This window comes from Lutra lutra, chromosome X (genome assembly GCF_902655055.1).
Source record: "Lutra lutra chromosome X, mLutLut1.2, whole genome shotgun sequence".
Classification (NCBI taxonomy): domain Eukaryota; kingdom Metazoa; phylum Chordata; class Mammalia; order Carnivora; family Mustelidae; genus Lutra; species Lutra lutra.
In genome coordinates, this window is record NC_062296.1 from 41,430,445 (window position 1) to 41,502,533 (window position 72,089).

A 72,089-nucleotide genomic window follows, 5' to 3' on the forward strand; every position below is an offset into this window, starting at 1 on the left:
CAGGCATCCCTAACTGTCAGAATTTTAAAAAGAAGTACTAGGACACTTCCTTTGAGCACATATGTGTAAAACTTGCCAAAGGAGGGGAATTTTTAAACTGCTCTGGCTATGTGTGGAAAGCAACTTACACAGAACAAGTCTAGTAATTAAATATACTAACACTACTTTGTGAAACTCTGGAAACCCATAGTGACTTTTTTTTTGAACATTTTGTTTTTAAATAATTAAAGACTCACATGAAATTGCAAAAGTAGTTCATAGAGACCTAAGTACCTGTCACCAAGCTCCTGTCTGTGATGGTATCTTATGTAATTATAGTACAATATCAAATCCAGGGAATTTATATTGGTACAATATTGTTAACTGGACCATAGACTCTTTCCAGTTTTCATCATTTTTATATGCATTTATTTGTGTGTGTATGTGTATGTGTAGTTCTGTACAGTTTTATTCTATGTATACATTTGTGTAACCATGACAGTCAAGATATAAAACTGTTCTGTTATCTCAGAAGTGTTCTCTTGCTACTCCTTTATATTCACACCCTCTGCTCCATCCTTACACCCTGGCAATGATTAATCTTTTCTCATTCTCTTGGGCATTTCAAGAATGGCATGTAAATGTAACCCAATAGTACATAATCTCTGGGAATTGACTTTTTTCCCTAATTGAAATGCCCTTGAGGTCCATCTGGGCTGCTGTGTGTATCAGTAGCTTGTTCCTTTCTATTGCTGAGTAGTATTCCATTGGATAAATATACCAGAATTTGTTTATCTAGTCATTAACTGAAGGACATTTGGGTTGTTTCCTGGTTTGCAATTATGAAGAAAGCTGCTATGAACATTTGCATATGGGTTTTTGTGTGAATGTATTTGCATTTCTCTTGGATAAATGCCCAAGGATGTACTTATGGGGTTGGTTACATGGTAAGTGCATATTTAGTTTTGCAAGAAACTGCCAGAATGATTTTAAGAGTCTTACCATTTTATGTTTCCAATTTCACTGTATAAAAGATTCCATTTTCCAGGTCTTTGCCAACATTTGATACTACTATTTTATATTTTAGCTGTTCTGTTGGGTGTATAATGGGAGCTTCTTGTGGTTTTAATTTGCATTTTCCTAATGACTAATGATGTTGAACATTTTTTCATGTGCTGGTTTTCATCTGTATACTCTCTTTGGTGCAATTCTCTTAATGTTTTTTGCTCATTTCCAAATTGAATCATTTGGTTTTTTACTATTCAGTTCTGAGAGATCTTTATATATTCTGAATACCAATCCTTTGTCAGGTATGTGGTTTGCAATTATTTTCTCCTAGTATGTAGCTTGTTTTTTCATCCTCTTAACAGCATCTATGACAGCGCAAGAGTTTTTAATTTTGGTGAAGTCCGGTTTATAATGTCTTTTCTTTTATGGATGTCAAGTGTTTTGGTGTCTTGTTTAAGAATGTTTTGGCAAGATCTAGGTCCCAAGATTTTCTCTTAGTTTTTCTGCTAAAAGTTTCATAGTTTTACATTTTACACTTAAGTCCATGATTCATTTTCAGTTAATTTTTCTATCTGGTGTGAGTTTCAAGTTGAAGTTAATTTTTTTGTTGTTCTTGATGGGTGTCTAGTTGTTCATGCACCATTTTTTGAAAAAGCTGTTCTTGAATCTTTTTACAGAATTCTTTTTACAAGAATCCTTCTCAATTCTTAGTGAGTATTTTTTACACCTTTATCAAAAATCAGGTAGAGGGGCTCCTGGCTGGTTCAGTCAGAAGAGCATGTGACTCTTGGTCTTGGGGTCATGAGTTTGAGTCCCATGTTGGGTGTAGAGATTACCAAAAAAATAAGTAAACTTAAAAAAAATCATTTGGTGGTTACCTGGGTGGTTCAGTTGGTTGAGTGTCAACCTTCACCTCAGGTCATGATCCCAGAGTCCTGGGATCAAGTCATGTGTCGGGCTCCTTGCTCAGTGGGAGCCTGCTTCTCCCTCCCCCTCTGCCTGCTGCTCCCCTTGCTTGGGCTGTCTGTCTTTCTCTCTGACAAATAAATCAAGTCTTTAAAAAAATCAGTTGAACATATTTGTATTGGTCTATTTCTGGGCTCTCCATTTTCTGTGATCTATTTCCATCATTCCTGTAATATCACACTGTCTCAATCTACTATAGCTGTAATATCACACTGTCTCAATCTACTGTAGCTATATGTCTTATTGAGTAGAGCGATTCTCCCCAGTTTGTTGTTCTTTCCCAAAATTGTTTTAGCTATCATAGTTACTTTGGTTTTCCTCATAAATTTTAGAATAAGCTTGTCTGCATCTATGAAAAGTCTTCCTGGGATTTTGATAGTAATTGTGTTAAACCTATAGATTTCTTTGGAGAGAATTGACATCTTTACTCTGAGTCTTCCAATCAATGAACATTACATGTCTCTCCTATTCATTTAGATTTTTTGCTTCCTTGCTTGCTTTCATCAGTGTTTTACAGAAAGGAATACACCCATGAGATGAGAGGACTAGTAGATTCTCAGTGGCTTCATTGTGCTTTGCATACTCCAAAGCCTCAGTTGCCTCATTTGTGGTGAGAGTGTCCTCATAACGTAATTGTGAAGTCTTAAAGAGACACTACAGGTCTGAGTCCTGCCACTGACATGTTTACTTCCCTCCTTAATGTTCTCCTGTTTAGCTTTTGGGCCCTCTTCAGTCTCATCTGTAAATCAACATGTGATAATAGTGAGATTGACTTCCAAGGGGTTGTTCTGAGGAAGTGATGTGTGAATTCAAGAAAAGCACCAGGGAGATTGCCTGATGGAGTAAAAGCACCATAAGCACTTGTTGTAATCATGTTATTAAATGAATATAGTAATGTCAAGCTCTAACTGTTGATAGAAATTAAGGAGTTAGTCCAAAGACCTAGCACAAAGCAGGTAGCAGGATCTTGCCTAGGGTTCGGGACAGTGAAGGAAGTTGATCCTAACACAGTAGATAACATGGTTATCATGGTTCACCTCCCCTTCCAATTTCCCCCAACTCCCTATTTTATTTTTAAGATTTTATCTATTTATTTATTTGACAGACAGAGATCATAAACAGGCAGAGAGGCTGGCAGAGAGAAACGGGGGAAAGCAGGCTCCCTGCTGAGCAGAGAGCCCAATGCGGGGCTTGATCCCAGGACCCTGAGATCATGACCTGAGCTGAAGGCAGAGGCTTAACCCACTGAGCCACCCAGGTGCCCCAAAAGCTGTTTCATTTTAATTGAGCATATACTATGCTAAACCATGTTAAAATAAATTATTTTCTTTCATGGTCAACCAATAAAAAAATTAACCCATCAGCAAATTATACAAAAGAATTTCAGGACAGTTTCACTCGGACTTCTCTTCTGTTCAGCCTCCTGCCTGGCCCTTGGGCTTCCTAACTTTCTTGGCATAGCAGCTCCAATCCTCCAGCATTCCTTCAGCAGTTAGTCTTCTGCAGAGAAGTTTAGCTGCCATCTTCCTCTAGTCCCAGGCCATCTGAGCTCCATCCAGACTCACTCACTTTCTGAGCTAAGCAGGCATCCCTGCAACTATCTTCTTAATGCAAAGATAGTTCCTGTTCTAAAAGGAATTATTTGATTAATTTCACTTAGAGGTTTATTTGTTTATTTTAGAGAGAGTGAAGGGTGAGGAGGGGCAGAGGGAGAGGGAGAGAATCTCAAGCAGGCTCAGCTCTGAGTGTAGGCCCAGTACAGGGCCTGACGCAGGACCCAATGTGGGGCCCAATGCAAGGTTTCATCACATGACCCTGAGATCATGACCTGAGCCAAAGCCAAGAATCCAGTGTTCAACCGACTGAGCTACCTAGGCGACCCTCACTTATAAGTTTTTATTCTCTCCTTCATATGGGTTGTAAAGTAGCCTAAGGCCACTGAGTTTAATGAAATTCCCTGTAAAGAGGCTGAAATGGAGGGCCTATGTAATACCGTCTACAAAGCTCTTCAGAGTTTGAAGAGAGCTGTTTGGTATAGTTGTGATGATCATCCGTGGTGCAACATTTACAATGCACCAGGTACTCTTTTGAACACTTTGCAAGTAATGGGGCCCCTAGGTGGCGCAGTCAGTAAGCTTCTGACTCTTGGTTTTGGCTCACATCCTGATCTCAGGGTCTTGAGTTCAAGCCCTGTATGGCTCTACACTCAGCATGGAGTGGTGCTTAATACTCTCTCTGCCCCTCCCTCTCTCTCTCAAATAAATAAATAAATTTTTTAAAAAATAAATACTGAAAGTATTCATTCATTTAATTCTCACTACAACCCTAGGAGGGACTTCCTGTTACTACTCCATTGTACCAATGAGAAATCTGAAGCACAGAGAGGTTAACTACCTTGCCCAAGTTCACACAGCTTGTAAGGGAATGAACCAGAGTTTAGGAATGAATGCCCAAGTCATGTCCTTCCTCTCTTTATCCAACTGCCCAACCTCTACACAGGAAAACTGTCCACTTTTACACGAAGTGCTGTATTCAGATTGGAATCACAATATTACTACTTGAAGAGCTCAGCCAGTGCCCCACTCCCAAAAGCTGGACTGAGGAAGATGGCTTAGTTGGTACAGTGTAGCAACATGTGTCGCTTGAAACAGATTTGTGGTTATCTTATTTTTCATCAATATGTTACTGAAAGTAGTTTTATCCTTATAAAAGGAGGATTTAGAACAGCCCAGCATAGAAGGGAGTGATGTAGTTCTTTCGAGAAAAAGTAAGTGAGGTACTGATGTGGGAAACAAAAGCAAAATAAAAAATTAAATTTCCTTATTGCCTACAGCCCATCAACAAATCCTTGAAACAAGCAGAGTGGCCTTTCTCTAGGAACTCAGCTGCCTCAGTGTTAATGCTTTGCTAGGGGCCAAAGACAATCTTAGCCCATTCCCCCAGGATCTTGTAGGTCTACTTTAACATATAAAAATTCCTTTGGAAACTTCCTTTATCCCTAACCCCCTAGATACATGTTGGCAGTCATTCCCCAAGTATATGATCCACTGATATATATATCTGAAGGGTCTTATAACTAGGGTTTTACTAGACAGTAATAAATGATCTTTTCCTAATAATAGCTAGCCGCCTCAAGGTCCTAGAAACCCTGCTTCTAAAATTCCTTAGAGACTTGTGCTTTCCCTAACCAGCTCCCAACTTGGAAGTACATAATCAGCCACTCCTCATGACCCCAGTACAACTCTTTCTGCCCATAGGTCCTGTCCCCATGCTTTAATAAAACTAGATTTTTGCCTCAAAGATGTCTCAAGAATTCTTTATTGGCTGCTGACTCCAAACCCCAACATTTTCTACATCAAGTACCTCAAGATAGAGTAATCAGCTATGGTGAAGGTAAGTGTTTAGAGCTGTGAATCTGGAAGTTTACAGAAATCATGTCCACCTTGAGACTAAATTCTGCCATGAATCTTCACCAGAAAAGTGCCTGAATTTGCTGGAAATGGATAAACATGTAGAACTGAGTGATAATGAAAAATCTGCTTTTCAGCCAAGCTTATAGAATCTACCTTAAACAGTACTCAAAAGCAAATTTAAAGCCAAAGCACATATATTTAAAGTGAAGAAAGACTGAAAATATATGTGGCAAATATCCACTATAATAATTTAGGTAGGATAGAAGGGAGGATTAATAAAGATAAGAGTAGAAATCAATAAAGTAAAAAACAGAAAAAACAATAGAACAGTCAGCTGAACCAAATGTGAATTTGTCCAAAGGACTAGTAGATATGCCTCTGGAAAAACTGACCCAGAATAAAGAGAAATGCACAAATAAAATGAACTGAATATGTCCTTTCAATATGGTTAAAATGGTGAATTTCATGTTATATGATTTTATCCCAATTAAAAAAAATTTGGAATGAAAAATATAACTATGAGATATAACTATGAATAGAGTACAGAAAATCATACCATTTGATATGATATCTACTAATTGACTTAAAGTACCCCATTAAGGGACACCTGGCAGACTGTTTGTGGAGCATGGAACTCTTCATGTCAGGGCTCTGCGTTCAAGGACCACATTGGGTGTAGAGATAACTTAAAATCTTTAAATGGGGAAGCCTGGGTGGCTTAGTCAGTTAAATGTCTGCGTTTGGCTTGGGTCATGATCCCAGGGTCCTAGCATCAAGTTCCACATTGGGCTCCTTGCTCGGAGGGGAACCTGCTTCTCCCTCTGCCTGCTATACCCCCTGCTTATGCCCCCACTCCTGAAAAATGAATAAATAAAATCTTTTAAAAAATGTTACAACTGAGCAACTTTTTAAAAAAACTTTTAAATAAATAAATAAAGTACCTTATTAAAAATGTGTGGGGGATTATAGATGAAACAAGATGTGCAAAGTGTTGATAATTCTTGACGCTGGGTGATGGGAACATGGGAGTTTACTAAACCATTTTCTATACTTTTGTGTGTGTTTGAAAAGTTCCATTAAAAATGTTAAGGAACATGGGGCGCCTGGGTGGCTCAGTGGGTTAAGCCGCTGCCTTCGGCTCAGGTCATGATCTTGGGGTCCTGGGATCGAGCCCCGCATTGGGCTCTCTGCTCAGCAGGGAGCCTGCTTCCTCCTCTCTCTCTGACTGCCTCTCTGCCTGCTTGTGATCTCTCTCTGTCAAATAAATAAATAAAATCTTTAAAAAAATGTTAAGGAACACATGTTTCCTGTCTTGCTAATTTTGGCCATTCTAACTGGTGTAAGGTGATATCTCAATGTGGTTTTAATTTGAATCTCCCTGATGTGTTGGAGGGGATGTGGAGAAAGGGGAACCCTCTTACACTGTTGGTGGGAATGCAAGTTGGTGCAGCCTCTTTGAAGAACAGTGTGGAGATTCCTCAAGAAATTAAAAATAGAGCTTCCCTATGACCCTGCAATTGCACTACTGGGTATTTACCCCAAAGATACAGAGGTAGTGCAAAGAAGGGCCATCTGTACCCCAATGTTTATAGCAGCAATGGTCACGGTCGCCAAACTGTGGAAAGAACCAAGATGCCCTTCAACGGACGAATGGATAAGGAAGATATGGTCCATATACACTATGGAGTATTATGCCTCCATCAGAAAGGATGAATACCCAACTTTTGTAGCAACATGGATGGGACTGGAAGAGATTATGCGGAGTGAAATAAGTCAAGCAGAGAGAGTCAATTATCATATGGTTTCACTTATTTGTGGAGCATAACAAATAGCATGGAGGACATGGGGAGTTAGGAGAAGGCATTTGGGGGAAATTGGAAGGGGAGGTGAACAATGAGAGACTATGGACTCTGAAAAACAATCTGAAGGGTTTGAAGAGGTGGGGGGTGGGAGGTTGGGGGAACCAGATGGTGGGTATTACAGAGGGTACGGACTTCATGGAGCACTGGGTGTGGTACAAAAACAATGAATACTGCTATGCTGAAAATTTAAAAAAAAGAAATTAAAAAAAATGTTAAGAAAAAATAAACTAAATTATTTGAAAGTTTAAGTAATTTGGTGATTCCTTAGACCTGAATTGATCACTAAATATTACATATTAAATTCTAGGGGTACCTGGAGGGCTCTGTTGGTGGAGCATGCAACTCTTGATCTTGGGGTTGTGAGTTCAAGCCCCATGTTAGTTGTAGAAATTACTTAAAAAGCATAAAATCTAAAAAACAAAAATAAAGTCTAGTAGCTCAGAGTCAAAGAGTATTTTAAGGATATTAAGAAATAAGGGTCCTAAATGTGAGCCAGTGCTACCAAAGTAGGTCATGTCATGGGCCAACTCCCCCTCTGTTTCCTGTGGAACATAGTTCTTCATGGAACTCTACTTCTAGGAATGTATCCTCAGGAAATAATTGGTCACATGTGCCAACCTGTATGTGACTCAGGATATTCTTCTCAATAGGTTTATGATAGTGGAACATCAGAAACATGAATATACAGATGCTGGTTCAACAAACCATGATTATAAGCAAATAATTGGATATGATACAGATATGAAAAATGATCTATTTAAACATCTTGGACCTCATTTTTTTGGTTTGTAAAAAGGAAGAAAGAAAAAAGAGGTTGTACTCCTCAGCTAGTTTTATGAGGTCAGCAAATCTTTGATACCAATATCTCCCATCCAAGTACTAACCAGGCCCGACCCTGCTTAGCTTCTGAGATCAGACGAGATCGGGCGCTTTCAGGGTGGTATGGCCGTAGACCAATATCTAACAAGGACTTTAAAAGAAGGGAAAATTACAGGCTAATATCTCTTATGGAAAAAGATACAAAAATCCTAAACAAAATATTAGCAAATTGAATCCAGTTAGGTATGTAACAATTATCATAAATCAGGATCAAATAAATCAGGACCTGGCCCCTGGGTGGCACAGTAGTGAAGCATCTGCCTTCAGCTCAGGTCCGAATCCCAGGGTCCTGGAATCCAGCCCCACATCTGGCTCCCTGCTCAGCAGGGAGTCTGCTTCTCCCTCTGCCCCTCCCCACTGCTCTTTTGCAGGAGCACTCTCTCTCTCAAATAAATAATCTTTTTTAAAAATTAAAAAAAAATCAGGACCAAGTCCAGGAATGCCTGATTGTTTTATTATTAGAAGACCAAACAATGTAATTTAACATATTAAGAGAGAAAAGGAAAAAAAAATGTGATCATCTTAATAAGTACAGAAAAAGCATTCAATAATGTTCAACATCCATTGAAGATTTTAAAAACTCTTAGTAAATTCGGAATGGAAGGAAATATCTTTACTCTGATAAATTGTATACCAAAACCTGTAGCCAGTGCCATGCTTAATGTTAAATTGTTGAAAGTGATCCTTTTGAGTTCAGGAATAAGACAAGGATGTTCCCCCTCACTACTTTTGTACTCTAGGTCCAAGCCAGTGCAGTAAGACAAGAAAAAGAAATAAAATGAATATGGGTTGGAAAAGAAGTAAAATTATTATTTGCAGATGATATGCTTGGGTATGCAGAAAGTTCTAAAGAAGCTGTAGATAAAAATTTACAATCATTCAGAGGGATTAGTAAATCAGTATACAAAATCAGCATCAAAAGATCAATTAGATTTCTATATACCCTCAATAAACACTGAGAAAATGAAATTCAAACAATATATTTACAAAAGCATAGAAAATCAAGTACCTTGAACTAAACTTAATAACAGATGTGTAGGGGCACCTGGGTGGCTCAGCCATTAAGTGTCTGCCTTCGGCTTGGGTCATGATACCTGGGTCCTGGGATGGAGCCCCACATTAGGTTCCCTGCTCAGCGGGAAGCCTGCTTCTCCCTCTCCTACCCCCCGCCTCCCACTTGTGTTTCCTTTCTTACTCTCTCTGTCAAATAAATAGATAAAACCTTTAAAAAAATAAACGAATGTGTAAAACCTTAAGTGAAATTTATAAAGCTTTATTGACAATATCAAGTATTTGTGAGTATGTGGAGCAAAAGTACCCCCTTTTAAAAATTATGTTCAGTTAGCCATCATATAGTACATCATAAGTTTTTGCTATGGTAATGGGAACTCTTAAACACTGATGGTGGAAGTGGCCATTGGTACAACTTTGGTAGACAGTTTGGTAGTCTCTAGCGAGGTTGAAAGTACACATATGCTACAAACCAGATTTCACTCCTAGGTGTGGGGTGCTCTGATCCAAAGGGGGCTGTCAGGTGTGGGCAGTGAAAGAGTTTACCCAAGGCAGAACAAAAGGGATAGAAGTTTATGAAATAAATCACAAGGGGGGAGAGGAAAGGACAGCAAAAGAGAGATTGTCTGCAACTAGGCTGTGATGAGGTGCTCCAGTTATAGGGTGGAGTAAGGGAGGATGAGGACTTATAGAACTTTCCCTTTTTTGGTAATCTTAGGAACTGTGCCTGGCTGTAGTTGGTAAATTAGGACCCATGGCTATTTCCAGGTGGGTTAGTTAATGAGCCTGTTTGCATTCAGCTCGGCGGGTGGTTGCAGTCTTGGGCCCTTTTGCCTTGCTCCAGTTTCCCTTGCTCAAGCCTATTGCCTTGAAATATATACCCTATGTGCACCAGGAGACAGAAAAAAAGATGTTCATAGAAACATTTTTCATAATTGCCCCCAAACTGAAAACAACCCAAATGTCCATCAACAGCAGAATGGATACTTTCTCATAAATTCCTAGAATGGAATGCAATAACGCAATGCTGAGAATGATGGACTAATGCTACATGCAAAAAAGTTGAATCTCAGAAACTTAATCTTAAGGACAATGAGCCAGATAGAGGATACATGCATTATAGTTCTATTTATATAAAGTTCTAAAACAAAACAATGGCATTTGGAGATTCATATTTGAGTGGTAAAGCTCTAGAGAAAAGCAATAATAATAATAATAATAATAGCCGTAACTGTCATGAGAGTGGTTTGATGGGTAAGGATTTCCTGAGTATGGCAATATTCTATTTCTTGATCTCTGTGGTGATTTGCCTTATAGTAATTTGTTAAGCTGTATATTTACACTTTATGCATTTTCTGTTTTTTCCCCCTTAAGTAAGAATGTCTTAGAACCTGAAGATAATATTAGGATCTATCTCAGGATTTATTCTGAGAATGAAATGATGCCATGTAGAGTTCTTAGAATATGCCTGGCACTTTGTAAGACTTTAATAAATGTTAGCTATCGAAACCCAACAGAACACTGCTGTTATTATGGTTTTTCTTATTTGTTGCCAGGACTTCTCAGCTTGCTGTTTCTCTTTTATTTCTGTTAATGCTGTCTTCTGAGTTATTGGTGTTTCCTTTTTCACTTTCATCACTCTGAACTCAGAAATCCCTCTCCAATCCAGAGATCAAATAAATATTTATTTTCTTGCAGAATTAAAAGGGGTTGCCTTTGAATGTTTGATCCTTTTAATTCTTTCAACAACATATATTATTTCAGAATTTGTACATAATTGCACAAAATCTACATTTATTTTTCAAATTGACCTGAAATTCATATTTAGTGTCATAATGAGGGAAAGCAAACTGTTCCTTTTTTCTAATGTGGTAGTGAAGTCTCCCTAGCACCACTAATTGTACAATTAATCCCTCCCCCACGGATTGCTGCTGTTTTCTCCTCTTGCATATGTTAAATTCACAACTATTTGTACCTAAAGCATAGGCAGGAAACAACACAGTGCTTGAAAAGAATGTAATAATGCAACTGAAGACCGGGGAGGGGGTAGTTGTCAGGCAGCAGGAGGTCTGGCTGCAACCCAGCAGGAAAGAAAAAGGTAGAAAAAGCCTCCTTTCTGTCAAACCAAAGTTCCTTAGAAGATTCCATCCTTGGGACACCTGGCTGACTCAGGTCATGATCCCAGGGCCCTGGGATGGAGTTCCAGGTCAGGCTTCCTGCTTGGTAGAGAGCCTGCTTCTACCACTCCCCATGCTTGTTCTCTACTGCTCTTTTTCTGTCAAGTAAATAAATAAAATCTTATAAATATTTTTTTAAAGATTTTATTTATTTATTTATTTATTTGACAAAGAGGGAGAGAGAGAGAGAGAGAGATCACAAGTAGGCAGAGAGGCAGGCAGAGAGAGAGAGAGGGAAGCAGGCTCCCCGCTGAGCAGAGAACCCGAGATGGGGCTCAACTCCAAGACCCTGAGACCATGACCGGAGCTGAAGGCAGAAGCTTAACCCACTGAGCCACCCAGGTGCCCCAAAATCTTTTTTTTTAAGATTTTATTTAATTATTTGTCAGAGCGAGAGAGGGAGAGAGAGCGAGCACAGGCAGACAGAATGGCAGGCAGAGGCAGAGGGAGAAGCAGGCTCCCTGCCAAGCAAGGAGTCTGATGTGGGACTCGATCCCAGGACGCTGGGATCATGACCTGGGCCGAAGGCAGCTGCTCAACCAACTGAGCCACCCAGGCGTCCCAAATCTTTTTTTTTTTTTTTAAAGAAGTTTCCATCCTTGTGTGTGACGCCCTTGTGTGTTCCATCCTTGTGTGTGACTTGCTCTTACGCTGTTTGGCTAAGCAATTCATATGTGTAAACCTTGGTCTTCTCAGGTGTCATGTGCAGATAGTAATAGCACCTATGTCAGAGGATGCTGTGTATGAGAACTAACTTCAGGAAGGAGCACTGGCTATGGAGTCAGCCAGAAGTCTCATCCCTGGCTCCACCACTAATTATCTGGCATGACCCTAGGTAGTTTCCTAATTTTCCAGCCTGTTTCCTCATCTGAAATAAGTGGCAATTACTAGTAATTGAATTAGGGGTGCCTGGGTGGCTCGGTCAGATAAACCTCTGCCTTTGGCTCAGGTCATGATCCCAGGGTCCCGGGATCAAGCCCTGATTTGGGCTCCTGACTTGGGAGAGTCTGCTTCCCTCTCCCTTTGCGCCCCCCCCAACACCTTGTGCCTTCTCTCTCACTCTCTCTCAAATAAATAAATATAATAAAAAAGCTTTAAAAATACTAATTGAAATAATGTCATCTAGTAAATTAGAGGGGTGCCTGGATGGTTCAGTCGGTTAAGTATCTGTTTTCCACTCTGGTCATGATCCCAGAGTCCTGGGATTGAGCCCCACATGGGGGGCCCCTGCTCAGTGGGCAGTCAGCTTCTCCCTCTCCCAATGTCCCCCTCCCTGGCTTGTGCTCTCTCTTACTCACTCTGTCTCTCTTAAATAAATAAATAAAATCTTTAAAAAATAATTTAAAAATAGTAAATTAGAAATAGTAACAGTAAGAGCTATCTTTTGGGGTTACTGTAATATTAAAGGGCTACTGCATTTAATGTGCTTGGCATGAGAGTATTTGGCACATAATAAGTTTTGAATAAATTGTAGTTGTGGTAGTTTTAATTTCTATTGCTGTTTAGGAAAGATCAGGAACAGAAAGAAGAAGATTCAGCAAGGGAGACTGAGAAGCAGGCACTGAAAAGATCTGGGAGGGGGAAACTATGAGATGGGTATCAAAGACCAAGGGAAAATAGTACCTAGAAGGAGGGGAATAATGCAGAGAAAGGTCATGCTGGTCTCTCCTGAAAAGAGACTCATTCCATCTCTTAGCAATTAATGAGAGTGAAGGGGAAAGGAAAAAAAAATTCTCAAATGAAGGCTATCAGACCCAAAATTCTCTAAAAGCCTTCTCTTGGCTAACTCCCTTAGTTTGATCTGAATGCCCAGATCCCCCAGGGAAAATACATATGTCCTGAATACTGGAAAAGCCAATGTTACACAAAGTGAAATAAAGTATCAGGTTTGCATCATTTGGGTGAAGTAAAAAATTCGGACAGTTTTAAGTGTACAGGATGAAGAGGAGGGTGGGGGAGGGAAGAAATGAAGATGAATTATAGAACAGGTTTGCAAAGCTGTGGTCTATATTGAACCCCCAAGCTAACACCCGTGAAAAGGAAGGCAGTGGTAGGTATCATATTCATTTTTCTTTTTCCCCTACCTGGTCCCAGAAAGAAATTATGACAGCATAAACTGTTTATTGGGATAAATTATTTCAACAAGCATTTATAGAGTAAAGCTGAGAAAAGGCCATACTTGAGTCTAGAATAGATGAATGGGCAGATCCCCTGCAAGGGAAGATTTAGAGAAAGGGAGGAATAAAGGGCTTATAGACCAAGAGTCAAGGAATGTTGGTGGCCTCTGTGGCTTTGGGGGCCTGAGTGTAGCTTCCTGTGGCCTGGGGGTGGGGGTAGAGTCTCTTTTGGCTCTGGAAAGAAGGAGGTAGCTGCCAGGGGCCCAGAAGTACCCACAGAGGGATGCAAGAAGTGGACCTTGTTGTTACAGGATTTATTTTCCTTTGGTGCCCATAGTTCTTGGTCATGCCTCTTCTGAAGAGGGAAAATGTAGGCCAGATGAAGAGTGGTGGGCAGCAGAGCAAAGTTCATTGAGCGATAGTAAAGTTTATTGAGTGATAGTAAAGTTTATTGAACCATAGTACAAAGCTCCCGAAGAGGGAGGGGACCTGAGAGGGCTGCCACTGGAGTTTCTGAGTCTATGGGATTCTTTGGGCTTGTTGGCGAGCTGTTTTAATCTGACTAACCCTCCATGCACCTGCCATACAATCAGGTTTTTGTCATCTACCTGTCACATGGGAAAGGGTGGAAGGCTCCTTCTAGGGTGGTGTAAAATCTTTTTAAGTGTGGTTTCCTCTTAGGGCAGGGGCCTCTTGTCCCTGCCTGCCTTTCTTCCAACTATCCTTCATCACTCATGAGCCTTTGCCCTGTCCAGTTCTCTGCTAAAGGGTCTGAGGCAGAAGGCAGAAGGACCCTCCCAGGTTAAGGAGGTGAAGCTTAAGGCAAACATGGGGTGCTAAGGTTAGGGGAAGGATGCTGGTAGAGCACAGGAGGCTGAACCTCCACCTCCCTCCATTGAGAGAGAGTGTGTGGCTTGTGGGGGAGGCCATGAGGTCAGATTATGGGGTCAGGGATGGAGCAGGAGCAGGAGCAAGGAGCCAGGGAGGAGTCTGGAGATAATTCTGGAAGGAGAAGCACTTCTTGGCAGGTTCTGGGTGTGGCAGCCCAGGGAAGGCTTCAGTGGGCTACTCACATTACCTGGCTTGTACCCCTCCCTGGAGGCCTGAGGCTGCACCCCTCTGTCCCTGTGGAGGGGTCATCAACTGCTGGAATAATTAGAGCCCCAAACACCTCCCTCCCCTCAGGACCACACAGCCCAGGGTTCTGGGTGAAAGCTCCAGAGTCTGCCATTCCTATCAGTCCTGATGTGAGCCCCCTGCCCTGTCAAGGTGCCCTCTCCTCTGCCTGTCTTCTCCTCTCCCTTCCCTCTACAGCTCTATGCTGCCTCTCCTCCACACACTGTCTCCTCCTGTGGCACACTCTGTCTTCTCAGCCCTATCTCCTCCCTGACAAACTCCCTCAGGTCTGCATTCATTCCACTCCCTACCTTAAATAAAATCAGCTGCCATCAACCTTGTCCTGCTCACGGGGATAGGAACCAATATACCTACGAAGAACAGGGAATCCCTAAGGACAGAGGGTCATTTTTTTAAAGATTTTATTTATTTATTTGACAGACAGAGATCACAAGTAGGCAGAGAAGGAGGCAGAGAGAGAGGAAGGGAAGCAGGCTCCCTGCTGAGCAGAGAGCCCGATGCGGGGCTCGATGCGGGGCTCGATCCCAGGACCCTGAGATCATGACCTGAGCCGAAGGCAGCGGCTTAACCCACTGAGCCACCCAGGCGCCCAGAGGGTCATTTTTTATCACCCTCCAATCTGAGGTCATGAGATGGGCAGGAGCAGGTATCCAGGGAAGTTCTTCTGTGATCTCTTTTTCCCTATTAATGTCCTCAGTTCTAAAAGAGCATGTGGGCTTTCTGATTCCCATATTTTTTCATACACCCTGGCACCCAGATGACTTTTCATCATTCCTTGGGTATTCCCATTTGTTGGAGCAGGACAAGGTTAGCTTTGACTCCTTGGGCTTCTTGGTGTCCTCTAGCCTGTAACCAGGGGGAGGCTTGGGAGGTGCTGAGCTTCCTGGTAATAAATTCTCATGAGTAGCTGCTTTCTCAGTACTGAGGGAGAAAGCAGAGGGTAGGTCAGCCCAAAAGACAGTCTTATTGATGCCACCAGCTGTTGTCCAGAAGCAAGAGCCACAGTCTAACGAATCTACTCTACTCCTTCCCAAAATGAATAGGAATGGAACTCCTGAAATACCCATTTCCCTTTTTTGCCCCCACCCCTGTCCATCAACACATTTCTCAGGATACCTTAGAGAAGAAAGCATTGCAATATTAACTAGTGGTTGCAGATTTGACCCTGACCTAAGAGACAGGTCAGTTGTGATAAAGGCCTTTTTGGGAGAAATTCAGCCCATTTCAGCTTCCCTTTTCTTCATCTGTAAATGAGGTTGATTAAAAACTCTATTTCACCATATGACCTTCCCCCACTAAAGCTTCTATATTTGATTCTTATTCATTTTTCCTCTATATTCCTAAAAGTAACATCACACACAGAGACATTGAACTTGATGCTTATATATATTCATTGACACAGAACTCCACAACATATATTGTGGAAGAGCACTTATATTTGATCACTTATCTATACATATATCTATCTGGGTACACATTTACAGAGAAGTATCCAGAAGGGCACTCTTCAAAGGGCTGACAATGTTTATAAAAGGATGGAGAGTTTCCAGTAATTTGTATTTTCCTTCATTTTGTGAAGGTTTAACAGAGTTATATTCCTTTCATTAAAAGAATAGTCATCAAGGAAATGGACACACACACAGAATAGACCCTTAGGCAGACAGAGGAGGGAGCAGGGACAGAGCTGGGACCATCCCCTCCATTTTGGTGGCATCTTTTCTGCCCAAAATAAAACCACTTTGTGTATTAATTAATGCAGACAGAAGTCTACTTCTCCCCACCCTGCTGTTTTTCCCACATGAATACAGTTGATGCTTCACTTAGGGCTCATTCTCATACCTTACTAAAGGCCCAGAGAGGTCCTCGTGTTTGCCAGGAACCTCTTTTGACTTCTCCTTCTCTGTATGTGTCAGCTCCAGCAGGGTGATGACGAGATTCTCAATCACCTGGGCCTTGTTGCTCTCACTGTTACAGGCTTCCTTTGAGTGGCCCTCCTCACCACAATATGAACATAAGATTGTGTATTTTCATTTCCTGGCTCTACACACATCCCCAGGACCATTATTCTTATACCCAGAACCCCCACTGGTGCAAGGAGATTGAGCCCGGGAACTGTTGGTGCAATCAATGACCAGTATCGGATCAAGAAGTCTGGCCCTGCCTCTGAGGGGTGGGGCTTCCGGGGATGTAAGTAGAGGGTCCTGAGACTCCACCAGGATCACATCCTCATCTGAGTCATCAAGGGTATCATCTACCTCTATTACGTTGCAGTCAGTGCCACTGATTGCGATTGGCTGGGGGCCCTGAAATACTACAGGGCTTGCGGCCCTCTCCAAGATTACCTCAGACCTCTTGGGTCGCTTTGGTGTCATAAAAGTGTCATTCCAATCCTCTCCCTCCCTTATCATCTTGATTAACTCCAAGAAACTAGGAAGATGATCCTGATCATTTGCATATATCCTGAGAATATGTTTCAGCCTAAAGTGCAGGTCCCTAATTCGCTCAGCTCCTAAAAGGAGCTGCTGCAGGTGAGTCTGATTGGCATCTTTCTGAGCTATGATCCCTGCCTGAATAGCATTCTGAAGCTGCACTTCCAAACAGATCACATAAAGGAAGGCTTTCTCCCCTTGTGCGTGCAGAGTGTTAAAAAATTTACCATGAGTGGTGACACTGCTTTCAGATTCCCCAAACACCAGTTTCATCGCCCACAAGAAATCAGCCACACTTAGATTGGGGTTGGTGGCCTGGAGCAAACGCATTACCTCCCGGGCCGGATCCCTAACTGTTTTCATTAAGCGTTTGAGCTTTTCCTCCTCAGACATGTTCCAATCAGGCAGGACCCCATTGACTTGGATCAGCCAGTTTTCAAAGGTTTCTTCCCCTTGGGCTGGTACCACTCTCCCGAAGAACAACTTCACATTTCTTTCTGCCATGTGGACCTTTAAAGGACCAAGACTCCTCCCCAGGGACCTCAAAATTGAAGGGGCCCAAGGTGGCAAGGGTGTGTTTTGCCACAGCTGTTACCCACTGGTGCAAAGATGCTAGCCATGACGGATGACGGTCGTCTATCTGAATATAACAAGATGCTCAGACTTTTTAGAAAAGCCTAATCTATAGGAGGAAGCAATGTTCCCGGGCTCTGCCTTCCTTGTCTCTCAATAGGGACTGTAAAGAAAAAGGGGGGAAAAAGGTCAATAAGGCAGTAGATTGCAGGGAAGGGGTCTGCAGTCGCTTACTTTAATGAACACCCTGTAGTACCTTTTATATTTGTCCACTGACCTAAAAATAGCCTGCAGGAGACTGGCAATTACAACTTTTCTCGAGCTACCAGGGGTCCTCCTGCTAGCAGGGTTCCTTTCAGAGTTACATCCATCCCTTCTGGCCAGTCTTCCAGGAGGGAGGGCAACTGTTGCTTTGAATTCTAGGTGAAATAGTGTGTGTGGAGCTGTTGTTGGGCTCTCAGAATAAGAGTGCAATGGTCTAAATCTCATAGATTTGTGATAATAAAAGGTAATAAGATACCCTTGTCATTGTGTGTCAACTATACTCATATATAAAAAAAATTAAAGATATCTGTTAAACTCACGTTTCAGATCTCAACCACACACCCTTTTCAAAAGTTTCTCCCCTTATTTCTCGGATTATAAAACATAAGCTTGGAAACAAGTGCACCCCTTTAATTCACTTCCAGCGTCTGCAGCAGGTGCCTTCCGTGAAAAAGCTCGCCTTCGGAGTAGGTCGACCTCTGTCCACTGGGGTTGCAGATCCCAGCCCTGATCTCCGTTCAGTGGGGTTTGCAGATACCAGTCCTCAGGGCGTCAAGGCTGTGTCGGTCCTGTAGGATAGGGCAGAGAAGGGAAGGGTCAGAAGCAGCCTCATCCCTCGTCCCACTCCCTTTCCCTACCTGCACCCCCAGCTCCGCTGTAGCTAGACAGGAAAATTCCATCTCCCAACTTCAGACAGAAAATTCCCTCTCCCACCTTCTGAATACAAGTCAAAGTGACCCCTTCCATTACATGTCCCCTGGGGAATTGTTGGCCTACCAGTTCTGCAATCAGCTGCACAGAATTCAAGTTCCGATTTGGCTTTGATGGCCTGCCACGGAGAAAGGGAGTAAGAGTTGGACACGCACCCCCACATATTCCTCCCCAGGAAGAGATGGGGAAATGCAAAGGGGATTCAAGGCAGACAGCTTGGGATCATCTCCTCCTTGTCCCTTACGACCCCTCCCTAAAAACGTCCCCCCTTTCAATCCAGGCAAATCCTACCCATTTGGCAGCACCCAGGAAAACCCTACCTCCTCCCTCGGCGCAGCGGGGCCATGGGAGTGCTCCTTCCCCGGCCTCGCAGTTCTCGATTCCCCAATTGGGGAGCCGCCCAGTACCGGTGGAGCTTCCCCCTTCCTTTCTGCGCGCCCAGTAATCGCGCCCCGCAACTCTTTACCCCGGCTTTTAAAAAAAAATTTTTTTTTTTTTAATCTGTGCTGTGCTGGCAGGCAGCGGATGCTCCGGTGTGGACAGCTGCGGATGCTGCCCTTCCAGTCCCCGCAGCCCTGTAGAGGAAAAGGATGACGCCTTCTCCGCAGCTGAGCTAACTGGAGCTGCCGGATGGAGCTGCACCGCACAGCCGCCCAGTCAGGGGGTAGCCTAGTCAAGGCTGCACGGTTCCCACGGCAGCCGCGGCCGCTCCCGCCCACCGTCTGAGCCCTCCCAGCAGCCGCCGCTTCAGTTTGCCACTGCCCATTGTCACAAAAGAGCTTGATGAGCGGGGCGGCGCGGCCAATCAGCGGGGCGCGGGGGCGACCTCCCCCTCAGCCTCGGGCCCCGAGGCCATTGCTAGCAAAAAGGGGGAGCGGGCCGACTGGGGCTGCGGCACTCGGGCGCGGGAGCCAGCGCGGTGTCAAGTGCAGCTCAGACGCACCGACCAGGCCGATTTGCATTTTACCCGTGAGTTTGCTGTTTCCTCTTCTCTTTCTTTCTCCCTCACCCCTTCCATCTCGACTCTCCTCCCTCCGCGCTTTGAGACCGGATGCCTTAAACACGAGGTGGGACAGAAATCAAGTGAACAATAAAAGCCCCTCACGTTTGTATAGGGGAAAGGGGAGAAAGCATTTACTGAGCACTTTCTGCAGGCGAATGCGCTTGCCCGGACGTCTCATATATTCTTCTCTGCAGCCCCGCAAAGGAGGTAGCGGTGTGCGGGTTTAACAGAGAGGGCACTTCACCACTCAGGCAGTGGGGTGAGGAAGGGCAGAGCTAAGAGATCACACCCAAGTCAACACATCCGATTTCAAAGGCCTCCCCTTGTAAACACGCCTTTTTACTCTCAGATTGAGGGTTAGTAGAGAAAAGCCAAAGTGGAGATGGGATGGGGCTATTTGGAACTATATAGAATTAGTGAGCAAGGACTATTAATCTCCATTGTACAGATGAGGAAACAGAGAGGTTCGGTGTCTTGCCCAGCATCACACAGCAAATAAGTTTCAGCATCCGATTTTGCATCCAAGCCTATTATTTTAATGTTAACTATTTGCCCAGCTGAACTGCCTACTGAGTATTTTTACGTTGGTGGTCTCAAACCCACCAGCAGTCTTGGCAGGATGGGAGTGTTGAGTGAGAGTGGTTGGGGGAGGCAGAAGGGAGTAGGGAAAAGAGCCTTAGGCAACTTTTGCAGGAACCATTGTACAGAAGAGGAGACTAATGCACTTTTCTTTCTCATTTTACACCATTTTTATACTACAGTAAGCTGCCAGTTTATTAAAAAAAATTCTACAGCTTATGAGCTCGAAGGAAACAAGGCTCAGAGGTGAAATGACTTGCCTGAAAGTACAAGGCGGAGCCAAAATTTGGATCAAATCTCTCTGACACTAGAACCCATGCTATTAACCAGAGTATGGGTACAAGACTGGCTGCCTCAAAATCATTTTGGAAAGCTTGTTAGAAAGGCAGATTCCTGAGCTCTACCTCTGGGGGGATTCAGATTTATTAGGACTAGGGGTGGGGAGTGTGATTTATATTTGTAACCAGTGCTGTAGTTAATTCTGAGGTGTAGAGAAGTTTATGAATCACTGCTGGAAACACATCACGCTGAGGGTAATAAGCAAATGGCCTGCTGCCAATATATCTGGCCACACAGCACATCGGTAATGACACGTAACTCCACTGAGCAGAGGTTCCTACCTAGGGTCCTTTCTGAAATCGTTTACAAAGAATTTGGACTCTGCGTATTTTTCTGAGTTCTTAGTTTTGGAGATTTTCAAGGAAGTCTGTGGCCCAGGAGTGGTTTAAGAATCATTCCCCTGTCATCTTTCTTGGTAACATCTTCCTCTGTCAACTTGCACTTCAGGAAGAAGTATGAGAAATGAAACAGTTTGACCTAACCCCTGATCCCCAGCTTTCTACTGCTGATACAGCTCTTTCATTTCCTGGCTTGAGGACAGGTTGCTAGGTTGCCCTTCTGTGAGCTCTTGAGGGGACCTCTCCTTTGCTGGATTTGGCATCACTGGCCCCAGAGCAGGAGCAACTCCATGGAAACGGCATGCAGGGCTGTCCTGCAGGGCTGCCAGCTTGAATGGGCTGTGATGCCAGTGGCTGGGAAACCGTCTCTATATTCTATGACTTCTGGTTCTTGGAGAGCAGGTCTTACTTTTCTGATGTAAATTGTGGTTAAAAGGTCCCCTGCAGGGCCTGTTCTGGACTCCTGATGCTTGCAAGCAAATGAACAATCTAACTGCTGTTAGGTTCATTTTCAACCTGCCAAGGTACTTCTCCTGATGCTCTTTTCTGCCTTCTCGTTTGACAAACCTGATACCTGGGGTTCCTTGAAGTAAACACTTCAAATTTGGAGATGAGGACTTTTATCTGAGGACTGTGGCCTTTCTTTTGTGGATGGGACAGTGTGGGGTAGGTGGTGGAGGCTGGAGGGTGTGGAAGGTAGAGAGAAGGCTCTCCTCACATGGTTGGGGTGATGCCGGCAGTAGCTCTTGGGTTTCCTTCAGAATTTTGCTTCTGCTCCCCAATGCCATGACATCTGACCCTGAGTCTCAGCAGATTCTTGTCCTATGTTTAAATTAGCTTCTCTGCCAACTGAGGTGATCTGCAGCTGGTGGGGATGGGATCAAATAGGACAAAGAATAGATCCTAGAGTTCTGACCACCCCCCCTCAAAAAAAAGTGAAAGGAAATGGATTGTGTAAAGGTGTCTGGATTGGGCCCTTCAAACAAAGCGAGGATCTCTTTGGGCAAGGCTGAGAGGAGGATTTGCTAAGCTGGCTCCACTTGGATACAGAGCATCCCTTATCTCTGGCTTCATGTATGGGAGCGTGTTCCAATTCATGGCTCTAATGAGACCACATTTTCCAATTTCAACAAAGAAACCTTAAAAGCCTGAATGTTAGGGAGATAAAGCTTTTCAGCTGAAACAATAATAGTTTTCCTTGGCTGCCTGCCTCCCCTGTGCCGGGAACTTTCCATCTGTTATCTCATTTAAGCTTCTCAGCAGCTCTGTTAGACATTGTTACTCCATTTTGAAGGCAGGGAACCTGAGTTTCCTGGAAGTTAAGTTACCTGTATGAGGCCACACAACTTAGAAGTGGAGACTGGGGACTCTAGCCCTCTTAGGGCTGTCAATCTCCAAAGCCCATTAACAAATTTGCTCTGCTGTCTCCCAAACAAGCAATTTAAAATGAACTCTGCAAAAGACCCAACCCAGTATGTTAGACTGATTTCAACCTTTAGAAAAAAGTGTGGTTGCAATCTAACCTTTCTTTCTGGGATCTCTTTTTTAAATGAAACTACTAATATAATTTAAGGAGCAATTTATATACTGAGTACTGTGCTAAGAATTTTATATGCTTCATCTCGTGCAAGCTTCATGACAGATAAGGATACTGAGGCTTAGAGAAGTGAAGAGACTTGGCCGAGGTTATATAGCTAGCAGGTGGAACAGGGAAATCCATACCCAGGGCTGTCTGACTCCAGAGCCTGTGTCTTTATGCTTTACCACATTGCAGTGGGGGAAGAAAATATGGCCCTTATTCTAAATCCACTTATCTCTGTCAGCCACAGCTCTATTTCCTTTCCAAGGCCTGCACCCAAAGCTGTATACCACTTATGCTTTTAGGTCTCTTGTGCCTTAGACCTCTTCCTCAGCCTAGAATGGCAGCCCTCACTCCTAATGAAAGCCTGCTCACTGATTAAGGATCAAGTCAGATGCCCCTCCTGGGAAGAATTTCTTGGCTGCTCCCTGTCTTTCTGCTCTGACCTTGATTAGTGTGCCCTTTATTTTGCCTTCCAGTATAGTTTAGCTCATTGATGACTGTCTGTTCCACTAGATCCCCAAGCCCTTGAATGCAGGTACCAAGTCCTGTTCATTTCTAGCTTCACAGTAATTTATGCACAAGTGATTTAGTAGCCGATCAGTAAGGGTTTGCGAGTTGACCAAAGACTGGTGGAGGGAGGTCATGAATGAACAGATAAACATGGGGCTGGATCTTGGGGTGGTCACACAGCTGACCATCTGGACTAGATGGGCCAGGGCAGTCTGAACCCCCCTGGGTTCACTTTGCTAGGCTATAGACATAGGAGCCACAACACGGGTTCTAGGGAGTAACTGCTCAACACTGACTCCTGACGCATTCTGTGGTCTATACTTCAGAATTCATGTCAAGGGGCCAGACCGTCCAGAGTTGTTTATAGAACATCTTTGCATTTGCAGAAGAAAAGTCTTCCCTGCCTCCCATGTGAACACAGGATTTGTTCCACCATACCTCTTCATCTGCTTCTGACTGATCTGAGAGTGTCCTGTAGGAACATGTGCTCTATGGAGACAGATGGTGAAGTCAGGAAGCATCTTTTTTTTTAATGCTTTTTATTGAGGCCACTATGGCATGGATGCTTAACCACTTTATCTCACTTTATTAATCTTTGCAACAAGCTTTGGAGGTAGATCTGTTGTGGCTATTTCATAACTAAAGACACAGAGAATGAGTGAAATGTCTTGCCTAAGGTCACACAACTAAGGGATAGAGACAGAATTCAGTATTGGATCTCTGCCCCCCACAAGCCTGGCATCATAACAGGAGAATACAGGGGGAAAAAGTAGATTCTCTTCCTCCCCCACAAAATAGGAAGAATTGCATTTTTAAAATGATGAATAGATATTTAAGCTAAGGCGTTTCTAAATTACTGTTCACCTTTAATTCCTGAAAATGATTGGCAAAAATGGCAGGAGGAATTGGAGATGGAAAAGCAAGATTCTGCTATCAAAAGTTAGTTCAAATTCCCCCAGGTCAGCCCCCAGTGACATGCAATATATGAGGATGCCTAGAGAGCATTACATCCCCTCAGCTCATTTTATACCTGAGATGGATGATCCTCCAAGATGTCAATGAATTTCTAAAGGTCATAAGGAAGTTGATAACAGAACTGGCACTTAGAAGGCTAGTCTGCCAAATTCTAGCCCAGTGTTTCCGCCAAGTCCACATGTCTTATGCAGTCAGTCAACACATGTTTATAGGTGACTCAGGAAAATGTGGAAATGTGGACCATTACTGCACTTTGAGGTAGAAGAGGGGACAAACATTTCCTTCACTACCCATCTTTAGGTGCAGGTCAGATTTGGAGGAAGAAGTTCCTTGGTAGTAGATCTGGGGAATGTTGGGAGTGCCTGTGGCTTTGGGGACCTGAGTAGAGCTACCTGTGGCCTGGGGGATGTGTGTGGGGGGGTCTCTTTTAGCTCTAGAGAGAAGGAGGTGGCCAGCTGGGACTCGGAAGTGCCTCCAGAGGGATGCAAGAGTGGGCCTCATAAGTGTTTGCCCTGTCCAGTTCTCTGCTAAAGGGTCTGAGGCAGAAGGCAGAAGGACCCTCCCAGGTTAAGGAGGTGAAGCTTAAGGCAAACATGGGGTGCTAAGGTTAGGGGAAGGATGCTGGTAGAGCACAGGAGGCTGAACCTCCACCTCCCTCCATTGAGAGAGAGTGTGTGGCTTGTGGGGGAGGCCATGAGGTCAGATTATGGGGTCAGGGATGGAGCAGGAGCAGGAGCAAGGAGCCAGGGAGGAGTCTGGAGATAATTCTGGAAGGAGAAGCACTTCTTGGCAGGTTCTGGGTGTGGCAGCCCAGGGAAGGCTTCAGTGGGCTACTCACATTACCTGGCTTGTACCCCTCCCTGGAGGCCTGAGGCTGCACCCCTCTGTCCCTGTGGAGGGGTCATCAACTGCTGGAATAATTAGAGCCCCAAACACCTCCCTCCCCTCAGGACCACACAGCCCAGGGTTCTGGGTGAAAGCTCCAGAGTCTGCCATTCCTATCAGTCCTGATGTGAGCCCCCTGCCCTGTCAAGGTGCCCTCTCCTCTGCCTGTCTTCTCCTCTCCCTTCCCTCTACAGCTCTATGCTGCCTCTCCTCCACACACTGTCTCCTCCTGTGGCACACTCTGTCTTCTCAGCCCTATCTCCTTCCTGACAAACTCCCTCAGGGTCTCAGATCTACACTCAGCATTCATTTCTTCTTGATCCCGAGTTGCCTTCATGTGTCCTGAATCCCCAGTTACCTCTCACCTATCCAACCACCTGCTAGCTCCCAACCTTTTTTGGGGTGGGATCAGTAGTTTGGCGCCCTTGAACTGTATCTTACCTCTAGTACAGGGCTTCTGAACCAATGATGATTTTGCTTCCTAGGGGATATATGGCAATGTCTGGAGATGATTTTGATTATAGTAGCTGGGCTGATCTCAACTGGTGCTACAGGCATTCAGTGAGTGTTGGCCAGGATGCTGCTAAACATTCTATGATACACAGGACCAGCAGCTACAACAAAGAATTGTCTGGCCAACAATGTCACATGTTGTCAAGTTTGAAAAATTCCTGCTCTATTATATTGCTACAGAACTATAAGGATAGGCTTGGAAATAGCTAGGTATGGAACATTTTGGGGCTGACCTTCCAGGAACAGTTACTCTTTCAGTTCCTCAACTGCAAAGGGAGGGTGGACAGAGCATTGCCATGATACAGCCAGGACACTGGCAGGATTCTGCAGACAGAGAGGTGAGGGAGATTCCTCAATCCCCACATTCACTACCAGCTTTTAGAGAAAGTATTGGAATACAACTTCTGAATGCCTTTCTGCCTCTCTGAGATAGTGCCGCTCTTTGGAAAGAGAATAGCAACTTATTGTTCTAGCAGTTTATCAAATGCAAAACTTCATGTGGTGAAAGTTGAGTGTAATAGGTTTTGGAGCCCTCTTTCCCTGGTTTTATTTTCTTCAATCACAAACCTTCTTTGAATATTAGAATATTTGATTTGTTGGTAAAACATGGTAGGGATGACTCGTTTCAGAAAAAAAAAAAAAAGAAAAAGAAAACTGCCTTTGTTTTAATTTGAGGTTGATGACTTCTTTTCTAAATAAACTCTTTTTTATTTTTTAAGATTTTATTTATTTTGAGAGAGATTGAGAGAATGAGTGGGAGGAGGGGCAGAGGGAGAAGCAGGCTCCCTGCTGACCAGAGAGGCTGCCATGGGGCTCGATTCCGGGACCCTGAGATCATAGCCTGAGCCAAAGGCAGACGCTTCACCGACTGAGCCACCCAGGCACCCAAGCTTGTTGACTTCTTAAGAGTGTGCCTATTTCTCTGAAACTGGCCCAAAGCATTGCTTTTTTCCTTAGGTCCATGTTTCTTGGGGCTTTGTTTCTCACTAAGCAGTGAAAATGCCCCCAACAAATTTAATGGGTCAGTCTAACCTCTCTTTTTCCACTCTTGCCAGTATCTTCCATCTGTACCCAGTCGTCTTCAGCATGGAGAAACCGAACCACGGTCCTGGAAAGGAGCTGCAGCACAGGACACGAGTGGAGTCCCCAGGAAAGAAAAGCTGGCACTCCCAGGCCTATGCCCTTGGGGCCGTTTCCAACTTTGTGTCTACTTTTCTGACTTTCCCCATCTATAAGGTTGTGTTCCGGCAACAGATCCATGCCGTGGCAGCATCAGAGGCTGTGCGACAGCTTTGGCATGAAGGCCCTCAGTACTTCTACCGGGGAATATACCCACCTCTTCTCTCTAAGACATTGCAAGGAACTCTGTTGTTTGGGACTTATGATAGCCTGCTGTGTTCTCTCTCTCCCGTTGGGCCACACTCCCTGAGACACCGCTGGGCTGCAGGGCTCATGTCGGGTGTGGTGGAGGCTGTGGCATTGAGCCCCTTTGAAAGGGTGCAAAATGTGCTCCAGGATGGTCGCAAGCAAGCCCGCTTCCCCAGCACCATCAGCATTCTCAAGGAGTTCAACTCTTACGGGCTATGGGGGCGGCTGTCACTGGGCTACTATCGTGGTTTCTGGCCTGTCCTTCTGAGGAACAGCCTGGGGAGTGCTCTGTATTTTTCCTTCAAGGACCCCATCCAGGATGGCTTGGCAGAGCAAGGCCTGCCCCATTGGGTTCCTGCCTTAGTGTCTGGGAGCGTCAATGGAACAATAACCTGCCTAGTCCTGTATCCTTTGATTGTGCTAGTGGCCAATATGCAGTCCCATGTTGGCTGGCAGAGCATGCCAAGCCTGTGGGCCTCTGCCCAGGATGTGTGGGACACTCGGGGCCGAAAGGTGTTTCTGATCTACCGTGGAGGCTCCCTTGTCATCCTAAGGTCCAGTGTGACATGGGGCCTCACCACGGCTATCCATGACTTCCTGCAGAGGAGGTCTCATTCCAGGAAAGAGCTAAAGACTGACTAGCTGCAGGAAGTGTAGCTATGGCAACTTTGTTATCCTAAGCCTTCCCAGGTCGGTCTAAATAGCTTACTTCTTTGGCTTGGTTACCTACTACAACCATTCTTTAGCGTCTTTGAACTGCCAATGCATGGGAGAAGTTCCCAACTACCAGCCTGTTGGCACAAACAAAGCCCAACAGGGTTCCTTGGTCAGAAAGAGAAAGTCACTCCATCCTGTCCACAGTTTCAGCAGCCTTGGACCCAGGAGGCCCTTAAAAAACTTGTAACCTTGATGAAATGTCATTCCTTTAAGGAATTACTTGACAGTAAGGAGAAACATTGAAAGATGACCTTAGTTAGGCACTATGAGTTCTGGAATCCCTCTAGTTGTCCTTTGGACTGAACTTAGTGGAGGACCAGGGACTCCAGTTTCAAAGAACTAAGCTTGAGGCTTAGGATGTGGATTCCACAGAACTCCTCAGATGGCTGGCTACATTTCCATGATATTGTTCACTATCCCGACTGCCACCACTCTCACTTCTCAGGGCTGGGGGCTCTAGTTTCAGTCAGCTGGCAGCTGGGGTTGGAAACCCTAAATTAGACTTGCCTCAACTGATCAGCTGTCACAGGAACTGATGGAGCTGGATATAGGAGTGGAAAGAAGTATTGTCACTAGATGGGTGGAAAGAATAGACTTTGAAGGAAGAGATTTGATTGCATGAGAAAAATTTACTCTAGAAGGCTTTGTGTTATCTGGCAGGATATTTTTGATAGCAAGGCAAAAACATTGCCTAGAAACCACTTGAGTTCCTCTAGGAAATCTGGACGTGAAATGACCATATCTCTTCACAAATAATTGCATATTTTATTGCTGTGGATAAATACAGTCACTGTGACAAAAAGATCAGAAATCTTCGCCTGTCATTTGGAGCCATTCGACATATGGACCCCATATAACTTGCAGCATTTTATCACACCACTGCCACTGACATAGATCCCATACAAAGCGCTAAACTGGACTATTGTCCTCTCTCCAGACATGCCATGAACTTTCCCATGGCCGTGCTTTGGCCCACACAATTTCTCCACTTACAGTGCCCCTTCCTCACATGCCAGTTTGTAAAAAAATCCTTCCAGTTCCTCAAAGCCTAGCTCAGATGCCACCTTCTCTATGGAGACTCTTCTGATTTCCCACAACTGAATGCGACGTTAGTCTCTGGTGACCTCCCCTTTCTAAGAACACTGCATATATGGCACTGATTCCATTATGTCACTGAGTTCCTGTGACCCTGTGTTCTTGTTGGTGTTCTTCAATAGCTCCTACTAGACTGTAAAACTCCTTGAAAGCAGGGATTCTTGTATGCATTTAAAATCTCCCGTTGTGCCTAGGTGCTCAATAATGTTGGCTGAATTATTGAATTGATTATCAATCTGTGATATGATCTTTATCCTCAGGGTGCTGTCCCTTGTACATGAAAATAATGTTATTGACTCACCGTCAGCAAGACATGCCTTTGGGGTGTGGTTTTGTTTTCTTTTATTAGAGGATTTAGTTTTGTGCTAATGATAATGATGCTGCTGATGATAATAATTAATAATAATAATAAATGACTTTCAACTGGGACATTTGATGATTTTGTGTTATTGATGGCATCTTTGCTATGAACAATACCATAGGAACTAAAATTTCACAAACAGAAACATAGTACATAACTGTCCCATTCATTTCAACTCTGGAACTTTGAAGATTTCCAAGATGACATATGTTGCAGCTTTCCGTGTAGATGATTGTGATAATGACCTCCACTTGTACCTTCTCACCTAAGTGAATTTGTCATTTAAAATAATCTAATTATAGATTCTAGCCATGAGAATTCCTCACTTAATATCATAGAAATTAAAGACACAGCAGTAGGCAATATGAGATCAGAATGCTTTTGCCAGCAATGTCACTAGAAAATAGCTGGTCCAGAATAGCTGCAGATGAGTTCCTACATCTGGTCCTTGTGCAGACTTGGGTGGGGTAGGATGGTACTCTGGATGCAAGGACAGGGAATACACGGTCTGCACAAGGAAAGGAAAAATAGAATAGTTCTTTTTCAAGGCAAACTCATAAGGAAGAAAATATCTACAAAAATTCATAGCTTATAGCTGTGGGTTTTTAAAATATCTTTATTGGAGAGAGAGAGCACAAGCACGAGTGGGGGAGGGGCAGAAGGAGAGGGAGAAGCAGACTCCCCACTGAGCAGGGAGCCAGATGCCAGTCAATCCCAGGACCATGGAATCAAGACCTGAGCCAAAGGCAGACATCTGGCAGACACTTAATCCCTGAGCCACCCAGGTACCCCTATAGTTGTGGCTTTTATGCTGAAAAGGAGATAAACTACCATACTCCCCCATCTTTTAATCCAATAGATGCATTAATTTAGTTCCAAGTATGCTGTGGATTTCCATTTATGCCACTGTGTCAGCCCATGTCTCTTTCTCCATTTTAAATTCTTATTTAGAAATAATTTCAAGGGGCGCCTGGGTGGCTCAGTGGGTTAAGGCCTCTGCCTTCGGCTCAGGTCATGGTCCCAGGGTCCTGGGATCGAGCCCCGCATCGGGCTCTCTGCTCAGCAGAGAGTCTGCTTCCTCCTATCTCTCTCTGCCTGCTTCTCTGCCTACTTGTGATCTCTGTCAAATAAATATATAAAATCTTTAAAAAAAAAAAGAAATAATTTCAAGTTTATAGAAAAGTTTTTTATAGTCCAGAATGAATTTGGCTGTTTTTATTTTAAAAAGCACATCTGCTAAAAACAAGCAATGCAATTTTCCTCTGAATAATATTACAAATAACAAGATTTATATGATTCTGAGTGTGAGGTCAGTATCTTGGTAACATCATAGAAAAGTTGCCAACATAAGTCAAATATAAAGAACACCTATATATACTACCCAAATTCACCTACTATTAATATTTTAGCCCATTTACTTTATTGAGAACTCATTCCCCAGCTACATACACACACACACAATATTTTTCCCTGAACTACTCATGAATTACAATCTTAATATTTCTAGAGTCAATGTTTGTAGATTCAAATTACTTTTCAAAGACTGTGTTTTATCTCTTTGACAATGGCACAGTTACTGTATAGATGTTCCCCAAATTAACAGTGTCTCAACTTGTGATTTTTTGACTTTATGATGGTGTGAAAGCAATAGGTAATCAGTAGAAACTGCACTTTGATTTTTGAATGTATCTCTTCTGTGGCTAGTGATAGGTGGTAGATACTCTTATGAGCTGGGCAGCAGCAAAGAGCTGAGGCCACCAGTCACATAGCTGACCCCACACAATCAGGAGGGTAAACAATCAATACACTTACAACCATGATGTACCCACACAACCATTCCATTTTTCACTTTCAGTATAGTATTTAACAAATTACATGAGATAGTCAGCATTTTATTATAAAATGGGCTTTATATTAGATGATTTTGCCCAGGTATAAGCTAATGTAAGTGTGCACATTCAAGTTGAGCTAAACTATGATGTTTGGTAGGTTAGGTGTATTAAATGCATTTTTGACATAAGATATTTTCAGCTTATGATGGGTTGATCAGGGTGTAACCCCATGTTAAGTTAAAGAAAATCTATAGAATATTAGAAAATGAAAATTTGTGAACTATTTTAAATTTACATTGGTGGTACTTGTTTAAATTTACTATATTTGCCCTTATAGAAAATTCAGATTTACGTTATGTATGTTAATACTTAAAGCTATGTAATTTTAATATTAACATGAATTTACAACTAAAGCATGTTATAATTTAAATTATCAATTTAAACTGATTTTTCAAATTGCTTTGTATAAGAACCTAGGCAAAATTACATAGACCTATCACCTTTTTCCATTTAAGTCTTTCAAGTAAAGTTTAAGAGTGTAATAGTTTTCTAGTAATTTTAAATATCAATTTTTTGTTTTGTGATGTTAATGTAGCTACATTCCCTCTCATTTAAAAAATGATTTTTGGACTTGAGATCAATAAAATAAGGAGGTAATAAATATCTTTGTCTATTTAAACTTACAAAATGTAGAATTTAATGCTAAAGTTACTTAGTATGAAAAGTTGAAAGAAAAAGAATAAATATCCCCCTATGAACCCTGTATTTTTGTCTTAAATATAAACTACATCAGCTTTTCTAAAGCTCAGGGTGAAATAACTAATGTATTACTATTATTGTTACATGGTTTATTAAGACTTAATTTTGCTCTTAAAATTTATTTTTAAACATTAAATAGTATTATAGTTTACATTTTTTGGAACAACTGCATAGAGTATAGTATAATCAAGTAAATAAAATAATGTTCCATATGAGAGAAAAAGCACCATAATAAATCAGGAAAAAAGTGAAAAGTTTTCATAAACAAATAAATAAAAAATATTCTCTTTCCCTATATTCTCCAACTTCTCTGTTTCTTTTGTACCACCTTTCTTGTCCTCAAATCTTCAATATTTCCTCACCCATCCTCAACCCCAGCTGGTGACCTTGCTTTCCATTTCCTTAAGAGAAGCATTCAGAATAGAACTTCCAGTTAAAAGAATATTTATAATCATCCATGTAATGACCACCCAAGAGAAGAAATAGAACATCTTGATAACCCCCACCCCTTCATTGTCCCTGCCTTCAGTCCCCTACCAATGATGACGTTCCTCTTCCCATCCTAGATGTAACCTTGACTATTGTGATACCATTGCTTTCCTTTATAGGTTTTTTCTTCTATGTAAGATTTCCTAAATGCAGTTTTGTTTCACAGATATTTGAACTTTATGTAATTTATATATTTGGAATTGTGACTATCTTCTTTCATTCCACATTATTTAAAAGATTCATCCATGTTGTTCCAGGTAGCTGTAAATGTAATTTCTTTTTTTAAAAATGTGACAAATTTACTTTAAAAAGTCTTTTTTTCTTAGAGCAGATTTAGATTCGCAACAAATTTGAGAGGAAGGTACAGAGAGTTCTAATATACTCCTTGCTCCCACACATTCATAGCCTCCCCTATTATCAACATCCCACACAAGTGTGGTATATTTTTCACCATTGATGAATCTACATTGATACATCATTATCAACCAAAGTCCATAGTTTACTTTAGGGTTCACACTTACTGTGAACCCAAACTGGGTTTGGACAAATATATGATGACATATACCCACCATTATAGTATCATACGGAGTAGTGTCAATGTCCCTAAAACCTTCTGTGATTTACCTATTCAGCTCCCACTTCAACCCATTTCTGGTAACCACTGATTGTTTTATTGTCTCCATAGCTTTGCCTTTTCCAGAATGTCACATAGTTGAAATCATGGCATATGTAGCCTTTTTAGACTGACTTATTTTTTTTAAAAAGTACATATTTAATATGTAAATATTAACACATTACCTCACAAGCAATGGGCCAAATAAAAATCAAATGGCAAATCAAAATATGTCTCACAACAAAAGAAAAAGAAAACAAAATATTACAAAACTTATGGGATGCTGCAAAAGCAGATGTTAGAGTAAAATTAATGCTATAAATGCATGTATTGAGAAAAAATTCAAATAAACAACTGAAAATTACACCACAAGGAAATATAAAAAGAATGAACTTAGCAGAAATTTAGTAGAGGAAATAACAAAGAAAAATCAGAGATAAATAAAATAGAGACCAGAATAAACAATAACATAACATTGAATTTAATGACAAGTTTTTCCAAGAAAACAAGCAAAATTGGCAGTGCTTTAACTACATTTAGTAAGAAAAATGAGAGAAGACTCAAAAGCCAAAATGAAAAATGGAAAAACAAGAGACAACCACATAAATATGCAGTGTGATAACAGATTACTATAAACAATTATATACTAACAATTTTAGATAACTTAGAAAAAAATGAAAAACTCCTAAAAAAATCACAAGATACCAAGATTGACTCATGAATCTTGAATCCAAGAAATAGGAAATCTTCTTAGACCAATAACAAGAATGAAAGATGAATTAGGAATCGAAAACCTCCCAGCACAAAAAAGCCCTAGACCACATGGTTTCATTGGTGAATTTTACCAAACGTTTAAATTTTTAAAAAAGATTTTATTTATTTATTTGACAGAGAGAGTGAGCAAGTGCAAGAAGGGGAACAGCAGAGGGAGAGGAAGAAGCAGGCTCTCCAGAGAGCCTGATGTGGGGCTCAACCCCAGGACCCTGGGATCATGACCCGAGCCAAAATGATGCCCAAGTGACTGAGCCAGCCAGGCACCCCTCTACCAAATGTTTAAAAAAATGATTAATCTTTATCAAAATAATCAAATCAAATCAAAATAATGATCTTCATCAAAATTTTAAAAATAGGGGCGCCTGGGTGGCTCAGTGGGTTAAGGCCTCTGCCTTCGGCTCGGGTCATGATCCCGGGGTCCTGGGATCGAGCCCCACATCAAGCCCCACATCGGGCTCTCTGCTCAGCGGGGAGCCTGCTTCCTCCTTTCTCTCTGCCTGCCTCTCTGCCTATGTGTGATCTCTGTCAAATAAAATCTTTAAAAAAAATTTTTAAAATAATGAAATAAAAGGAACACATAAAAAATCATTCCATGAGGCCAGTAGTACCCTGATACCAAAACAGGATAAAAACAATGTAAGAACAAAAAAGTCTACTTTGTCTGATATAAGTATTGCTACTCTCACTTTCTTTTGGCAGCTATTTGCGTGTTGTTTCTCCACTCCCTCACTTTCAATCTGCAGCTGTCTTTAGGTCTGAAATTTGTCTCTTACTATAGGCAGCATACAGATGGTTCTTGTTCTTTTTTACCCATTCTATGTCTTTTGATTGGTGCTTTTAGTCCATTTGTATTCAGAATAATTATTGGTAGATACATATTTATGCCATTTTATTACTTGTTTTGTCATTGTTTCTGGGGACTCTAATTTTTTCTAGTCTTTTTCATTTTTGGTCTCTCCTTTCCACTCAAAATGTTCCCTTTAATATTGCAGGGCTAGGGGCGCCTGGGTGGCTCAGTGGGTTAAGCCGCTGCCTTCGGCTCAGGTCATGATCTCAGGGTCCTGGAATCGAGCCCCGCATCGGGCTCTCTGCTCGGCAGGGAGCCTGCTTCCTCCTCTCTCTCTGCCTGCCTCTCTGCCTGCTTGTGATCTCTCTCTGTCAAATAAATAAATAAAATCTTAAAAAAAATATTGCAGGGCTAGTTTAGTGGTCACAAACTCCTTTTGTTTCTGTTGTCTGGGAAACTCTTTATTTCTCCTTCTATTCTGAATGATAACCTTGCTGGATAGAATCTTCTTGGTTGCAGACTTCTCTCATTCAGCACTTTGAATATATCATGACAAGCTGGCTTGCCAACTTTCTGTTGAGAAATTGCCAGGTAGCCCTATAGATTTTCCCTTGTAAGCTAAGGATTTCTTTTGTCTTGCTGCATTTGAGATTTTTTTCCTTATCACTATTATTTTGCAAATTTAATTACAACATGTCTTGGCATTGGCCTGCTTTTGTTGCTTTTCTAGGGAGTTCTCTGTGCCTTCTGGATCTGGATGTCTGCTTCCTTTCCCACATTAGGGAAGTTTTCTGCTATTATTTATTGAAATAAGTTTTCTGCTCCCTTTTCTCTTTCTTCTTCTGGGACTCCTACAATACAAATGTTATTGCATTTGATGGAGTCACTGAGTTACCAAAGTCTATTCTCATATCGCATAATTCTCTCTTTTGTTCAGCTTGATTATTTTCCATTATTTTGTCTTCTAGGTCACTAATTCAGTCCTCTGCTTCTTCCAGCCTGCTATACATTGCATCAAGCCTGTTTCCAATCTTTATTGCATCCTTCATCTTTAATTGATTTTTTTAAACTCTTATCTCTGTGGTAAGGGTCACAGTGATGCCTTCTTTTCTCAAGCCCAGTGAGTATCTTTATGATTATTGTTTTAAATTTTCCATCAGGAATGTTACTTATATCTGTTTCACTTAGATCTCTGACCATGGACTTCTTTTGTTCTTTCATTTAGGATAAATTCCTTTGCCTTGATATTTTGTCTAAGCCTCTGCCTTCTTCTCTGTGTTAGAAAAGCCAGTTCTGTCTCCTGGTTCTTAAAGTAGTGACCTTATGAAGAAGAAGTTTTGTAGTGCCCAGGACCTGGGAGTATCTCTGGTGTGTACTGTGTGTACTCTGCTGTTATGTTTTGGCTGCTATATCTTTCAGGCCTGTTGTCTGCAGAGGTTCTCCTTGCATGTTGTGGATGGTGTTTGGTCCCTGGCCTGAATGCAGCAAATTTTAACTAGGTGTGCTCTGGTCTACTTGTGAAATGAGACCTGATACTGACTCCACCAGAACTGAGGCCCTGCACTGTGACTGAGGCAAGCTTGATTGAAAAGGGCAATCCCAAAGATACAGATGTAGTAAAAAGAAGGGCCATATGCACCTCAATGTTCATAGCAGCAATGTCCACAAGAGCCAAACTATGGAAAGAGCCAAGATGCCCTTCAACAGATAAATGGATAAAGAAGGTGTGGTCAACATATGCACTGGAATATTACTCAATCATCAGAAAAGATGAATACCCAACTTTTGCATCAACATGAATGGGACTGGAGGAGATTATGCTGAGTGAAATAAGTCAAGCAGAGAAAGTCAATTATCATATGTACCATATGATATTCCTTATGTACCATAAGGAATAGCATGGAGGACATTAGGAGAAGGAAGGGAAAAAATCAGAGGGGGGAAGAACCATGAGAGACTATGGAGTCCGGGAAACAAACTGTGTTTTAGAGGGGTTTTAGGTTTGGGGGGATGTGTTGGCCCAGTGAAGGGTATTAAGGAGGGCACGTATTGCAATAAGCACTGGGTGTTATACATAAACAATGAATCTTGGAACACTACATCAAAAACTAATGATGTACTCTATGGTGACTAATATAACATAATAAAAAATAATAATCATTTTTAAAAAGAGAGAGAAGGGTAGTCCTGCCAGAGCACAGGGTTGTGGGGCTTGGTGCAAGCAAGTTAGGCAGCCAGTCCATGCTACAATGCTTCCAACAGGTGGGTTTGTGTTTATGCTGTAGGCCTGGGGAGGGAAATGGCACTGGCCAGCTCCCCTGTTCCTGGAAATGTATCTCTGTGAATCCTCCCAGGGATGCTCTCTGAGATGAGCAAGTAATCTCCCCACTGTGAACCTCAGCCAGATAACTGTTTCCACACCGTCTACCCCGAGGTTGTTTGACTGCCTTCTCTCCAGGAGCAGGGGAGTGCCTCCTAGTTCTATCCCAGCCAAAACCACTAACCTTTAAAACTCCAGGCTGTAAGCCCAGCTGTTTGCAAGAACTCAGGAAATTCAGCCCCTCTCATTTTCCAAGCCAATGGCTTTGGGAAAACATTCTCCTTTTGTGTTTCCCTGTGTGCTCTTCTCTAGCCCTTCTCCACAACCACAGCTCCTTCCCCTCTGCAACAGTCATAATCCAATCTGTTTCTCCCCTAAACAATATCTCAGCACTTCCTACCTTTTTGATGTGGTCTTTTCTCTCCATTCAATTGTGGAGTTTGTTCTATCAGGCTTCAGGCCAGTTTCTGGGGTATTTAGGACAATTGATAGTTATCTAGTTGAGTTCATGGGACAAGAGGAGCCTAGGATCCTCCTACTACTCCATCATCTTGGAGACTCTCTAGATATACTTCTTTCACTTAGTAATATTCATTTAACTTTCCTCCATGTGTTTTTGTGGCTTGATAGCTCATTTCTTTTTAATGTTGAATAACATCCTATTGTCTGAATGTATCACAGTTTATTTATCTATTCATCACTAAAGGACACCTAGGCTGTTTCTAAGTTTTGGTAACTATGAATAAAACTGTTATAAACATCTACATGCAGGTTTTTGGGTGGACATAAGGTTTCATCTCCTTTGGATAAATACCAAGGAGAACAATTGCTAGATTGTATGTAAGTGTATGTTGAATATTATAAGAAATTGTCAAACTGTCTTCCAAAGTGGCTGTACCATTTTGCATTCTTACCAGTAATGGATAGGAGTTCCCACTGTTCCATATCCTCATCAACATTTGGCATTATCAGTGTTTTGAATTTTGGTCATTCTAATAGGTGTGTAGTGATAACTTGTCATTTGGTTACTTCACTTTTATTGTTGTATGTACCATTGTGTGAACATACCACAATTTATCCATGATAACTTTGGGGACATTCTGATTTTTTCTACTTTTTGACTGTTGGAAAACAGTGCTACCATGAATATTCTTGGTAGTATACATAAACACAAACCTGTCTAGGATATTTACCTAAGAGTGGAATCGCTGGCTTATAGGGTATGCGTACCTTCCACATTAGTAGATTGTGCCTCGCTTTTCCTAATGGCATGTACAAATTTATACCCCTACCAGCCATATTTAACATTTCCTATTGCTTCCCCTGATGACAAACATTTATTAGACTTTAATTTTCACCAGCGTAGTAAGTAAAATGGCCTCCTAATTTGAGTCTCCTGATTATTAATGATGTTGAGCATCTTTTTGAAAGCTTATTAGGCATTAGTTTTCATTATTTTGTGAATCATTTGTTCAAGACATTTGCCATTTTTTCCTATTGGGTAGTATAGTTTTTTCAAATTAATTTGTAGGAGTTATTTATAGATCTTAAATTTAGTCCTTTGTCCTTCATATGTGTTGCATATATCTTTCCCCACTTTGTCTCTTATGTTTTGATAATTTTCTTGATGGTTTCTTTCAATAAGCAGGGGTTCTTAATTATAATATAGTCAGTTATCAACCATTTTTCTCATAGTGCTTTTTTGTGTCTTTTCAAATAAATCCTCCTCTATCCCCAAACAGAAGATATACTTATATGAAGATGAAGATGAAGATGTTTTCTCTATTTTAACATTTCAAATTTCTAAATTTTTGTCTTTTTCACTTAGGCTTTCTTTTTAAAGATTTTATTTATTTATTTGAGAGAGAGAACAAGAGAGAACATGAGCAGGGACAGGGGTAGAGGGAGAAGAAAACTTTCCCTTGAGTTGGGAGCCTGATGCAGAGCCTGATCCCAGGCCTCTGGGATCATGACCTGAGCTGAAGGCAGATGCTTAACCAACTGAGCCACCCAGGTGCCGCTGCACTTAGGTTTTTTTTAATATACATGGAATTATTTTTGTGCAGTATGTAAGAATAGAGACCCAATTTTATTTTTCCTTATAAATACTCAGTTGCTCAATTAACATTTGTTGAAAAATCTCTCATTTCCTCTCTAATTCACAATGCCAACTCCATCAAATATTAAGCGTTCATATATTCTTAGGACTATTTGTGGCCTCTCTATTCTACTCCATTGATCTATTTTTCTAATCTTGTGCCAATATTACATTGCTTTAATTACTGTAGCTTTGTAATAAGTCTTGATATCTGATAGGGAAAGTCTTCCTACTTTATGTTCTTTGAGTTTCTTTTCTTTTTTTTAAGGTTTTATTTACTTGACAGAGAGAGAGAGAGAGATCACAAGTAGACAAAGAGGCAGACAGAGAGAGAGGGAGAAGCAGGCTCCCTCGGGGCAGAGAGCCTGATGCAGGCCTCGATCCCAAGACCCTGAGATAATGACCTGAGCTGAAGGCAGAGTCTTAACCCACTGAGCCACACAGGCGTCCTCTTCAAGAGTTTCTTAACTGCTCTCATCAATATCTACAAAAATAGATGCTGAGATTTTATTTTTATAAAACTGTTGAGATTTTAATTTTTATTAAAATTAACTGTTGAGTTTTAATGTAAGCAAAAATTATGGTTGAGATTCTAATTTTAATGTTTCTCAAAGTTTTACATTTTTCATAGTGTCTAGCATATCTTTTGTTGGACTTTTATTAGTTACTGAATTTTTAAAAAATCGCTAACAAAAGAATTATCAGGAATGGGATTATAATGCGTTTCTTACAGGTAATGCTCTTCTGTTTTGCTTTAAAAGAGAATATATACCTTGTGTTATTTAAACAGCTTATATGTGTTGATCCCTTATATCGACACTCTTAATTTAGTATATATCAATTAATATAACATACCATTATCTGTAAAGATGCCAATATTTTATTAAGTTTTCAAAAAATAAACAGTACACCTTAAACAAATTACTATGTTAATTGAAAAGAACTGTGGGATGGAGCACAAAAAAGCTCAAGATGTCTATTTACAACTGCCTACTTGACATTTCCAAAGATATCTTATTGGCATCCCAAAGTTAATATCCAAAGCTGAAACTTGTTATTTCCTCTACCAACCTGTTCCTTGTCTTCCCACTTCCAGCAATACCATCATTTTTCAATACTTTCAACACCAAGAGTCTTAATATATGTTTACTGCAACTATTATAATAGCTATGGAAACAATCTAAGTTTCTGTTTATGGGTGAATGGATAAAGATGTGGCATATATGTACAATGGAAAATTACTCGGCCATTTGAAAATGAAAATTTTGCCATTTGCATCAAGATGGATGGACCTAGAATGTATTATGTTATGTGAAATAAGTCAGACACATGGGGATCTTGACCCTGTCATTCACCACTGTATTTTCAGTCCTCAGAAGAGTGTCTTGCACATATTAGGTGCTCAATAACTTTTCGTGGAATGAATGAATGGTCCCTGCCCTCAAGAAATGTTTGATTAAAAATTATTCAACAAGATACACAAAGTAGTAATAGAAAATGTCAAAAGATTCCTACCCTTTTTTTCTACTGTTAAACCCACAGTTCTTTATTATTAATTAACCATTCATTATTTTACACCTAAACAACTGCCACAACTACTTTTAACAGGACTCCTTATAACCTTCCAATGTGAACAGCTTATAAAATAAAATCCATACCACTTAACATGACATTCCAGGTTCTCCATAATCTGACAAAAGTTTCCGCCTTATTTTTCCTCTACTTAAACATTATAAATCCTGATGTTCTAACTACACAAAACTGCTGGGTATTCCCGGAGTGTGCCCTATACTTTCCTTTGTTCTTATATCCCCTCTACCCGGAATTCCACTGCCCCCATTTCTTCCCTCACCAAATGATATCCATATATCATGACACAATTCAATGTCATTTCCTCTATACAGGTATGTACCCTCAGCTCTCCCAGGTAGAATTTGGTTTAACCTCTTTTTCACTTTTCCCTGGTAGTTAGTAACCTTGATGTATCACTTACAATTATAGAAGTGACAGAATCATAATGTTAGGCTTGGAAATAGTCTTGGTGATCATGTGGTCCAACTTCTTCATGCTATGGAAAGCTAGGGTGAGTATCCAAGACTTTTCATTTGGCTTGCCTCATGATTTTTTTCTGAACCTATTTTATATCTTCTACTTGACAGGTCACTGGGGGGGCATGTATAGGGTCTTATTCATCTTTGTGTTCTTCATGATACCTAATATTGCCTATTACACATAGTGGATATACAATAAATGTGGGTTTTTTAAGCAAGATTTTATATATTTATTTGACACGGGGTTGGGAGGAGAGCAAGCACAAGCAGGGGTAGTGGCAGGGAGAAGCTCCTGACGAACAAGGAACCTGATGTGGGGCTCAATCCCAGGACCCCGGGATCATGATCTGAGCCAAAGGCAACCACTTAACCGACTGAATCACCCAGGTACCCCTTTAATAAATGTGCTTTAATTGACTTGAGAATTAATTCCAGAGAGATGGATAAAATAGAGGTAACATTCACAATAGCTAATATTTATTGAGTGCATACTCTGTTCCAGTTCTATATCAAAACTTTAAAAGAATTATCTCTTTATCACACAATCCTATGAGATAAGCACCATAACTAGTTTTCATTTGACACAAATCTCATAGCCAGTAAGTTGTAGAACCTGGGCCAGAATCCAAATTTGCCTGGTTCTAGATCTTTTGCTTTAAATCATTGTGCTATAGTGAAAAGCAATGTGGTGGGAACTCAAACATTATGAATCTGGAAGATGGTTAATAAATGAGAGGCTAATTTTTAATTTTTGAAGAACTTAACAGCTGAGTTTAGAAGGGTAACTTGGGGCTGAATTGTGTAAGGCCTTGAATGCTGGGCATGGGAGGAGAAGTCATCTCCCTTCCCTGTTTTCCATCTGCACTAGTCTAGATCTTAATTACCTTTTGAGACCCAACTCAAACACTACTTATTGTAGTGTTTCCAGAATCCTCCAAGTCACAATGAATTGCCCCTACTTCCATGTACTTTGTTTATATCTCTGCTATGATACATAATATTACTTTCTTTTTTAATTTTTTAAAGACTTAATTTATTTGTCAGAAAGAGACAAAGAGTAAGAACAGGCAGCAGGAGAGGTAGGCAGAGGGAGAAGCAGGCTCCCCGCCGAGCAAGGAACCTGATGTGGGACTCAATCCCAGGACCCTGGGATCATGACCTGAGCCGAAGGCAGATGCTTACCAACTGAGCCATCCCCGCATCCTGCTTGGTGACTTTTTTATTGGCAATAACAAATGTCAGTAACCACTTCTCTGTGTGCAGGATACAAAGGCTTAATGACTGAGCCACTCAGGCATCTCACATAATATTACTTTCTTAATGATGTTATTTTGAAGATTTGTCTGTCTTCACATTTTGTAAATTCCTTGAGAGCAGGCATCCTATTTAATTTATGATTAGATACCTCTCGTTCTTTATTTAGCAACTGATACATGATAGATGTTCAATAAATGTTAATTGAATTAAATGTTTCAGTGGAAGAATATAGACACGAATAAGGCATGGTTTTTGCTCAAGAGAAGTCAACAGTCTACTGAGGGAAATAATACATTATTCCATTGGAGTAGGTACACTAGTGACATGTAACAAGTTTATAGAATTCAAAACCAATTTAAAAATTCAATTGAAAAAAAGGCTCATTCACAGTAGTCCCCAAATCCATAAGGCAGCTAAGGAGATAGCTAACAAAGATGGACAAGTCATTATGCATGAAATTATAAAATTACACTAAAGGAAAACTTTAAAAATACCTGAAAGTGGACAAATGTTTGTTAAGAATTGCACAGGGTCTGGGATTTTACCCTGTCTACAAGCTAACACATTAACCTGCCATAGTTTCATGAATTTTGGTAAAAGACATGAGAATCTTAGGTGAGAGATGAAGATTTTTATTATTTACAGCAAAAGGAGCAATCAGAGCTTCATATTAATTTGTGTCTGTTCCCAATATCCTCCAAGTCCCATGAGGTACTTGTAAAGGACCCATGATGGATTACTGTACATATAATGGACTGTATTACTGGAGAGGAACAATGAGTTCACTTTTGTAGGAAGCAGAGCCAAGCTCACTCTTTGTCTGTGGGGAGATGTTTCTTCATCCCTCAGGGCTGTTCACCTCAAACAACTCAGATAAAGAGTTTTCAGGGACTTTCATTTTTTGTATATTCAGCAAGAACATGTAGGGATGCTCAGGGCCCATGGTGGATTGTCTTTCTCAACAATACTGCATTCATGCATGAGAAGACTTCATGTCAATAAATTAGCAATTCAGGGGCGCCTGGGTGGCTCAGTGGGTTAAGCCGCTGCCTTCGGCTCAGGTCATGATCTCAGGGTCCTGGGATCGAGTCCCGCATCGGGCTCTCTGCTCAGCAGGGAGCCTGCTTCCCTCTCTCTCTCTCTGCCTGCCTCTCTGTCTACTTGTGATCTCTCTCTGTCAAAATCAATAAATAAAATCTTAAAAAAAAATAGAAAAAAAATTATTAAAAAAAAATAAATTAGCAACTCTTCTCAAATTAATCCATAAATATAATAATATTCCAAACAAACAATTAAAGTGCTTATTTTTTGGTAGAAATTGACAAATTGATTACAAAATTGGAAAAGTCAGATATGGGAAATTGGTATATGAAAAATGTGACATTGCAAAGAGGAGAAGAAAGGATGGATAATTTAATAAATATGATTGACAATTGACCTCCCTTATGGAAAAAATTTAGATACATGCTTTATACAAAACAAAGTCTAGATGTATAAAAGACCTAAAGTACACAAGACAAAATTTAAAGTACATTAAAAATATAGACAAAAATCATAAGGTCCTCATAGCAGAGAAGAATTTACTGAACAAGACACAACTTTTAAAGAAAAAGATTTATACAATGGGTTTCATAAAGATTGTATAATAAAAGACAAAGTTAAAGTCAAAAGACAAGCAATAATTTGTACACACTTTTTGGAAAATTAGTTGGCTGTATCTACTAAAGCTGAACATATGCATGTCCTTTGACCGGAATCTTTACTTTGAGATATATGCCAAAGAAAAATATGTATGTTCATTAAATATGTATGTTCATATGTATGTTCATTAAAAGACATGGGTAAGTATGCTTGTAACAGCACTATTTGTAATAACCCCAAACTAGAAAAAACCTAAATGTCCATCAACATTAGAATTAATAAATAGTGTTATATTGAAATGTGATACATAAAGGAGAACAAACTAACTACAAATACACATGACAACATAGATGAATCTCACAAAACAAATGCTGAGCAAAAGAAGCCAGACACACAGAAGTATATGCAGAATGGTTTCATTTACTAAAAGTACAAAAGGGATAAAAGTGTCAGGAGAGTGGTTAACATCCTTGGGCATAGTCACTGAAAGGGAGCATAAGAGAGGCTTCTCGGGGGCTAGTCATGTTCTGTGTCTTGATCTGGGGGCTGTTTATATGGGTGTCTTCATTCTGTGAACATTCATGAAGATGTATAATTAAGAAGTGACCATTTTTTCTGTATGTATATTATACATACATATTTTGAAAACCTGTCTTAATAGTATACTTTCTTGTACGTGGTTCCCACCAGTTGAGTTGCATGTGTACCAAAAGTCATTTTTTCCTCAGGAAGGCTTATTCCAGTTACACACACTTGTTGCAAACCAACAAAATATGAATGCAGAAAAAATTTTTGCAAGATATATTGTAGACTAACAATTAAGCTATAGAATATGTAGCAATACTCAAAGACAGACAAAAGAAAAATGGGTAAAGTATATCAGAAGGCAATTCATTTGAGGAAATATGTATGCCCCCAAATTGTATAAAAACATGCTAACCTGGGGCACATGGGTGGCTCAGTGGGTTGAGCATCTGCCTTCAGCTCAGGTCTTGGAATGGAGTTCTGCATCTGGTTCCCTGCTCAGCATGAAGTCTGCTTCTCCATCTGCCCCTCCCCCTGGCTCATGTGTGCGCACTCTCTCTCTCAAATGGGTGAAATCTCTTTAAAATAAAATAAAGTAAAATAAAATAAAAATACTATGATTCTGGAAGGGTTTTTTTAAAAAAAAAACAAAAACATGCTAGCATCACGAAATAATCTGGGAAATGCATTCAAACACCAGGAAGATGCTCATTTTCACCCATTAGACTGGTAAAAAGAAATCTGTAAATGCTTATTTGCAAAAATGAGGGGAAAATGGAAACTATTCTATATTCCAGATATGCATGTAAATTTGTTCAATTACTAAAGCAGGCTATTTGACAATCTAGTCAGGTTGAATATGCACATACTCTGTCATTTAGCAATTTCACTTCCAGAAGACATGTCTATAGAACAACAGGAAGCTATAGCAATAATATCAACTGCAGTGTTGTTTGTAATAGAAAAAAAGGAAACAACGTAAGTGTCCACAAGAATGGCAATATATAAACTATAAGATATTCATAAAATGGAATATTATCTATTACTTAAAATTGTTGTATATGTCTTACAGTATAAACAAGAGTAAATCTAAACAATCATAATGTCGGGTGAGAATAGCACTTTGTAGAAGGCTATACCTAGTGTGATACAATTTGTTGTGATGCAAAAATCATTAAAAAACAGAGCAAATTATTAAATAAATGCTATAAGATAATGGGATAACCAGTTGAGGAAAAAAATTAGCTGATTTTAAATATCATCCTCAATGGGAAAAAGCTTGCAGTCTTCCCGTTGAGATCAGGAACACGACAGGATGCCCACTCTCACCACTCTTGTTCACCATAGTATTAGAAGTCCTAGCAACAGCAATCAGACAACAAAGAGAAATAAAAGGTATCCAAATTGGCAATGAAGAAGTCAAACTCTCTCTCTTCGCAGATGACATGATTCTTTATATGGAAAACCCAAAAGACTCCACCCCCAAATTACTAGAACTCATACAGCAATTCAATAACGTGGCAGGATACAAAGTCAATGTACAGAAATCAGTGGCTTTCTTATACACTAACAATGAAAACACAGAAAAGGAAATTAGAGAATCGGTTCCATTTACTATAGTACCAAGAACCATAAGATACCTGGGAATAAACCTAACCAAAGAGGTAAAGGATCTGTACTTGAGGAACTACAGAACACTCATGAAAGAAATTGAAGAAGACACAAAAAGATGGAAGACCACTCCATGCTCTTGGATCGGAAGAATAAACGTTGTTAAAATGTCTATACTGCCTAGAGCAATCTATACTTTTAATGCCATTCCAATCAAAATTCCACCGGTATTCTTCAAAGAGCTGGAGCAAATAATCCAAAAATTTGTATGGAACCAGAAGAGACCCCGAATCGCTAAGGAAATGTTGAAAAAACAAAAATAAAACTGGGGGCATCATGTTACCTGATTTCAAGCTTTACTACAAAGCTGTGATCACCAAGACAGCATGGTACTGGCATAAAAACAGACACATAGACCAGTGGAACAGAGTTGAGAGCCCAGATATGGACCCTCAACTCTATGGTCAGTTAATCCTCGACAAAACAGGAAAAAATATACAGTGGAAAAAAGACAGTCTCTTCAATACATGGTGCTGGGAAAACTGGGCAGCTACATGTAGAAGAATGAAACTCGACCATTCTCTTATACCGTACACAAAGATAAACTCAAAATGGATAAAAGACCTCAATGTGAGACAGGAATCCATCAGAATCCTAGAAGAGAACATAGGCAGTAATCTCTTCGATATCAGCCACAGCAACTTCTTTCATGATATGTCTCCAAAGGCAAAGGAAACAAAAGCGAAAATAAACTTTTGGGACTTCATCAAAATCAAAAGCTTCTGCACAGCGAAGGAAACAGTCAAGCAAACAAAGAGGCAACCCACGGAATGGGAGAAGATATTTGCAAATGACAGTACAGACAAAAGGTTGATATCCAGGATCTATAAAGAACTCCTCAAACTCAACACACACAAAACAGAGAATCATATTAAAAAATGGGCAGAAGATATGAACAGACACTTCCCCAATGAAGACATACAAATGGCTATCAGACACATGAAAAAATGTTCATCATCACTAGCCATCAGGGAAATTCAAATGAAAACCTCATTTAGATATGACCTTACGCCAGTTAGAATGGCCAAAATTAGCAAGACAGGAAACAGCATGTGTTGGAGGGGATGTGGAGAAGGGATGTGGAGAAAGGATGTGGAGAAAACGGACGAATGGATAAGGAAGATGTGGTCCATATACACTATGGAGTATTATTCCTCCATCAGAAAGGATGAATACCCAACTTTTGTAGCAACATGGATGGGACTGGAAGAGATTATGCGGAGTGAAATAAGTCAAGCAGAGAGAGTCAATTATCATATGGTTTCACTTACTTGTGAAGCATAAAGAATAACACGGAGGACATGGGGAATTAGGAGAAGGCAGTTGGGGGAAATTGGAAGGGGAGGTGAACAATGAGAGACTATGGACTCTAAAAACAATCTGAAGGGTTTGAAGAGTTGGGGGGGTGGGAGGTTGGGGGAACTAGGTGGTGGGTATTAGAGAGGGCACGGACTGCATGGAGCACTGGGTGTGGTACAAAAACAATGAATACTATGAATACTGTTATGCTGAAAATAAATTAAAAAAATGATTAAAATAAAAAAATAAATTAGCTGATTTTTTAAAAAGATTTATTTATTTATTTTAGAGAAAGAAGGAGGGAGAGCGTGGGGGGAGGTCCAGGGGGAGAGAGAGAATCTCAAGCAGACTCCTTGCTAGGTACGGAGCCTGTCATAGGGCTCAATCTCATAACCCTGAGATCATGACCTGAGTTGAAATCAAGAGTTGGATGCTTAACCAACTAAGCCATGCAGGACGCCCAAGCTGATTTTTATATAACAACTTGTAGTATAAATTCCAGAATGATCAGATATTTTTTAAATTAAAAAATTTTATTCAAGTACCTCTACACTTAACTTGGAGCTCAAACTAATGACCCCAAGATCAAGAATCACATGCTCATCCAACTGAGTCAGCCAGGCACCCCAGAAGGATCAAATATTTAAATGTAAATAATAAGATCAAAAAGAACTAGAAGAAAATGAGTAAATATTTTAATCATCTCAGGGTGTGAGCAGTCTTTTGGAGCATGGCAGGAAAGGGGAAAAAGAACACCAGAAAAATAATTTGTTTAAGAAATCTTCATCTTGTGCACAATTCTAGTTACTTGGGATCAGTGAACCAAATAGATATCTTTGTCTTCATGGACTTTACATTTCTATGGGGGAAGACTAAAATAAAACAATAGACATAGTAACATAATAATAAGTTGTGCAGTGCGTTAGTGATGAAAGCAGAGCAGGGTAAGGCAGATAGAACTGGGATGGACAGGTTGCAGTATTAAATAGGATAGTTCAGGTAGGCCTCATTGAAATGGTGAGATTTGAGCTTTGAAGGAGGTGGGAAAATTTACTCAAAATGGATATCTTAGAAAAGAGCACTCCTTCCAGAGGTACATTGCAAAGGACTACCCCTGGGGAAGTGGAAGGTGACTACAGATGTAACAGAATGAGTGATGAAGTGAGCAGATTGAAAGGTCAGAGATATAATAAAGAACCAAAAACTGTATGGCTTTCGTAAGGACTTCGGCTCTCCCTCTGAGTGGAATTGGGTATCTTTGCAGAATTTTCAGCACAGAAGGACCATGATGTGATCTGTATTTTAAAATTATCACCTTCATTTTTGTGCTAAGATGCACCATGGGGGATCAAGTATGAAAGCAAAGAGAGCTTTTAGTAGGCTGTTGCTTTTATTCAGATGATATATGATGGTGGATTAGACCTTATATGTAGCAATGGAGATAATGAGAAATAGCTGAGTTTTGGATTTATTCTGAAGTACAACCAAAATGACTTCCTGATAGATTGGATGTGTAGTGGGAGAGAAAGAGAGGAACTGAAATGATGTCAAGATTTTTGGCCTGAGCAGATGGTGTGATGGGTTTCCAATCAATTCTGATAGAGAAAGCGATAGGAGAAAAAGATTAGGAGCTCAGTCTGAACATTTTTTTTTAATATAGGCTCCACGCTGGGCTTGAAGTCACCACCCTGAGATCAAGACCTGAGCTGAGATCAAGAGTGGGATGCCTAACTGACCAAGCCACCCAGGGACCCCTCTCAGGGTCATTTTGAGTTTGAGATTTCTATTAGACATCTGAGTGGTGGTGCTAAGTAGGTAGTTGAATATATTAGACTGTAGTTTGGGATATAGAGCTGGTCTGCAGACATGAATTTGGGAGTTGTCAGCACAGAAATGGTTCTGGAAGAACTGGACTGGAAGAGACTACCACGGGAGTGTGAATAGGATGGAAAGAAGAGGAATAGAGAACCGTCAAAAAAGAGGAAATCTTGCCACTTGCAACAATGTAGATGGAGCTAGAGGGTATTATGCTAAGTGAAATAAGGCAATCAGAGAAAGACAATTATCATATAATCTCACTGATATGTGGAATTTAAGAAACAAGGTAAAGAATCATTGAGGAAGAGAGGAAAAAAATGAAACAAGACAAAACCAGAGAAGGAGACAAACCATAAGAGACTCAATCTTAGGAAACGAACTGAGGGTTGCTGTAGGGGAATGGGGTGGGAGGATGGGATAACTGGGTGAAGGACATTGGGGAAGGTATGTGTTGTAATGAGCACTGGGTATTATATAAGACTGATGAATCACAGACCTGTACCTCTGAAACAAATAATACATTATATGTTAATTAATTGAATTTAAATTAAAAATAAGATAAGTTCTGGGGATGTAGTATACACCACGGTGGCTACAGTTAATAATATTGTATATGTATTTGAATGTTGCTAAGAGAATAAATCGTGAAAGTTCTCAACACAAGGAAAAAAATGTGTAACTATGTGTTGTGATGGATGTTAACTAAACTTATTGTGGTAATCACTCCACAGTATATACATATACCAAATCATTATATTGTACACCTAAAACTAATACATTTTAAAATGTCAACTATAGCTCAATAAAAATAAATGAATTAATAAATAAGGAAAAAAAAGAAGAGAATTTGGGACATTGCCTGCAGGCACTCCCATTTTAAGAGGTCTTAGAGGAGAGAGGAAGCCAATAAAGGAGACTGAGAAGGAACAGCCAGTGAGATTAGAGAATAGGAGAGTGTGGGGTCCTGGAAGCCAAGTGAAGACCTTGAACCAAGGAGGAAGGTCTTATCCACTGTGCTAAATGCTGCTGATAAGGCAAGTAAGATAAGGACTAAGAACTGAACATTGGGTTGAACAATGTAGACATTATTCACAACCTCTACAAGATAAATTTCAGTAGAGTGGTGGAGGCAGACCCCTGATTGGAATGTGTTCAAATGAGAATAGCAGGTGAAAAATTGTAACAGTAAGTAGATAAAATTACAAAGGAATGATGGAGTAGTCCAAGTGGATATCTGAGGGAAGAACATTCCTGACAGATGGAACAGATATTAAAAAGGCCCTAGGCAACAGTGAAAGTGGCTTGTTGGAGGAACAATACAGAGTTAATAGCTGGGACAGAGTGAGTGAGGTGGAGAGTAGGCAGAGAGGGTAGTGGTCTAGGAAAGGATGGTCATCTGGGGCTTGCTCTTGATACCAGGTTGATGTAGGTAGAATGAGGAATTCAGTCTTAGACCAGGAGCATTAGTTCAAATGATGCCTTCAAATATTGCACTTGGAAATATATATCATGTATATCTGAAAAAAGATTTGCATCAAAAGGGAGAAAAGAAATGGGGTGATAGCAGGTGGGGGAGTGGAGTCAAGAGAACATATATGTAAAATAATGCATATATAAAAAGTATATATGTGAAGATACAATATAATAAGATAAATATAATATATATACTTTATATTATATTTATATAATTTATATATAATATAAATATATTTATATAATAAATAAATATAATAAGATAAAATAAGATATAATAGCTTGATTGTATCCTGATAGAAATGACCTAATATAGAGCACAACATTGGTGATGTTGGAGATAAAAGGGAGAAAGATGATAGTGGTATTGTTGAATTGGTATGAGAGAAAGAAATCTAGTGGGAAAAGAGAGGGTCTGGCTTTAGAGGAGTATCTGGAAATATTATACTAGTTTGCTAGGGCTGACAAAACAAAGGACCACAGACTGGGTGGTTTAAACAACATATATTAACTTTTTAAAGATTGCATTTATTTATTTTAGAGAGAGGGAGAGAGAGCAGGGAGGAGGGGCAGGATGAGAGCGAGAAAGAATCTCAAGCAGACTCTGTGCTGGGCATGAGGCCTGATGTGGGGCTTGATCCAAGGACCCTGAGATCATGAACTGAGCCAAAACCAAGAATCAGCCACTCAATCAACCATGCCACCCAGGTGCCCCTAAACAAAAAGAATTAATTTTCTCACAATTACAGAGGCTAGAGGTCTGAGATCAAGATATCTGCAGTTTGGTTTCTGGTGTGACCTCTCTCCTTGGCTATCAGGACTTGTCCCTGTGTTTTCAGTCTGTGTTATCTGTGCCCTAATCTCTTAGATACCAGTCTTACTGGATTAGGGTCTACCAATATGGGCCCATTTCACCTTAATTACTTCTTTAAAAAGGTAAAGTCACATTCTGAGGTACTGGAGTTTACAATTTTAATATATGGATTTTGGGGGATATAATTCAGCCCAAAACAATCATATATGGTATCAACAGGAGGGTCATATATACAGATGCAGGTGTTGGCGAGTGAAGCAATATGGTGATAGGAGTCTATGGAATTATGGTTTAAATTTTCTAGTGAAATAATAAGCATATAAAGCGTTGGGATGCTGAGGTGGTGTTGGAAGTAAGGGACAGGATATTTATAGAGTGATTGCTTGGTAGCAGTAAGGGCCTGATTGACCTTTGTGGTCATGAATTTAAACTGCAATTAGTCATGTGGCTGTGTATTTTCCTCCAGCTAGGTTTAGCTATGTAATTGAGGGACTATAAGGACTGGGCATGACATTTGATCTAGGGAAGATGGGAGAAAAGACAATAAGGGAGTAAGAGATGGTGAAAATATAGTTGGACCAATGGACTGGAGATTCTGGTGAGGTTGAAGGATAGTGGGGTCTCTATACCAAAGGGAGTGAGCTGGAAAAAGAGTAGGTGATAGTCATAGAAAAGGATGTTTGAAATTGAGATTACAGAGGGGTTGCTAAAATTGCTGTGCAAGGCCTAGCGTATAGCCATGTGAGTGAGTATATGAGGTGGGGCCATATACAATGTCACAAAGGAGAAATGTTCAAGGAACTAAAGGGGTCAGTGTGTCAGAATGATCATTCTTGAGCTCACTGGGAATTAAGACAGGACTACTACCATTGGGAGTGACTGTGCTCCAGGAGCTAAAACCTTTGAGAAATTGCAGGGTGGGGATGAAGTTTGGTAAATGACAACAAAAATGAAGGCTAGTTGGTGACAGGCTGTCAAAAACTAGAGGTTTTCAGAGATGTGGGAGAGGAATGGTCTAATGGCAGCAATGACAAGCTAGGAAGGCCAAGGAAGACTTGACCTTCAGGATCTGCAGTACAATGATGGTGGGAGAGAAAAGTCATCTGCGCCTCTTGTGTGGGCTTCAGGGGACACAGAGTCCCCAGGAAAAAGACTGATTTCTGTCAGGGGAAAAAAATGATGGGCACATTCAGAGAAGAGGTTGGGGTTATAGAGGAATTACTGAGGGTGCATTGTGTTTTAGGAGTAGGAGAGGGGTGTGAGAAGTGAACTAAAGGAGAAATGAGGTCACAGCCTTATGGGGGTTAATATGCAGGAGTTGAGGGTTGTTGTGGGGATCTAGAAGTTCTTTTGGTGACTAGCACAAATGGGGTTAAACACCATTATTAGATGAGTTCTGGTGGATTCAATGCAGTTAGATTCAAGATAAATCTTGAAGTCTGGGCTACAGGAGGGTGTGTGTGTGTCTGGGACTTCCTGTTTACCCCAAGTGATGTGGGAGTTCTCTCTTATACCTAAAACACTGGTCCATACAGTGTTCCATATTATTCCTAGGAACAGAGATCATATAAATCTGTGATGATACAAAAACATGGTCTAGGAACTACAGTACACATTCAGGATAGGACAACCCCTGGGGAAGTGGAAGGTGAATGGACATGGGGTGAGGGTTAAGGGAACCTAAATTTTTCCTTACTGTTTTTATTCTCTAAAAAAGAGTAAATATAATCAAATGTTAACAATATTCAAATCTGAGTTGTGGAAACACTGGTGTTTATTATATTTAATGCCTGGGCCACTATAGATATTTAATAAATATTGTGTGTTGAATGAGAGTGGCTTTCTGCTTTAAAAGTTTCTCTGACAAACAAAATTCTTGAATTAACACAAAATGCTACAAGAGCATAGAAAAGGGAATAAATAGAGAAAGGTGGGGAGGGTCTGAGAAATCCTTGTGAAGAGACTGGGTGCTGATGTATGGAGAGTATCTTTACCACGATACACGAGCCATATGGCAAATATGGGATACAAGCTAAAGACATAATCCTATCTTCATCTTACCTTAATGTTCGAAGGTTCTGGGTGAATATCCAGAAAGTGACCTGGAACTTTTGGTCTTTTCAAGTAGCTATTGGATCCTCACTTTCCTCGCCCAACATGGACACTGGGTGGTGCTGCTGTCCAAAATTTCTTCTCTATCATGGACATTATTACCTCCATATATAGACTACTGGTACTTAGGTAGTCTCCTGTGGGCCAAGCAAAGTGCTAAGGATTGGAGAGATTAAGATGATCCTCCAGTAGATTCTCCCGTGATTACCCTACTGACAACTACCATGTTCAGTGTCTGAGAAAATTGAAAGTGTGACTTTTACATAGGACAGTACCACTATTACAGAAATGTTCTGCTGTGGGGGTGAATGACTCTGAACTGCCCACCCTCTCAAGGAGCTCCCCTCCTCCATGACCTAGGATCAAGGTCATGGAGGAGGGTCAATGGCTAAGGATTAGAACAGATGCCACTGAGCATTACTGGCAAACCATTGTTTGGTTATCCTGGTGTACTTAGGTGCTATGGCTATAAAAAGCCAGTTCCAGATGTTGGAAGATAACTGGGCAAGAAAGAAGTCTTTGTTTATATTCAGGCTCCAATTATACTGGAAGAGTGAGTGAACTTGGGAAGGAGGAAGTGGATCCTTAGCAAGAAAATAGTGGGAGAGAAGGGGGAGGCAGGCAGACGATCCCTCCGCTAATCAGAGAAGGCTTGGGCAGTGTCTGGGGAGGTTGCTCCGGTATGATGTCATCAAGACACTGAAGCAGGGGAGAGGTCCTGAGAAGAGGGAAGACAGTGGACTCCAGCCTACAAGACAAAAGCCCCGGGGTTGGCGGGTGAGTGGGGGACCGTGAAAAGGAAGGCCTGGGATCTTTCAGCCAATCAGAGATGGTTGGGGCGGGGTCCGGGGCGGGGCCTACTTCGCGATTTATAACTGCAGGGTGCCACGCGGGAAGGTTTAACCTCTTCCAGTGTGTGGAGCGGCATTGGTCCAGCCGTTGTCATTTCAACCGTCTTCAAGCCATCAGGTGAGGACCTGCGGTCCCGGCGGAGCCAGAAGACTATGGGGACAGGAGGGCGCAGCGGCTGCGGGGCAGAGTGGGTCGGTCTCTCAGGAACTGGTGGGGCGGGGTTGGGACTGGCGGTTTCTAACTGCACCTCCTGGAGAGTCTGCGCCTTTGTCTGCGGCGCCGCCTTCTGTGCGTTGCCGAATCCTCCACCGGTGGGTCCTTAGAATGACCCCCTCAGAGTGGCCTGTCCGCGGTGGCTGCATGCCCGAGGCTGAGTGGACGAGGAGTTTGGGTGCTGCCGGGTTTGGGCCCTCTGGAGCTGGCACTTCCCGCTCTCCCTTCCTGTGGCCAAAAGGTGGGCTGTGCGCCCAGCAAAGATGATGGTTATTTTAAAATGTAAGCAAACTGCTCCAGACAAACATACCCATGTGCCCAGCCTTTTATGATATTTGTTAGTCCCTGTATCCCTACCTTGGAAATTGGCTTCTGATCCCTCATCAGAGGAGGGTCGTAGGGTGACCTCGATGGAAGGGAGGCATAATCCGGATTTCTGGCTGCTTGTGGGTCTCTCCATTCTACTCTGGGCACTAGACCTCTTTTAACCTCTACCAGGGTGGGGCCAGGCACGCGCCTGAGAGCACTGTTTTCCCGTCTCTGGGGTCACCTATTGTCCCTTCTTGACAAATCCAGAATGCTCACAGGGCATCTCATCTCCTAACTTTTCCCTTTGCAGAGAAGATATTGCGAAATAAAAATCAGCTCTGTTTGTTTATCCCGTTCTGCTGATCTGATCCTAATTAGCTGTGTCTTCTTACAGCATTTGCAAACCAGTGCCATAAGGAGCTGGTATGAGACATGTAATTAGTTATGATCAGATTAAATACCTTCCCTCTCTTATTGTGGCTATTTAATCTACTGTCTTTGGGCAGATAAAATGGAAAGAAACTAGTACAACTTTTTAACCACGCATTTTGGTGTGCTGCTCATATCCCCCAGGAGAAGTGCCCCCCCCAACAGTAATTGACTAGAAAGTGAAGATGCTCAAAAAGTGCTATCTCCTGTGTCAAATTCATCAGCTGGTTAAACCCAGTCCTTATTTTTTCTTCTGTCTCTATCTGCTCATGTGTCTCTATCACCTTCATTTTACCTTTGCTCTGATTTTAAGAGTGAGACATATTGACTCCAGTTACTAAAGCATCTGGTTTCTGGTACATCCTGATTCGGTGGCATTTACTACTTATCAAAAATAGGGTAATGACATGGAACAAAAAATATTCTAATAAAAACATTTCTAAGATCTGCTGCTTGTTTCCTGTAGAAAATCAGCAGGTAGGGGCGCCTGGGTGGCTCAGTGGGTTAAAGCCTCTGCCTTCGGCTCAGGTCATGATCCCAGGGTTCTGGGATCGAGCCCCGAATCGGGCTCTCTGCTCAGCAGGGAGCCTGCTTCCTCCTCTCTCTCTGCCTGCCTCTCTGCCTACTTGTGATCTCTGTCTGTCAAATAAATAAATAAAATATTTTAAAAAAAAAGATAATCAGCAGGTAAAATACACACTAACACTAAATGTGAGAATTTTGGCTGTTACTCTTTAGTCTGACAATAGTTCTACCAGATAGATTTGTTAAATGTTTTTTTTTCCAGCCTTTCTGTAGGTCAAGATGAATGATAAGCCAGATTTGTCTGAAGTGGAGAAGTTCGACAGATCAAAACTGAAGAAAACTAATACTAAAGAAAAAAATACTCTTCCCTCAAAGGAAAGTAAGTCATGGGAGCTTTCTTGTTGAGATAAACAATGGTGAAAGTTGATAGGTTCAGTAAATAAACTCTTCTTGTAAATTTTGCCACAAAGTAAGCAATAATTCAAGTACCAATGTATTTAATGCATTATCTAAAAATATCAAGTATTTGCTTCTTACCTGGTTTATATGAATGGTTCTCACAAAATAAGCCCTAGTAATAATGGGAGAATTTTTTTAAAACTGGTTTTTTTGGTTGTTGAAAAAATTACTAAAAGCCACATTAAAACCAATCTTGGGATATTGGACTCAGTATTATAAACATCTTAGTTTTGTCCAATTTTTGGTTATTTGCCATTTTATACACCTAACAATTTGGGTCTGTGATCTTCTCCCTAAAGAGCTATGTAAACTTTGTGGTTTTGGCCTTCTCTACCTGATGACAAGATGAGGTAAAAGAGCCACTTTAGCTCTTGGGTATACTCTGGTCTCCCAGGGATCAAGGGATCAATTTTGCCCTCCTGACTTACAGTCTGCCAGAGAAACTCCAAACCAAGGAGTACATTTTTTCATGTCAGCATTATTTATTTATTATTTATTATTATTATATTATTATATATATTATATATATTATTATTTACTTATTTTTCATGTCAGCATTATTATTATTTGAAAGTTCCAAAGTTAGTAAAAATTGCCTGAAATGGTATATCTTTCTAATTGTATAGGGATAGATAAATCAGAAGAAAATGCTTCAGTTTCTCTTCATTCTTAAAATAATATATGGAAAAAATGGCAGTATCATAGATTTACCTCTTAAATGGGAAAAAACCATGTAGTTGATGTAGATTCTAATGAATATTCAGGTAGTATACACACACACACACACACACACACACACACACACACCTGTAAGCAGGTATGGCAAACTTTAGTGACTTGCAAATGTGCTTTTGGGGAAGAAACTGAACTTAATCTTGGGAAAATATCTTCTTAATGATTTTTTTAAATGTTTTTTTCCCCCAGCTATCCAGCAGGAGAAAGAGTGTGTTTAAACTTCGTAAGATGGGAATCTCCTCCCAAGTGCAGTTTTCAGCAATGCTTGAGTGTCATGGTTTTGGGCTTGTTTTTGTTTTTGTTTTGTTTTGTTTTGTTTTTTGGTAAACCTATGTGCTTGTAGAGGTTTTAGGCACCTTCTGATACTTCACACTCATACTCCCTGGCTAAGAAGTCAGGAATAGCCAATGTTCCCTTATATTCATTTTTAAACTTCCATTGGTACATAAACTCCAGCTGGCAAATGTCCATAATCTCACCATTGATGACCTTTGTGTGTGAAGTCCTTCTACCCCCTAGAGGATAGGCTACTTTTCAGCTTCCACAATGGGTGTCTCCATTGCTCCATTGCTCATGAAGGAGCATGGGTTTGCAGCTTTTCATAGTTTATTTTAATTTCTAATGTTGCAATAAAATAACAAATAAAATCAATATGTTAAGGCTCCTGTGGTTCGTTCCTAGTGGTCTTCTAAGGAATGAAAGTACCAAGGGTACTCTTTTCAGCCAAACAAAATGGCTGCAGGAAAAACACTTTGGCAGATTATTCACATGGAATAGGCTCTCCACTGTCCAGGTGCAGTGGGTCCTGACTAAGTGATGCTAGGTGCTTTTTCCTTAGAGTTAGAAGAGGTCATGTGGACTGGCCCCCTTATCTCAGAAATGAAGAAATGAAAACATCTGAAGTGATGATCTAAAGTGAATAAGAGCTGGAATTCTAGCTGGGCTCTGTTGCTTTCTCAAATGTGCTTTTAAATTTAGTGGAAGATGTCCAAGGCTGGTGATAGATGCAGAAGGGCATTGGAGACATATGCTAGCACACACTGTGCTAAACACATCACATATTACTATTGAGCAGAAACTCAGATATCTAATACCTGCTGATGACCCACAGCATTGAACATCTCGTCTCCTTAAAATTTATGATAGAGAGAGGTAGTGAGAGAGGAAAAACAAGCACAGGGGAGTTGGAGAGAGAGATGCAGGCTCCCCGCTGAGCAGGGAGCCCCATATGGGGCTCCATCCCAGGACACTGAGATCATGACCTGAGCCAAAGGTAGATGCTTAATGACTAAGCCACCCAGGTGCCCCCAAAATTCACTATCTTAATAAGCCAAGTATTTGCTATTCATGGTGAGCATAAGTGTTATGGACTGAATTGTTCTCCCCTACCTCCAAAAAAATTCATATGTTAAACAGCTAACCCCCAATGTGATTGAATCTGGGGATAGGGTATTTAGGAGGTAATTAAGGTTAATTGAGGTCCTAAGGGTGGGGCACTAGTCTGATAGAACAGTGACCTTAAAAGAAGAGGAAGAAGCACCAGAGATCTCTCTCCCTGCCATGTGAAGACACAAGGGAGTGACCATCTGCAAGACAGAATGAGAGTTCTCAGCAGAAACTGATCCTGCAGGACCTTGTTCTGGGACTTCTATCCTCTAGAACTATGAGAAAATAAATTTCTATTGTTTAAGCCACCCAGTCTATGGTATTATGTTATGACAACTCAAACTGACTAATACAATAAGGAATACATATAAATCGGCAAGCTCTGATACCTACCCTTAAAAAACTCTTTCATCACTTAAAATTTTTAAGAACCAATCACCTATAATCCCACCAATTAGAAGTATCAACATTTGATTGTATGACAATCCAGACTGGTCTATTAATATTCATATATTTTCCTACAAAAAGCGATTATGCTGTCTATACCTATTTGCAACCTCAAGTATTCTCTTACCATTCCTTCTAAGGGCTAACATCCTTAAATAATCACTGGGTTTACAGGAAGTGGATGCTGTTTTCAATAACATAAACTTCAGTAAGTGAAACAGTAGTTGGGTTAACTCCGATTAAATGTCAGTTAAGTAACACAGTCACAAGGCTTAGCATAGCCAGAAGATCTGAGAGTTTGAAGTAACCACAGTGGTCATCAATACCTTACCTCTTGCTTGAAGTAATTATCTGGCAGAGTCACTCACCTTGCTCTGACAGGCTGCTTATACTATGCCCAAACCTGCCTTCCTATAGCTTCTATCCAATAATCCTAGGACTTCATGCTGGAGACCCAAAAAATGTAGTTGTTCATTCTCAAATATGTGAAGTCAGCTGTTGTATGCCTGCCTCTGTACCTCTAAGGCTTCTCCTGATGACATTTCCCTTATCCTTTGAATCTAGCTTACGTGAATGGGGAACATCATGGTTGCTGATGTGCTCAAGTTTGCTCATGATGAGAACACTTTGCATCCTGATTCTGTTACTCAATACACTTGCTCTCCTTTCAACATTGCTATTTGCAAATTTGAGAAACGTACTGTATACATCCATGATAGATTCAGCAACCTCTGCATTTGCATATAATTTAGGCTGCATTTGCACAAGATTAGGATTATTTCAAAGGACCTGACAGAAAGAATGAACATTGTTGGTGACCTGGGATTGGATAAGAACGCATTGTTCAGTTGCATTTGTTAATAATAGTTTCATTAACATTGATTCTATCTTGAGCAGTGTAAGTGTTAGGCTGAGATGAGAGGTACATGGTGGCAGGTGAAAGATTTAGCTGCTGAGTACTCATACAGACATGAGATGGGAAAAACAATTGCTCACCTAGAGTAGTTTTATTCAGCATTTCTTTTCTTTTCTTTGTTTAAGTAGGCTCCATGCACATTGTGGAGCCCAAAGCAGTGCCTAAACTCAGAATCTTGAGATCAAGATCTGAACTGAGATCAAGAGTGGGACACTTAACTGACTGAGCCACCCAAGGGCCCCACAGCATTTCTTAAATATATATTGTGGGGCAACCCTTCTACTTACTAGATTCAGTTGCCTAAAAAGAGCCGCAGTTTCCCCTTAATAAGCCCACTAATAGTAGGGATTGAGATTTAGGGCCCTGAACAAACAAGGGAGGGAAAATATATCACACACCTATTTTTTTCCTCAGTCTCTAAGGGTGAACACCCAGGAACACTTACTGGTTCATACTCATACTTATTACCTGCTCCCACTTTAAGCCAATGGCTGTGGTTTAGGGTCTGCAGGTCTTTCATTGGCTGAACCAGTAGCAGGTGGGCTTGGGCTACTCTGATTTGGTGTTCCTCTCATCCCATGATGCATAACTGCAGGTTCTGAATCTTTGCATTTTATTTTTTTTTAAGATTTTATTTATTTGACAGACAGAGATCACAAGTAAGCAGAGAGGCAGGCAGAGAGAGAGGAAGGGAAGCAGGCTCCCTGCTGAGCAGAGAGCCCGATGCGGGGCTCGATCCCAGGACCCTGAGATCATGACCTGAGCCGAAGGCAGAGGCTTTAACCCACTGAGCCACCCAGGCGCCCCGTGAATCTTTGCATTTTAAAAAACAAAAGAGTATTTTTTTTTTAAAAAAGCGTAGACCAGGAAACAATAGAATTGGATAAATCTGAGTTAAACTAGTTACTTCAGTTCTAGGAAACTTGAAAAAAACACTATTTTATGAGCTTCCTGATTTAGCTATTTCTGTACTGTGTTTGGATGCTCAGTTATTTATTTAAATGGATTCTACAGTGGGGGTAGTGTTGAAAAATATACGTATGGGGTATTTTGTTTTATGAATAACGCTTCCTCCAGTTTGATGCTTATAATTTACTATTTACAGCCATAAAACTGTCTCTTTTATTTAAAAAGTCTTTTCTGTAATGTGACACCAAATTTATTAATAATAAATTTATTTATTAATTTAATAAACTATTAAATTATCACAAATAACAATTATTATTTATTAATTTATTACTTATTGATAATATTTGAAGTAGAAGTGGGACTTCTCAGAAATTTGATTAGCATACGTTCTTCAATAGGTTTTGCCATCATATTATATTTTCTTGAAATAAGAAATATCATTTCTGTATATGTTCTGATTTTGGAGATGGTGGTTTTTCCATTTCTTTCCCAAATCATGGAGAGTTCTTATCAGAACTAAAGACACTGGTTAGTAAGAAGGGTCCCTTGATTGTGGGAGCACTCTGATAACTATGTCATAGAGTTTCTGCTCAAGCCATAGTGGCCACCAAGCAGATTATGAATTAGAGGTGAAATGGCCAATTTGTGGCAAGTCATAGTGCTGGTGGTATAACTTTGGTTGGGAAGTTTCCACTCTCCCAAGGGATTAAAGTTGATGTTCCACAATATAGGTGATTTGAGTGATATATGTTTTAAAAGATTTATTTATTTGAGAAAAGAAGAGAGCTCATGCAGGAGGGAGCAGCAGAGGGAGAGAGAGAGAAAGAATCTCAAGCAGACACCCTGCTGATGGGGAGCTCCACAAGGGGCTAGATTTCACCACCCTGAGATCATGACCCAAGTAGATATCAAGAGTCAGACACTGAACCAACTGGGTTAACCAGGCAACCCTGAGTGATATTTTTTTAAAGTTCTTATTATGTGCATCTGTCAGCTGCTATTCTCAGAGGACCTTTTGCTCTTTTGCTCACAGAAGGCTGTGAGCGTCATGGATTTGTTCATCAAGGACATCTTCGAGCACATCGCCAACGAGGCCTCTCGCCTGGCCTGCTCCACCCAGCGCACCACCATCACCTCCAGGGAGATCCAGACAGCCGTGCACCTGCTGCTACCCGGGGAGATTGGCAAGCGCGCCATATCTCAGACAAGCAAGGCAGTCATCAGGTACACCTTTCACCAATGAGCTGCCTCGGGATCACCGGACCACCTTGCAAACCAAAGACTCTTTTCAGAGCCACCTCACTTGGCACAAAAAAGACCTGTAACTCTCCAGAGACCCACCAGCTCTAGCGTTTGGACCTGTGCCATTCTGCCCATACCTAAAACACTTTTGTTGTTTATGAAACATTACCAAATGTAGCAACCCTACTTTATCGTGTGTCTTTAGTGCAATTTGTTCCGAGCAAAATCATCGATTTATTTACTTTACCCACGTCGCATTCATTTGCTTGCCTAAAGTGCCGTCTTTCTGCCAGTTATTGGACCTGTGCCATTCTGCTGATCTTTAGCTCATTTGTACCATGAATGAAACATTATCAAACGTCACAACTCAACTTTAATATATGTCTGTAGTGCAGTTTGTTCCAAGGAAAATCAAGTTTTCCTTAACCATATTGATTTTCATGGCTTTCCTAAATAGTCATTTCTGTTAATTATTTCTCGAAGTCAGCCTTACGGGGATATTTTCATACTGCTATTTGCCTTTTCGCTTTCATTCCCTCACTAGTGCATGGCAGAATTTTCCAGAAGTTCATTATGTCTGATCCAGCAACAGATAAAATGCAGAAGTAGATGTAAGAACACATCTGAGTTCTTTAGGCCAGATATTAAAGAGATTTTCAAGTATCTGAAACAGTGTCACTCTCCACTCTACTTTTTTAGAAAGCATATGTTTCACAGGCATTTGTAATTTATATCAGCATGATGTGATGGTTTTTAAAAGTTATTTTAAAATAAATGGACTAAAATTTCTGTTCTAGTGTTTTGTTACAGTAAACACTGGCAGGTATAACTGGCACAAAAGCTCTTTAGCTTCCTATCAATTTTTAGAGGTGTAAAGTTGTCCTGCGACCAGAAATGGTTCTAGAGATTTACTCATTCCGGTGCAATGAGGTCAACTGAGAATAGTCTCTTTTCGGTGGTCAAGTTTTCCAAAACAATTCAATGCTGAATATCCATCAAAACTTCCAAATCATATTGCTAACTTAAGTGTACTTTATAGACTCCTCAGTTGACCTTGGCTCCTTGGACTAATGCAAAATTGAGGGAATTAGTGAGTAATCTTAGTTTATCTGGAGACTTGTATTGAATTAAATCTCACAAGTACAGCTAAAAAAAAAAAAAAGTGGGGGGGAGGGGGCTTTCAAATCACCATACTGACAGAAAGCTTTCTTCCTGATTCAAATAGTAGTGACAGTAGCATTTCATCAACAAACATGACATTGGGCTTTCACCTGAGGTGTATGTGTTCACGATAATATCTTTGGTTTTCTAAGTGTTTTAGGTGACATAATGGATCTAAAACATTCACACGTGCTGTTTTATCAGCTATTGAGATTAACATTTTTTTTTAATCTTTTGGCTGATTCACATAAATCATATTATAGATTTTCCAATAGTAAATCTTGCTAGCATTCTTGGAAGTAAGTCTCTTCCTCCTGGATGACTTCTTCTCAACATTATTTGGGTCCTTTCCTATGCTTATTCCTGTGTGTAATCAGCAACAGACTAGAGCTTGGATTTCTCATGACTTCTGCACCCTTGGCCACTTGCTTTTCTCAACTGTCCCCAAAGTCTTACTGTGTCCTGGGGGCTTCATTGTCTCAGAAGCAGCCCGGACCCAAGGCTTAGTTGGGCTCCCTCTGCAGCAAGAACGTGGACTGTGATAGAAGGCAAACCGGGGGCTAGTGGAGTGGGCTGGACCCCTTAATTAGTCTTTCCTTCACCTGTTTATGTCTCGGTGTCCAACTCTCCAGCTCCTCATATGTGAGGCACAGCTGTGCTTGAGAGAGCCAGTTGTGCTCAACCGTGCCTGCCCCCAACTAGGGCAAGTTCTGCATTCCAGGTATTCCCCTACCTCTGTTCCTTGACCACTCCAGCCCCAAGAAGCTGGATTGTACTTGAAATCCCCTGAAATTCACATTCCCAGTTTGTTTATTCCTTATTTCGTCCTCAAAGAGAGGCTGGCTACTCTTCCCAGAAGATCAGCCCCACCCTCGGCAGCAGATCATTGTCCAGCGCGTGTGTCAGGGTTGCAAAAGGACCTGATGTGTGAGACTTCTTTGTCTCTTCATAGGTAGGGTGACCATATCATTTCTTGTCCAATTAATGCAGATGGTTTTGAAGGTAAAGGGGTGCTCTGCATAATTGTGCTGGGACAGCAGGCAAAATCAGGACATGAGGACAGCCTTCTAGGAAAAAGGTCTGTGGATAAAGTAAGGACATCTCTTGGGGCTTAGGGATTTGCAGAGCATGAAGGTTAGTAGGAAAATGAGAGTGCATCACCTTTTTCATAATTTTTTTCTCTTCGAAGTGCTGGTGCCTTTGTTTTCTGGGGACAAGTAGTGTTACTAGGCTTCACTGACAGGGAAAGGAGACACACCATGGTCAGTGCATCTGTTTGGATGCTGTAACTGCTGTGAGCTAGTGGGACTAGGCTCTATAGCAAGAATGATTAAGGACACAGGTTTTGGAGTCAGAGTTGACCTGGGTTCACCCATCAGCTGCGCCTCTTATGAGCTGTGGTATCTTGGGTAAGTGACTTGACCTCTTTGAACCTCAGTTTCCTCCTCTGGACAATAGGGCCTACGAGATTGTTGTGAGGATTCAGTGAGAAAATGCAGAGTGCTCAGTGAATGGTTGGCCTTACCTATTATCAGTCCTGAGATTGATGCCCTCAGGCAGTTGGAGAGGTGTGGGGAGTGTGATTTGATGCCAGACAGCTGTGTGGACTTGCTCGCCTGGCTACCTTGGCCCTATCTATATGCTTAAGGCTGATGGTGAGATAAGGGAGGAGACTTTTCCTTCCTGAGCCTCTGTTAGTAAAGTTGCAGAGATAACACTGCTCTGAGCTGTGATGGGAAGTTGCTAGGGAGCCACTGGAAAGTGCCTTGTTACCTTGCTAGCTTTGGGCATTGCTGACTCAGGGTTTTGTTGGCAAGCTGTTCCTCCTCACTCCCATTCACCCACTCCCACTCACCCTCTCCCTATCCAAGTCCCATTCACGTTGCAAGTCTTGGCTCAGATCCTTCCTCCTCTGTGAAGATGACCCGACCATCCCAGCCTATAGTGACTTCTCCCTCCTTGAGCCTCCGTACCTCCAACTGTCAAATGGGTGTATTCTTTATAATGCCCCTACGGAAGGGCCGTGATTAGGGTTGAATGAGGGAATAGATGGAGCATGCCAGGTGCAGGGTCTGGTACAGGCCTATGGTGAGTTCCCTGCCTCTTTCTCTTCTTCCTTACTAACCACCCCCCGCCCCGCAATGTGTGCATCCTGGTCTTGATCAGATGCAGCCTTCTATTGGTAGTCATTTGGGAGCACGCCTATGTGGCAGGTGCTCTTCTGTGTATGTTATACACACACATCCAGTCTTTACCCTTTGCCCCCATATTTTCCTTATAGGACAAGCAGGCACAATTCCTTCTGTTGAGAAGAGCAAGGCCCAGAGAGGTTAGGTTATCTACTACCCAAGCTCGCATACCTACCTAGTGAGTGGCCTAGCCAGGAATCAAATCCAGTTTTGACTCCTATGCTAGATTAAGTTTCCAGTGAACGCCTGTGAATGGGTGGATGGGAGGATGGACAGAAGTAGAGACCAGGATAGGAGTGCCTGCACCTTTACTCTTACTTAGTAGAGGGAGACCTGCTTGAGAAAAGCCTATAGGTAGTAAAGATATAGGATTCAGCAGGTCCCCAAGCCCAGGTAAGGTCCCTCTTGGACAGGAAAAAAGAGGTGGGGGGAAGTGATGGGTCAGGCTAAACCACAGGGAATTCCATGGTGGCTCTAAGATCCTAAAAATTAGCAGTGGAGGAGGTGAATAAGCACGTGTCAAATGAGCCTCCTTTGAAGAGGCTTATTAACCCAGAAAGTTTTGAATTCCCTTGGAGTCAAAGCTGAGCATTTCACTCCAATAGAATACCAATCATGAGATCTATGATTAGGCATGGAGGTAAGCTCTGCTGCACCCTGGCATCAGGGCGTGATGATGGGGAAAGCCGAGGGGACTAGCCATTTATTTCAGCAGACCTCAAATGTGGTAGGACTTTAGACTGACCTGGGAACCCGTGGCTATGACCTCACACAGCAAGCTAGAAGGCTGGTGATCTGAGGCTAAAATGCAGGCTGAGGCCTAATCCTGCAGTCCTGGCCCTGAACACTCCAGGGTCATGGGACTGTGCTCAGCCAGGCTTCACTTAGATCCAGTAGAGCTAGGCCTCCTACAGGTGAGTGCTTCAGGGGTCTATGAGCTGTGTCTTTGGTCCCATCAGATCTTCCAGAGGTCTCACTCGGGTCAGAGGGGAGAAAGCCCTTCTCTGGCGGGAGCTCCAGGGTTTCCAGCTCTACCCTTGCCCTGGCTCCCAGGGATTAGGATTCAGGAAGCCCCAGCGAGGTAGCCTGGGGTATCCAGGTTCTCCCTCTGACTCAACAGGCCTGCCACAGCAGCATCCAACTACACTACCTGCTTCTATTCTCAGGACCCTTCCACCCCCCACCCCACCCCATTCAGGGATGCAACAAGTAGCAAGAAGCTAGGCTGGGTGTTGGGTGGAACAGAGGTCTAATCCTGGCTCACCTGCTTCCTGAACTGTGTGACAAGTGGCAATTGACTCAAGTTTCTAGTCCTAGGTTTATTTTTTGTCCACCGGGGATATAGACGGTACTTAACCTCATAGAGTTTTAGAGATCCATGAGGGGTATTATTGTGCCCCCCCCAACTTCCCAGAAGGGAGGAAAATCCACTGTCAGTAATGCAATAAAACTGTTAAATCTGTGGGAAGTCATCTATCTAAACTGTACAACTCATCTTGGAATGCTATTTTTTTTTGCCATTCTCTGCAACAGGATAAAAATTCTCTTTTCCCCTTAAGATCAGGGCAAAAAAAAAAAAAAAAGGAAAACCTGGAATTGCCACTTTCAAGTAATTTTCAGTTCTCCAGCCACAACATTTTAACCATGCTAGCCTCAAGAAGAGTCAGGAAATCTCATGTTTGGGTTTACAGCACAACCTGCATTCATCTATGCATTCATGCAACAAACATTTGCTGAGTACCTACTAAGTCAAGCACTGCTAGGTGCTGAGAATCACAGATGAATAAGCTGAGAGCCCATAGACTGGTTAGAGTCTAGAGGCGGGGAGGCAGACACGGAACACGGAGGGCTTGGCGTGCCATATTAAGGAACTGGAACTGCTACCTTGTCCTCTAGGTGGCAGGGAGACTTGCAGGGTTTTAAACAAGGAAGTGACAGGCTGTCAGGTCTGTGTTTTCATTACGTCACTCTGGCAGTAGTATAGAAACTAGATTTGAAAGGGCCACGACTGGAAGCAGGAGGTGGTTACCTTAATCTAGGTGACAATGTATGAAGGCCTGGTAAGAAGCAGTAGGGATGGCGTGGAGAGGAGAGATCCAGGGACTGCTTGAGAGTGAAACTTGTAGCGTAGTGTGCCTAACTGGGCATGGCGAGAGAGGGACAGCAGAGTTGGCAGTGATCACTCCGGTTTAGAAAAACTTTACAAACATTTTGGATAAATGAAAATATAGAAAGAAAAATATGACCAAACATCCATCTACCCACCACCCAGCTTAAGGAATAAAATATGACAGATAACTTTGAACCTGCCTGTACCTCTCCCCTGTCCTCCTCCTTGGCCCTCCCCCCACCCCAAGAAGAAACCCCTATATTAAATTGACGTTTCCCAGTTCCATGAATTTCTACCACATAGACATTAACTGCTAAGCAATATACACTGATAGCATTGTTCTGCACGTTTCCATATTTTTCTGTAACATGCTGTTTTCTCTCACTGTTGTGTGTGAGATACAGCCATAATGGTACTGATAGCTCTGGTTCACTTATTTTCATTGCTGAATGGCAGTCCATTGTATGAATAGCCTTCTCCATCTTACTGGTGATGACCATGAGACGGTTTCTAAATTTTTGGTTAATAAATACAATGCTGCTAAGAACACTCTCATACATGTCTCACTGTGCACAGGTCTCTAGGCTGGGTACCTAGGAGTGGAAGTGCTGTAGTCAGCAGTGTGTGCATCTGTCTCCTGCACACTAATCAATATTGTCCAAAGGGGTCAGACCACCTTGCACTCCAACCAGCGAGGCATGTGATGTGCCCATTGCTGTAGCTCCTTACCAACGTTTGGGGTGATCCATCTTTTTATTCCTTGTGGCTCCAGTGCATGGAGTGCTATCTCATCGTGGTTTAAGTAAGCAATTCTCGGACTACTGATAAGTAGTCCTTCCTGTGTCATTTTTTTGGTACATGTATGCTTACTCTTTTGTAAAATGCCTCGTCAAGGCTTCCTAATGCTAAGGCGCTTGAGGCCATAGGATCCCCTGTAAGTGGCCCTCATCCGTCACCATTACTGGAACTGTTTCACACAGTCAGTTTGCTTTTATGTACCTATGTTTTCATTGCTCCACAACTTTATTCTAACACATCCAGGTGTGTGTCCTGAATCTAGGAAACCATGGCTCTCCTCCCTTCTGGAAAATTACCAGCTATTTCCTCTTGGAATGTTTTTCTTGTGCCATTTGCCCCGTATCTCCTTCACAAACACCCACGAGATGCACTTTTTACATTTCCATTCCAGGCTTTATGTCTCTTCACCTTTCTTTTACCTTTCCTTCCTCTTTATCTCTCTGGGAGACATTCTCCATAATTTCTTTTGTCTTGCTTCCCACACGCTAATTCTCTATTCTGGTGGGTCAGATTGGTTCTTTCAAAATTACAAGAACCTTTTCTTCCAGTGGTTCTGTTTTTCACTTTCAGAAATTGCACTTGACTCTTTGTGAGATTTGGTTGTTTCTTCCCTAGGATTGTTGATATCCTCTCCTTTACTTAAACATGTTGAACACTTTTTAAATAGTTTGCACCTGGGAATAAGTCCTTGGAAGTGTACGTGTTTAGTTTTTTTGAATTATGAGCATGTTAGGGAGGGCTTTATCTGTGGGAACCAACCCAAAGCCTCTGTTAAGGGTGGGCTCGTCCAGAAAAGATTTGACTTGCATTTGCCCCACATCTGGGATTCTGCCAGAGTTCATTGAGCCATACTGATCATGTTTGTTGTAACTCCAAAGCCACATGTGGGCAGGACTGTGATTTCAGATTCTCAAAGGAGCCTCCCCACACCTCAGCCAAACCCAAGGCCAAGAGATACATGCTTCCTTGTCATCTCCCTGTCCCTGTAGTAAAAAAGGGGGGGCAGTTTTTCACTGGGGGCCTTATTTAACAAGCATCAGGGACTGGTAAAGAAGTCTCAGTTGTCTATTAATCTCTGGCTCTTTTCCAGCCCATCCAAGTATTTAAAATGATGTTTATAATAATTTTTCTCAAATATCTGTGTTCATTTGGAATGGGAGTTTTTCACTAATCTATTCCAAATAGTGTCTAAATAAAAAGCGTTAGAGACCCTTAAGCATGTAAATCAGACCGGGCCCACTCAGTAGTAGTCAGATAATGTCTAAGCTACTCTGCAAGGTTTGAGACAACTTGCATTCCCATGCCTGCTGCCTTGGAGGGGCTGGTCAGAGGGTTGGCTCAGCTGGGCCTCTGTCCCACTCCAGAGAGTCAATCTCAGAGCCTCTCCATATTGTATTTCCAGCAGGATGAGCACACTTCCTGTATGGCAGGTCAGAGCCTTTAAGAAACAAGGCAGAAGGCACCTATCTTCTTAAAGATTAGATCCATGATTCGCATAGCATCACTTCCACCATGTTTCATTAGCCAAAGCAATCACACACCTCCCCAGAGTCAAGAGCTGCAAGGCGGGGCAGGGGCGGTGTGGGCGGGGGTAGACAGGACCTCTCAGTGGAAAGTGTTGAGGACTGAGCAGCCTTCCTGAACCTGACACATAGTGTCATGCAACACACATTTCTTGAGATGCTGCTGGGTGCCACACACTGGGTACGCCGATACAACAAAGGCTTTGGCTCCCTGATCCAGAGTGGTGAACTCTGGAATTCTTTTCCACCTCTCTTGCCCCTAGTAGTGTGACCTGGCCCACGTAGCAGATCCCTCCAATCCAAGACAGAGCCTTCACCCCATTTGGGAGTCCCCTAAATCCTGACACTTCAATTGTAATCTGCCCCTCTCCACATGCCTACGAAAGTCCATATCTAGAGAGTCATAAATAGGGCAGGTTTTGAAGGCACAGAGAGATTTTAGGGAGAGGAGAGGGGAAGCACATGCAGTCCCATACATAAACCACCCCAACCTTTTGGAGTTTGTTCAAGGGAAGCACTTGCTTTCAAATCTTGATTGGAATCAATTACATGATGGAGATGGAGGTGGGTGAAGTAATCAGTGCTGCATTTCATTTTGGATTTATGTATTTCCTGTCAAGCAGGTTAATTCAGAGAAGAATGGTTTCTGTGAGCCTCAGATAGGCTCAAACATTCAAAGGCTTTCAACACATCTGATGGGCCAGCAACCAGAGTGAGATTCAAGAGATCAGCCAGGCTCCTGGTATCAGATGTAGGTCAGTTGCTATGTGATCTTGGGTAAGACTATTCACTTTTCTGGAAAGACCTCACTTGGGCAATAGCTCTGAATTCCTAGAAGGGATAAAATTCACTAAGCCAGTCCCGTTATTTTAACGAGTGCAATAACTATGCATACTGTTCATTCCTAAAACAAAAATTCCCAGTTGTAGATGACAAAATACCTGGTCAAGCATCAAGTCCACACGTAGTCCTATGGTCCCTGCCTAACTACAACACCTGAGGGCTGCTCACCATTTCTTCTTGTGGTAAAATCTTAGAAACAGAGTTAGTTAAATTATGGACAGGTTTCACGATTATCATGTTCAGAAGAATCATGTGTTACAACAGAAGCTGTGAGGGACAAGACTGACCATGTCACCACCCTCAGAGGGTTGCTCAACAGCATGGCAAAGACTGAATTGATGACCATGTAGAGATGAGGCCTACTGCTCTCCTGTCCCACTGATGTCCTCATAGATTGACCAAAACCCACCTGTGATCCTGATGAGGGAGCAGGAGGCTGGCTGAAGACAAATCAAAAGCTGGCACCTTGCACCCCCTCTCCACCCGCTCCCTTCGGTAATGTGTGTGACATTCCTCAGGCACCCCTGACTGCCATAAGCGAGAAACAAATAGTTAACTTGCAGAGATCACAATCGTGCAAGACAGAGTCTCCCTTGGTTTACAGATGTCCTCGAGATCTACAAACAAAGAAGTTGCCCTATCAATAGCACAATTTCCAGAGGCAAATAACTCAGTTTCTCAAGCCTTAAATAAAGTTAAATTTCTTCCAAACCCAAATCTCACTAACAAAGACATTTGATAGCAGAAATGTGAATGGCTTGCCAAAAGACAACACTGATCAAGCCGCAAGGCACCTTGTAGGCACCTTGTAGGCCCTCTTTAGCATATGAAAGTTCCGTTGAAACCACCCACAAGGTACATAACCTGCCATCTCTCACAACCCGGGGCAGCAGCTCTTTCTGCCCACAGGTCCTGTCCCCGTGCTTTAATAAACCACCATTTTGCACCAAAGATGTCTCAAGAATTCTTTCTTGGTCATCGGCTCCGGACCTCAGCCCACCAAACCTCACATAGGTTCTAGAACTTCATCAATCCTAGATTTGTTTTTGAAGTACCTCATAGTAAGAAGAAAAAGTAGGTGGCCACTTTTTCAAGCTTTCTTCTCCCCTCCCAACACTCATTCTGCTCTTATCTAGGAGTCACAGGCCATGAGCAAAGAGGAGGAAGGTTATGATGAGTCCAGAATCAGGACCAATCGCATTTTATTGGACTAGGTCTAGCTAACTGGGTTTTCATCTTGCCACGTCAATGTGCTGGTATTCAGGGAGGGTCATACACTTGAGGTTAAAAAAAATTAATTCAACTTCAGACAGCTTGAAGGAAAAGATGGGGAGGTGTAGATCACCTTATGTCTCTTAATTCATTGCCATTGTTTTCTTAATTTGATGGAGAAGACAGGAGACATCTCTACCCTAGTCTTGGAAACACGGCTTTAAATCACTGTAATTACAAGCAAACAAAGGATAATAATTTAAAAAGCTAATAACAGGCAAAGAAACACACCAATTTACTCTTCAGTCTCCAAGGATGAACACCAGGGAGTCTATTATGGGCTCATCCTGGGGTCCACCCACTCAAACTTTGGGTCAGTGGCTACAGGGAAGGAGCTGCAAGTTGTTCATTAGCTCACAGGAAAGTGGGATTTGGCTGCTCTCAGTGGAAGCTGACCTCATTCTAATGATGTATAACTGCAGGTCATGAAAGTCTACCTTTCAAAAACAAAGGATAATAGCCTGGAAAAGAAAAGAAGCAGAGAAATATGAACCAGGTATAGCAGTAACTTCAGTTTCTAGGGAGATTGAAGTAGGTATTGTTGTTTTTATCATTTTAATTTAGCTACTTCTGTACTGTGTTTGTATCCTCAGTCATGTACTTAGATGAATTCCTTAATAGGTGACATGTTGATAAAAGTGTGTTTG

The 72,089-nt window shown here is 41.5% G+C and overlaps 3 protein-coding genes across 4 annotated transcripts; 2 read left to right on the forward strand and 1 right to left on the reverse strand.

Annotated features, from left to right (window-relative positions):
- Positions 1-5,242: 5,242 nt before the first annotated feature.
- SLC25A53 (solute carrier family 25 member 53) lies at positions 5,243-28,823 on the forward strand. 2 transcript variants are annotated; one of them, XM_047716843.1, is made up of 2 exons: positions 5,243-5,346; positions 26,306-28,823. In XM_047716843.1, the coding sequence occupies exon 2, from the start codon at positions 26,337-26,339 to the stop codon at positions 27,258-27,260; it is 924 nt and encodes a 307-aa protein (XP_047572799.1). In that variant the 5' UTR covers positions 5,243-5,346; positions 26,306-26,336; the 3' UTR covers positions 27,261-28,823. The 2 variants fall into 2 exon arrangements, with proteins under 2 accessions (XP_047572799.1, XP_047572798.1); XM_047716842.1 differs by lacking the exon at positions 5,243-5,346 and adding an exon at positions 19,374-19,495.
- ZCCHC18 (zinc finger CCHC-type containing 18) lies at positions 15,979-19,241 on the reverse strand. The gene is given in 3 exon segments (XM_047716841.1): positions 15,979-17,565; positions 17,568-18,384; positions 18,847-19,241. Coding segments are annotated over 2 exon segments (1,227 nt in total). The 5' UTR covers positions 17,599-18,384; positions 18,847-19,241; the 3' UTR covers positions 15,979-16,369.
- Positions 28,824-54,010: 25,187 nt separating the features above from the next.
- On the forward strand, positions 54,011-57,291 carry LOC125092062 (thymosin beta-15A). The gene is made up of 3 exons (XM_047716321.1): positions 54,011-54,093; positions 55,715-55,831; positions 56,836-57,291. The coding sequence occupies exons 2-3, from the start codon at positions 55,732-55,734 to the stop codon at positions 56,862-56,864; spliced, it is 129 nt and encodes a 42-aa protein (XP_047572277.1). The 5' UTR covers positions 54,011-54,093; positions 55,715-55,731; the 3' UTR covers positions 56,865-57,291.
- The last annotated feature ends 14,798 nt before the right edge of the window (positions 57,292-72,089 follow it).

Bases quoted from the DNA above. Each gene is read 5' to 3' on its own strand.
- SLC25A53 (XM_047716843.1), top strand. From the start codon at position 26,337: ATGGAGAAACCGAACCACGGTCCTGGAAAGGAGCTGCAGCACAGGACA.
- LOC125092062 (XM_047716321.1), top strand. From the start codon at position 55,732: ATGAATGATAAGCCAGATTTGTCTGAAGTGGAGAAGTTCGACAGATCA. The intron at 55,832-56,835 runs GTAAGTCATGGG...TTTTTCCCCCAG, and splicing joins TACTCTTCCCTCAAAGGAAA to CTATCCAGCAGGAGAAAGAG.